This window comes from Octopus sinensis, unplaced genomic scaffold (genome assembly GCF_006345805.1).
Source record: "Octopus sinensis unplaced genomic scaffold, ASM634580v1 Contig11546, whole genome shotgun sequence".
NCBI lineage: Eukaryota > Metazoa > Mollusca > Cephalopoda > Octopoda > Octopodidae > Octopus > Octopus sinensis.
Genome location: NW_021832382.1, coordinates 231,587 through 294,666, shown reverse-complemented (window position 1 = coordinate 294,666; position 63,080 = coordinate 231,587). Strand labels below are relative to the sequence as shown.

General features: G+C 38.1%; 5 protein-coding genes and 3 pseudogenes across 5 annotated transcripts; 5 read left to right on the top strand and 3 right to left on the bottom strand.

Annotated features, from left to right (window-relative positions):
• The first annotated feature begins 1,232 nt into the window (after window positions 1–1,232).
• LOC115229007 lies at window positions 1,233–1,378 on the top strand (annotated as a pseudogene).
• A 7,339-nt stretch (window positions 1,379–8,717) lies between these two features.
• Window positions 8,718–9,221, top strand: LOC115229005 (alpha-soluble NSF attachment protein-like). The gene has a single exon (XM_029799435.1). The coding sequence runs from the start codon at window positions 8,718–8,720 to the stop codon at window positions 9,219–9,221; it is 504 nt and encodes a 167-aa protein (XP_029655295.1).
• Window positions 9,222–14,594: 5,373 nt separating this feature from the next.
• LOC115229004 (E3 ubiquitin-protein ligase RNF113A-like) lies at window positions 14,595–17,243 on the top strand. The gene is made up of 3 exons (XM_029799434.1): window positions 14,595–14,780; window positions 15,019–15,263; window positions 17,216–17,243. The coding sequence occupies exons 1-3, from the start codon at window positions 14,595–14,597 to the stop codon at window positions 17,241–17,243; spliced, it is 459 nt and encodes a 152-aa protein (XP_029655294.1).
• A 929-nt stretch (window positions 17,244–18,172) lies between these two features.
• LOC115228981 (tetraspanin-17-like) lies at window positions 18,173–19,049 on the bottom strand. The gene is made up of 4 exons (XM_036499071.1): window positions 18,789–19,049; window positions 18,566–18,757; window positions 18,383–18,535; window positions 18,173–18,352 (listed from the first exon to the last, which is right to left on the bottom strand). The coding sequence occupies exons 1-4, from the start codon at window positions 18,834–18,836 to the stop codon at window positions 18,212–18,214; spliced, it is 534 nt and encodes a 177-aa protein (XP_036354964.1). The 5' UTR covers window positions 18,837–19,049; the 3' UTR covers window positions 18,173–18,211.
• A 5,722-nt stretch (window positions 19,050–24,771) lies between these two features.
• Window positions 24,772–26,853, top strand: LOC115229003 (annotated as a pseudogene).
• A 1,395-nt stretch (window positions 26,854–28,248) lies between these two features.
• LOC115229002 (helicase POLQ-like) lies at window positions 28,249–29,502 on the bottom strand. Its single transcript, XM_029799433.1, is given in 3 exon segments — window positions 28,249–28,798; window positions 28,846–29,117; window positions 29,119–29,502. Coding segments are annotated over 3 exon segments (1,206 nt in total).
• A 3,871-nt stretch (window positions 29,503–33,373) lies between these two features.
• On the bottom strand, window positions 33,374–33,952 carry LOC115229001 (annotated as a pseudogene).
• A 26,302-nt stretch (window positions 33,953–60,254) lies between these two features.
• Window positions 60,255–60,838, top strand: LOC115229000 (eukaryotic initiation factor 4A-like). Its single transcript, XM_029799431.2, has 2 exons — window positions 60,255–60,274; window positions 60,331–60,838. Exons 1-2 carry the CDS (start codon window positions 60,266–60,268, stop codon window positions 60,724–60,726), a joined length of 405 nt encoding a protein of 134 aa, XP_029655291.2. The 5' UTR covers window positions 60,255–60,265; the 3' UTR covers window positions 60,727–60,838.
• Window positions 60,839–63,080: the final 2,242 nt, after the last annotated feature.

The following is a 63,080-nucleotide window of genomic DNA, read 5'->3' as shown; positions in this document are numbered from 1 at the left end:
TGAAACACAATTTTTGTTTATTGAAAAGTAAAATCGTGATTTTCCCAACTGTGGAAAGACCTCAGTCATTAAAATTTTATGTATTCTGGAGTCGATACAATTATCTAAGCGGTATCGAGTCCTGAAGAGGGAGCCTACCCAATTCCTGTTTGGGAGGGGAAGTATGAGGACTTTTCAAGCTTCGAAGGAGAGCTGGAAACATTCAAGTTATAAGGCTTCCAAAGAACTCAACTGCTCATCTTTAACCAATGGATGCAGGAATAATAAAAAATCTAAAGCATCATTACAGAAAAAATGTTAGTGGTTGATTATATGAACTCGCTTAATCAATCATTAGATTTTTTTGTTAATCTTAGACACGCTATGTTGTTACTTCACGAAGCTTGGGCAAGTGTGAAACAAGAAACTATTAGTAATTGTTTCAAAAAAGTTGGAATTATTCAAGGTATTGATGAGTCTTATGCTGAAGAAGAGTTGTCCCCATATCCAATTATTGAGGCACACAGTAATCAGCTAGACCAAATTATGATTGAAGAAGATATGCTTCAAATACAAAAAGTCATTGATGACGATGAAATCATTGCACTGTTTCAAGAAGAATATACTGTTGAAGATATCATGCTTAATGCAGAAGATGGCCAAATCGATGAGAGCTACGATATTAGCCCAATCACTTTATTTGATGGAATTTAAATTGTCATAAATTAAGTTCTTGTTCGAATTGCTTTTCTCAAAATATAACAAACAATACTGTAAAAAATTCGAAACACATTTCGAATGATTTACAAAAATTAATTATAAAAACTATACAAATAACTTTATTCAATTTTTTCAATAAATAATTGTGTTTATAAACCATCCATATGACAAATAAAAATCTTTATAAGAACTGACTTACCTAAAAGCACGTTGATACGGAGGTTATTAAAAAATTAATAAATAATGGTTAACTAATGTAAATGTCATAACTAATGTAAATGTCATAAACACAGTCATAAATACAGTCGAATGGAGAATATAAACATTTAAGCGATCAAGGATTAAACAAGTAGTGTTTAAAAATCACCTTTTTATAAATTTAATAAATTTGTAATTACTTAATTTGTCATTTATTTTAAAACTCAATAAAAAATTGGATAATCTATTTAAATGTATATACCTCAAAGCTAATTAAAAATCCATACATTTTAATAATTTAGTTGTATCTATTTCCTAATGTGTGCATATGCTAAGTACTTACCTGGTCGTGCATGTTTGTTATCAATTAGGCAAATGTGCCATTCGCTGGCCATCCATTGCACTTTGGGTCGCCTTCGAGTGTGGTCGGTTCCATACGGGCTGTCCTACGGCGTATTTTTTTCGTGTACTTTGGTACATTTTTATTTTGTAAATTTGAAAATATTCTTAAATGTCTCCAATCAACACCGTGTCTGGTCGCGCCCCCCGTCACAGTGAACTCAACTCGATCATACAGAGAGCCCTCGCTTCAGCTGGCATTCCGTCAATCCTTGAACCTGTTGGACTGGATAGAGGGGATGGCAAACGCCCTGACGGCATGTCCACCTTCCCATACGAGCAGGGGAAATCCCTTATTTGGGATTAAAAATTTCACGGTTCATCCATGTCTTATTGGAATGGGTGTAGGTAACATATTTTCCAATGTTGAAATTTTTAAAACATCTTGGACTTTTAAATCTTCCTATCATTACAGGCCTTCTTTTATCGGAACCAGAACAATTTGCGCATAATAGTAAAGAAAATCGATCCTTCAATAACTCTATTCCAGGCCTTGATTTAGTGCACACATGTTTAGAAGAAATCGCCTTGTAAAAAACACCACTTTCATCTGAATTATAGACATTGTCCAATCCATATTGTTCAGTTTTTAAACTGATTGTTTCATTAAAATCAGCAATAGATTTTTCATCATGATTTACTGACCCAGTGTCTCCATGAAATTTTCTGACTTGATACCATTTCGTAATTTAAACTTTACTCCAATTGCCGTGGAGTCCTCCGGGATTTTCGGCCCCAAGACACTCCGCTTCCTTCGCTCGCTCGGTCGACGGATTTCAAAGACTAGCCACGATCCAAGAAAGTATTCTTGGCTCCTGGAACGTCTGTCGATTGCAGTGATCCGAGGGAACGGCTTCGCCATTCGCAAAGCTGGCCGGGTGTCTCGTGAGGCCAGTAATTAGCTTAGCTATCTTTTCACCTCCTTATTGTTTTATTTAAAAAAAATAATAAAAAATGCAAGAGTTAATGAATATCTGGCGCCGAGTCAGTTCGGATTCAGAGCGGAAAGATTCACCGCGGGCATTGTCTGGAGTCACAGATGGCGATGCCCTATCCAACAGAAATTCAAAAGAGCCACGACCATCTTCGGAATCGACATGTCGAAAGCTTTTGACTGTCTCCGTTGTGATTTACTCATCTGCATCCTACAAAGTTTCCTGGCTGAGAACAAAGTCAGAATGATACGGGTACTGCTTGCTAGGACAGAATTGTCAGTTCTTGTTAAATCGTCTCACTCAGGCCGTTCGAAACAAATATGGGCAGATTCTCTCTCCTACTGTTTGTCATCTACCTGGAAGCCGCCCTGAGAGATCTAAGAGCTTTCTACGACGACTTTATCACCGAAATTGTCTATGCTGACGATGTTAACTTCGTTTTAGACAACAAAGACGCTCTAATCGATCTTCTAAACCAGGGTTTCCCAAAGTGGGAGATACAAAATTTAAAGGGGGCGTTTATGACTAAATCGTTTACTGGGGGCGATATAAATTTAAAGGGAGCGATGAAAAACAACACGTACCAACTGTACTGACTATTCATTGTGTGATTCATCGCCAGCATTTAGTTGCTAAAAACACAACTGCTCGATTATATTCTTCTCCTAATACAGTTATTTCTTCTATTAACAAAATTAAATCAAACTCGCTAAATTCACGTCTTTTTACCAGCCTTGTGTCGATAATGATAAAGATTTTGTACGACTTTTAATGCATACAGAAGTAAGGTGGCTATCAAAGAGTGACTGTTTGGGATGTATATTTTTTCTCTTCGACACTGTGGTTGAATTCCTAAAATCTTTGAACTCTCACCTTGGTCCAGAACTAGAATCTATTATACATGATGTTGCTTATTTAGCAGACATTTTTGCCAAGTTCAATGTACTTAACGTACAACTACAATTCGTCGATATTAACTTAATAAAGGTATTCGTTAATTTTTCTCATATTATTTTAATTTAGGCAAAGTCACTCATTACTGCTTTTATTTTAATGCTATCCTTGTTTTGTAGAAATATTGGTAGAAAGGAGTTAAGCCAATTTCCACGTCTCGACAATCTTAAAAACCTATTTTCTGAAGACGATCTCGAAAATTATGTTGAACATTTAATCACTTTTGAAAATGATATGAAGCACCGCTTCAAAGATTTGTGCGAACTAGAAGTTCCGGGATGGATCATATATCCTTTTCAAGATATTGACTACGTCGAATCTTGTCAACTGGAATTAATTGTATTGAAAAATGATTGAGAATTGAAACCAACATTCAAACGAAAGTCCTATCAAGATTTTTGGCTACAGGCGGATATTCCTGAAAGATATCCTGTGTTATGGGAGAAGGCTAAATTATTTTTTATCGTTTTTCCTACTTCTTACTTCGTTGAGAGAAGCTTTAGCGTTGTATCTCAACTCGTTGCTAAAAGTCGAAACGCTTAGACGTTGCTGAGAGAGGAGATCTACGGCTTCGTCTTACGAACATAAAGCCAAATGTAGAAGAACTTGTTTCTAAATTCATACAACGTCATTGTTCTCATTGATTGTTGTTATAAATAAATTAATTTTTTTCTTTTTGTTTCCATGTACATTTTCATGGTAGGCGATATTGCTAAAAAGTTTGTTAAAGGGGGCGACAACAAGAAAAAGTTTGGGAATCACTGTTCTAAACAATGACACTCATCAAGTGGTACCTCATAATCAACACTTCTAAAACCGAATTCACAGAGATCAAACGCATGGACACCAAAGTTGGTGAAAACCGGAGGAATGTGAAGAAACTCGGCTCGTAGAAAGTTGCTGGCTACCTTGACACTGAGCAGAATACGCGAAACATGGCTCCAAACCCGGCTTGTCAATCGGCAACTCAGGCCAAAGATTTGAAACACGTCTCCACAGTTGATACCTTGGGAATCACAAACACACAATCTTGAAATGTTGGGGTGTCGAATATAAGCCTATAACTTGCGCTCTATGCCGAAAAACGCAATTAACTTGCTAAATAAAGAATACATAAGCAGAGACTTTACTGTTGCACTTTTGTCCCTGGTTTATTTTTCTCTGATTCATGCTTTTAGTACACACATAAAATATTTATTCAGAACAGTGGTCAGAATATAGGAATAAAATGGCCCAGTCACGATTCACAGTGTGTTCTACAGCGCATTGTCTAAGAGGTCGGGGGTCCCAAACATGGACTTTTTTTCTGAAGTCTCCGCCGTTTTCTTTCACGATTTCTTCTAGTTCCTTTGGTTGAATTTTGTTTTTCGTGACATTCGCTAGGAGGTTTAAAATCTCCATTTGAATATTGTTGATTTTTTTGACATTTGTATATGCTAGATTGCTTCCCCATACTGTATATTCGTAACCAATTGTCGGTTTAATTCATTGGGTGTATAGAGACTCTAATCCGTTAGTTCCTTGCGCGTCTTCAAGTTTCCAAGAAATGCTCTAAGAAACACGTTTTCCGTATCAAAAGTAAAGGTTAGAAATGTGTCAAAGGTGATCCCTAGTATCTTTAAAGTTTTATTTTGGGGAATTGATTTCCCTTCCATGGTCACATTTATCGACAAATTCCCCAGTCTTTTGTTAGTTGTGAAAAAGGTTAGCTCAGACTTTTCCGGGCTTGCTTTACAGGATTGGCATATACACAAGTTATTTATATTTTTCTGTAATCTTCTTGTAGCTTCTCTGACTATATCCCTCGATGCAACGATTATATCATCCGCATATGATAGTAAAATATCATTCTTGTTTTCAGGAAGAGGCATATCGTTCAACATTAGGTTGAATAATACGGGGGATAGGGAGAACCTTGTGGCACTCCATTCGGTAGTAGCCTCGATGCAAATCTTCGATTGCCCTTGTAGACTCTACCCCGACGTCCATTCAAAAAATTGGCGAGCCATAGTTTTAAATTTGGTTCCATATTCAACTAGTAAATTTTCTGCGTAATAATTTTTCGGGAGACCGTGTCAAAAGCCTTGTGAATATCAATTGGGCATACAATCGTTTTTTCCTGTTTAGGTCTCCTTTCCAACCCTTTTGTAATAAACTGTTTCAGGAACAGTAAATGAAATGTAGTTGACAGTCCTTTCTCGAAGCCATGTTGAAAGGCTGCTTCCGGGATAAAATTTCAAATACGGTCAAGAATCCAACTTTTAGCTATCGCTGATCTTTCTATTTTTAATTGAAGAACCGAGTTTTATAAAATTAAAATGAGGCAAATAAGACCAAATATAATAAAAGCAACAATTAAATCTGTAAATGATAGATATTAGTAGTAATTTGAATATACTCAATTAACGTTTATATCTCCAGACGTCTCCCTCACCCAACTCAAAGTACTACCACCTCAACAAAGCATGCCACCTTGGGGACATGAGTGATATTGTTCTCCTGTCGATGTCTGCTCTCCATTCGCTGCTTCTCCTCCAACTCACGCTTATGGACAGTAGCCTTCACCACGTCATTCCGAAACAGGTTTCGAGTCACTTCCAACCAGAGACTACGTCAAGTCAGTCCAACAAACTCCACCGCCGGGACTCATTGGGTTCCTGATTTTTGACCGGCTTGACGACTTTGCTAATAACCATGGACTTGTCTGCATCGAAGAAAAGGTAGGGCTCCTACGAATTAAATTGAGTCAAAACAGGGTTGGTCGAATCAGTGGCCATCATCAGTCCATTCCAACATCCCTTGACTGTGCAGAACGGAGACTTGTCTCCTGGGGAATATATTTCTGCAGTGATCTCATTTCTCGTATTTTTGTACATTGGCTTGGACATTGAGGAGTGAAGACAACCTTTGTGTGGAACTGGACAGTGGCCGAATATCCTGAGGAGGACGACAGGACAACCTTCCCACCCATTTCGAACCAGGGAACTGTGAGGATAGATCGGGCATATCCGGACGGGAATGTGAGGGAGTACGACTCGTCGTGTTCGCCCAGACGTATCTTGGTACTCCCACCATGTCCACTCCCACGGAAAACCCGAGGAAGCGAGACTTGGTCCAAATTTGTCCCTCAAAGGAAAACTTGCGCCTCCTGTTTTCGGCATAGAAGGCACTGACTAAGAAATCAAGTACTGACAGCACTGGGAGGGTGGTGAGACACTTGCTCGGCCAGAAAGGTCAAGTCGCCCTGATTGGCCCACGGGACAGCCCCCTCCCCCAAACATTTCGTCTCCTCTCCCAAACGCCAAAAGCAGCGGAAAGTCTCCCCCAAAATCGGTTGTACGGTTTTTTGGCAACGTCAGGATTCCTTCCCGCGTGGAGACAACTGAGGTATGCCCGGACGACCTGGACCATCCGTTCTCTCGGAGTTTGAAGGTGGTGATACTGCCATCGACCCGCACACCAAACTTGGAAAAGATGTCTCCATGTGACAAAAAGTCAGCCAGCATCTCCAGAAAAGAGCGGCGTTCGAGGATGAAGGTCGGGAGAGTTATTTTGGTGAGGTCCATTCCAATCCTCACTTGTTTCAGAAGATGTTTGATCACACTCTGATTCCCGGAGAGGTTGAGACTCTCCTCTTCCTCCACACAGTACAGTTCGTCGTCCTCCATTCCGTCATCCTGCAAACTGAGGGCCACACAACACCGATTGGGCACAGTCGTAGAATTCCGCGCTGAAGGAATCCCCGGGTTCCTCGTCCAAGGATTTCTGGACTGAGGGAAAGGGGGTACCACGGTCTTCTCAATGTCGTCGAAGGCCCCGGAGAGTAGTTTCAGGTTGTCGTCGAGTCCGCAGAGGATTTGCTGACAGTCCTCCACGTTGGTGATCGAGTCGCGGAGTTTCTAGGCCATGATGAGGAAACACACGGTTGTCTGGTCATGGAGTAGTCCAACGAAGGACTTTGCTGTCCTCACTACTGAGAGGAGGTGGTCGGGTGGCCCTGGGGAGGACGTGGTCTGCACAAGTCAGGGAATGTCACGAACTGGATATCCAGCAGAAATTACATTCTCCAGTTCGGTGACCCAATTCATTCGTTCGGACGAGTCCTTGGCTGTCGATGAGTGAGGAGGACATGCCTTGGAAGTAAAAGACCTTATTATCCCCACATGTCAGTGTGAATGTGCAGTCATCGGCATCGTCGATTCCCACCACGGCGTCGTCCAGGTTGAATCGTCCTCGGGGTAGTTTTTTATTCATTTTGTCTTTTGACTGTTTCGTATGACTTTGGGGTACTAACTGTGTAGTAGACAAGTTCTGTCTTGTTTCTGTCCAGAACAAACCACCAGTATTGCCATCCGTGCACGACATTCGTCCATTTGCTCAGAACCCCGTCCATTTCTCCTAGTGCCACATTGCTCGATATTTATTAATTATATTTATTATATATTCAAAATAGTTTTGATCACAATTTTTTATACGGTTATTATTTTATATTATCGAGTCATTTTCATCCTAAAAATTTATTTTCTAAATATAGAAAAAAAATCGGGTGGACTTCCAATCTATTTTTGTCAAATATTGCGATTCAATTTGACGGAATCTGACTTAATGTTTTTCGCAAAATCAATTTAAATCTTCTTACCGCAAACAAACAGCCATTCAATACAAATTCTTTGTCCATAAATGTTTGTGCAATACTTCAAACACGTCTGCTTTATTAGTGAGAGAAATTGGTTTAATTACTGACGAACTAATTGTCAAGTGTCATTATTGATCCACAACTGAAATTAGAATCGTATAATCATTAAAGCAGGAATTAGTTTGTAGAAATTTTCTGCAAAAAATGTCGTGAATTCCTGACCTCTCAGGAATTGTATCGATGACTTATTTCCTAAATAGGAAATTATTGAGAAAATTATGCTTATAACGGAAAACGTCGACAAAAAGTGTTTTGAATAAAATTATTATATTGTTCGATTAAATTTTGTTAAGTATAGATAACTGATTTTATAATTCTTGTAAGTGCAAATGTCGAAAGGTGAAAAATGTCAGCAGAAGCAGAGGAGAACTGAATAAACGAGATGGCATACTTTCCACTCTGTTTGGGTATGACAGTCCTCGTCCAATTCATAGGACGTCTAATAAGTCCCAGCGCATGGAGGAGGCGGCCGAGCTGTATTCAGCCGCAGGGAATGCATTCCGTCTGGAGAATAACGCAGAAGCATCAGGAAAGGCATACACTCAAGCGGGTGTCCTCTTTGAAAAGTTGAATCGAGACTTTGATGCTGCCGATCGTTACGTAACGGCCAGTTCTTCTCTAAGAAAATTACCATGTCAAATCAATGGTGAGAAAAGTGCAATAATTGTTAGAATCCATTCGACTCCTTCAGTTGGCAGTTGATCTATTAAAGGACATGGGCAAGCTGTCCATAGCCGCTCGCCATTTGGAGACCATAGCGGAGATCTACGAGAAAACAGTGTCTGACCCTAACAAGGTGCTCACTATTTGTTTAGTATGACAGGCCTCCCAATTCTATGAGCTGTCGGCTGAGCTATTCCTCCACGAGAACCAAAAAGCGTAAATTACTATTTATTAAGCATTTAGCACTGCCAAGAGATGCCTACTCAACGTGGCCACCATCTCCGCCAATTCTGAGGACTATCCCAAAGCCATCGAAATCTACGAAAAGGTCAGTCACCTATTTCGACTCGCAGTATGCCCGAGAAACGGCGAATGATGCCCTACTGAAATACGGTGCCCCGGAATACGCATTCAAAGCATGTTTGTGCCACCTGTGTTTTGGGGATATCACCAACGCCCGCATTGCCTGCGACCGACTGGCCCTCGATGTGCCTGCCTTCTGTGATACGCGGGATTATACTCTCCTCTGTGCTCTTATGGAGGCCGTGGATCAGGAGGACGAAGAGGGGTTCGCGGATGCCATCGCAGAATACGACAAAATCAAAAGAGTTGATCCCTGGACTACTCGACTTATTTCCAAATTCAAGTCCTCTGCCTTCCAAGTCGACTTGAGATAATTGACTAACATAATTTATTCATTATTTGACATAAATCAGGCAAGGGCAGAGTAGCCCGAGTGGATGAACTGTCCACATCGAATAAAGCACTGCAAAGTCGGGACTCATACAACTCCTCCAAGTTACGACAAATGAAAAAAGTATCCACATACTTCGAGGGTTCCGACAACACGGTCGGCCCAAGCGCACAGCAATAGCCCACTACTCTATTTGCTTTCAAATGCTTTAGAGAGACACACCCAATGATTGACAACACCTGCAGATGGCAGAATAGGCCTACCTGTACAAGATCGACAACATCTCCCATGCTTAGGACGGGTCGAACATCTTCACCAACGTGGTCAATGACACCATTCCCAAACGAGAGAAATTGTTGAGAGACCTACTACCAACCTACTATAACATCGATGACTGTTAAAATCCATTTGTAATTATTATTTACGACTGAAAACTTTTTTAGATCTACAAGATCTAGCTGAAATGTTTGGTTAAAGCGCTCAATTGCACCCTAATTTATTTCAAATTTATAAACTTGTGACTGGGGATTGTTTGGTCTTCCATAAATATGTTTGATTTTATTTTCTTGCATAGTTGATCCATCAGTTGATTTTTGAATTCCAATCCGTTGTCCGTTTGTAAAATTTAACAATATCCTATTTGACAAAAAATTTTTCAAATTTATTTCCAACTTCTAGAAGTAAATGTTAAGTTTTCCGAAAGGCAGATTTATTTTTATGAATTTGCAGACCATGAATTTGCTGTAGATGTCAATAATTGTTAATATCCAATTATTATTATAGCACTTTCACGAAAGCCATAATGTTTATAGGCCCGCATGTGCAACACTCAATGTAACGATATTTAGGTTAGTTTTTTCCATTTTCCTCTGTCGTATGCGAGTGATCTCAATTCGTCCAGGTCGTCCCCCGTCTTTAGGTTTTTCCTAAAGACGTTAAAATCTTCGTATCTTCGAACATCAATAAGATCCGCTTTGAATCTTTCATTTAGACTTTTGCCGTTACATGGTAACTAGAATCGGATACCTAAGTATATTTAATCAAAAATACTTTTAACAGCCCAGCAAATTTACAAATTTCGAAGTTTTTTATAATTTGTTCGATAATAGGGCGTTTCACAGTAAAATAAAATTCACAGCACTTCGTATGAACTTTAGTATTCCCCAGTGGCATTCTTGGTGAATAGCAAATGCCAGTGTCTTCATCTCCATTTTCTAAATTCAATTTCAAACCTAGTTTTTGTGGTTTTAATGACTTCTGGAAAACTAAGATACACACCTAACATCATTATGTTCTTGCCATCGGACGTCTGCCTCTTCGATGCGGTTGTCCATCCTGCTCTAGAAATAATATTGTTATTTTGTTTTGGTCCAGATGGAGCACACATCGACATATTAGCACGTTGCATTTTGTTGTTTATATTTTGTGACATGGGCGGCTGGATACGCATGGGCAACCGGTTACATTTTACCTTGAACAAATCATACTATTTTAATCATTGAATGAGTTGAAAGAATAATGCATTTTAACAAAAAATATTAAAATTAATCATTTTTTAGTCTTGCCATTGGTACCGTCCATATCTCTCCTTTAGCATATTTTATCTATTAATAAAAATGATTGATTTACCTCAATTTTTTAATGATGATTGATTATTAAAAAATTAATGATAAAAAGTGTTAATAAATATTTAATAGCAGCAGAGGATAAGATGGAATGGCAATTCCACGCAAGATGGCTATTGATATGCGTTGGAAAAGCCATGATCGTTCCCGATGATCATTTCTCCTTCTGCTTGCCAGGTCCCCCAGTTTAATAAGGAATTTTTAGTTCTGGGACCGAGGACTCCCGACGTCTCCACTGCGATCGGGGCAAAGATATGGCGGTGAGATAATGCACTGTATTTCTTGATTTTTATCATTTCTGCCTGGTTAGCTGCGGAGCCTGGCATTGCGCCTGATGTAAAGATGTTTCCGGCGGAGAAGGTGTCCGTGCAAGTTGCGTCCCAGATGAGCGACTTGCCATTTTCGAAGGGGAAAGTCGTTAGGTCGTCAGGACGATTACCATCCTCCCGAATCAGGCCGACCGGTTCCAACTGTGATGGGAATCAGGCAGTTTCAAGAGTCCTCAAAGGGGTTTGCCTCAATTATTTGATAAAATGTTAATTATTTCAGCGGCCGGATAGAATGAGATCAACTGGAAAGCCACCGGGTCTCACGTGTGTAGTGGTTTTTAATGTGGCTAAGCGTCCAAGTTTCTTTAGGAAGTGAAGCGATTTCCTGCTTATTCCTCCAGTTGTCTCGACCACAATCTGCTTAATTTACTGAATTCACTTAATTTATTGTTAGTCCCACTTAGTTTTCTGCTAGACCCACTTAGTTTGATTGATTCCACTTGATTTTCTATTGATTCCAATTAGTTTGATGTTAACCCTATTTAGTATGGGGTTAAACTTATTTTGTTAAGTCAGTGGCTGCGGATAACTATATGGAGATTCGTATTTTTACGACAATGAATACAAATAAGAAGTTGAGAATAACAAGCCGGACACGAAATGAGATAAATCGTTTTAAAGAAAATTGAGGTAGAAAAGCGCCATACGTACGACATGCTTGCTAGTGAACTGAGAATAATCCACAATGCAAAGGTAATTACAGTATCATGGTATGAATATGAAACGGTTTTGTGAGAAAATTCTATAAACTGCGATCTAGGGCTCGCTTGACAATTTTGTTGATCGCCTTGTATCTTGGGAATCGTCCTGCATTTCTAAAAGAGAGGGCATAGCAATCGACGGTGGCGCCACACCGGCATTTGTGAGTCCGGCAAATCTCCAGTCCAAGTCTGGTACTGATGCCGATGCAGACAGTATCGTCATCAAAATGGGTTCCGACACTACCAACGGGAATGCGTTGATCCAAACTCCATTCGATTCGCATCTTTCAGTCATTAGACAGGCACGTCTGTGTTGGTTTGATTGGTTCAGAAGCCTCCGATATTTATCCACGCAGATGGTCCTGTAACAATCTTTCTGTTCAGGCATCATCCCTCGCGAATGCTCCATGTCTGTGATTTCAGATGATTCTGCTTGAAGTTGAAAAATCATACTGATCAGCAGTCGACTGGAATCAAAAGAGAATAGATATGCGGGGCAAGCTAGATCTTTCGGTGAAGGGATTCCCAGTCCGCCCAGATTAACGGGTAAGGTCGCTTGGTCCCACCCTTGGACGTCAAATTTCACATTAGTGATACGTTCAATGGTGGTCCGGAAAGACTGTTCCATTTTCAGGTAGGAGGGTGCACCCCGAAGAACGTAATTCAGTTTCTGTGCTGACAAGGCGTTTCTTAGCAGGAATAGAGAGGTATGTGCGTTCAGCATCTTCAGACGTCTGAATGTGGTTTTTAGTTGATGTTCTATTGTTATTAGAGTGTTACTGATTTCAGCATCAGTGTTACTGATTTCGGCTTTAGGAATGATCTCCCTGAATGTATCAAGAATCAGGTCCCATTCAGGCTACGAAAATCCAAAATTGATAACTTCACACTTATTAGTTTTAGGGTTAGGCATAGGGATTTCATTTGGGCTATCAGACTTTTTAGGCAGTCTAGTACATCCTTCGGATGGCCGCCCATTGTGCAATCATCGAAATACCATACCCTCAGGGAAGTGGAGCAATTCCCAGGCTGAACAAGGCAGGCCCAAGTGGGTCTCTTTGTTGGACTCCAAAAGACGATGGGATGTGATATTGGCCGTGTATCAGACTGGACAATCACAAGGGGGCGGATTCACTAAAATATCAGGTCGAATGGTAGCATACACGTTGAGAACTCGAATATTGATCTTAAAAGTAGGTTAAAATCTAGTGACTAGGATTATGAATACTCAATTAGAGATGGTAGGCAGGCTTCTAGGAGTTTATGCAAATTGATGTAGTCGACGAAAACAGAAGACGGATTCCATGAAAAAAATCAGATTGATTGGTTGTACATACGTCGAGAAATCGAAAATTGAACTTAAAAGTAGGTTAAAATCTTGTGACTAAGATTATGAATACTCAATTAGAGATGGTAGGCATGCTTCTAGGAGTTTAAGCATATTGATGTAGTTGAAAAAAACAAAAGACGGATTCCTTGTAAAAAATCAGATTGATTGGATGCACACACGTCGTGAACTCGAATATCGATCTTCGCATTAGGTCTCAAATCTTGACGAAGATTATGAATACTCAGAAAGGGATATTTGGCAGATTCTCGGAGGGTTCGAACAAGTTAATGTACTCAAAAATCACAAGGGGATGATTTTCTTAAAAAATGAGGTCGATTGGTAGCACACACATTGAGAACTCAAAAATTGATCTTAACAGTAGGTTTCAAATTTTGTGACTAAGATTATGTATACTTAGTTAGAGATTGTAGGGGGTCGTTTAGGATTTTAAACAAATTGATGTAGGCAACAATAACGAAAGACAGATTCCTTAAAAAAATCAGATTGATTGGTTGCACATACGTCGAGAACTCGAATATTGATCTTCGCTGTAAGTCTCAAGTCTTGACGAAGATTATGAATACTCAGAAAGAGATATTAGGCAGATTATCGAAGGGTCGAACAAGTTAATGTACTAGAAAAACACAAGGGGGCGGATTCCCTAAAATATCAGGTCGAATGGTTGCACACACGTTGAGAAATCGAAAATTGATCTTAAAAGTAGGTTAAAATCTTGTGACTAAGATTACGAATACTCAATTAGAGATGGTATGCAGGCTTCTAGGAGTTTATGCAAATTGATGTAGTCGACAAAAACGAAAGACGTATTCTCTGTAATAAATCAGGTCGATTGGTTGTGCATACGTCGAGAACTCGAATATCGATTTTCGCAGTAGGTCTCAAATCTTGACGAAGATTATGAATACTCAAAAAGAGATATTGTGCAAATTATCGAAGGGTTCGAACAAGTTAATGTACTCGAAAATCAGAAGGGTCTGATTTCCTAATAAAATTGGGTTGATTGGTAACACAGACATTGAGAACTCGACTATTGATATTAACAGTAGGATTCAAACCTGGGAAGTGATTCCCACTTCGATGAGAATAATTTCATTCTTAATTTTGTCGTATACATATATGTCAGGCTTGTTGCACTGAATATTCGTGTCTGTAATTATTTTACAATCGACTTGTATTTCGACACTTTGTGTGGATATGATTGATTGGATAGAATAACACTTCAATTTTGTGACTTTACTTCTTACTATTAAAACAATGTTTCTATTTTTATCATATAAAAATTATATATTTAGTTTTCGACTAAAATACTATTAATTTATATTAAATTTAAATATTTTTGTGGTGCATATAATGAGTGAAAAAGATGTTTGCAATTTTGCTGCAAGAAAGTTCAATCGGAAGAATAATCGAAGAGTCTCTACTAAATCAAGTTCTAGTGGTAAGATTATTTTTTGTAACGAGAAAGATGGAGATTCAACTGCAACTTCTTGTAAAACCAAAAAAATTCGGCTTGTAGAGAACGATCTCATCCAAAGTGTAAAGAAGTTGTAAATAATTATTAGAGCAATCACAAAACAGTAATAAGTACACACGACTATGACCGATCAAAGGAAGGAAAATTATTTTCATATAAAGCAAAGGACGAACTAGTAAACAAGGGTGATGACGGAATACGGGAATTTTCCCAGGATACTCAATTTGACAGAGATGCTATGGCAATCTACCAAAGGTCTATGCTTATAAACGACGTATGACTCTTATCGATACTTCCTAGAACACAGAGAATATGAATGACGGTGTGTACCGTGGATTGAACAATTATCAACACTTTTATAAGAAAACTAACGAACTTTCAGGAAATGCTGCCAGCAATCATGTCCGTAAAGGACCAATGAGGGCCCCTACAAACATTCGTTCTATAGTTCGATGGGACTATCATCCTGATTTGTGTAAAGATTATAAAGAAACTGGATTTTGTGGATTTGGAGGTTCAGAAACTATTTTAAATGCCAGACAGCTGTAAGTTTCTCCATGATCGTACTGACTATAAGGCTGGATGGATGATAGATAAAGAATTGGAAGAAGGAAAATTTGGTGAAACTGACCCTTCAGTCTATGAGATCGAGAGTGAAGAAGATTTGGGAGATATTTGTAGTATTTGTCAGAGAGAATTTATCCAGCCAGTATTGACTAAGCAAGTTTTCGGAGTTATTTTGTAGATGTGGACACTATTTTTGTCAAGAGTGTGTTCTTAAGAGGGCAAAAAAAACTCGCAGGTGTTTTGTGTGTAACAAAGATACAGAAGGCATATTTAATTCTGCTAGGGGTTGGTTAGCCTTACTTATTATTAGAACTTATTAAACGAATGCAGCAGAAGAAAATTAATGATAATAGTACCGAGTCGGATATTCAGCCCGAATGACTTTTAATTTTTCTACATTTATTCAGTTTTGAATTGAATTGTTTGTATTGTTCAAGAAAAATCCAAAGAACAAGGAAAAATCATGAGCGGGAGATAAAAAAGGCAGCGAAATGTCTCTTTCCATGCTAACCCCAATAATAATTACTCAACACAATCAACACCATACGGATGATGGGCACATAGGATTCTTGCAAGTCTTCTATCGTCAAATTGTAAGTCAGTTTCAATGCGACACATCTTTTTCAACTGTTCGATAAAGCGAAACAGTCCTCGTAGCCATATGTGAGGACTAGTTGTACACACGTTCTGTCCACGTAGATGTACGTTTCCAGATCAAGATTGAACATACTTAAGGTTTTAAAAATCTTCACACTCCTCTTCCCCTGATTTGCTACGTGGTCGGCCTTCGACCCACGACAGTTGACAATTACTCCAAGGTACTGTAAATTCAAGCTCTTGACAATTACTCCATTGCGCACGACATCGCACAACGATTCCCACTTGGTATTTATGAAGTGGTGCTCTTCTCAGGTGTTAGGGTCAAGCCCTTTTTTACTGTCTATTTTTTTAGCATGGCAATGATGACTTAGGTCGTCTCCAATACTGGGAAATCCTTTTTGAGGTGTCCTTGACCAAGATGTCATTAGCATATATGATAAGTTTGCCTGTACGTAAGGGCGACAGGGAAATGTCTGTCAGAACGAGTTTGAAAAGAAGTGGGTTCAAGACCAATCGCTGCGGGACTCCCCTTCTACGTTCTACACACCCTGATAGGCATTCCCACAACGAACGAAAGATTTCCTTCCAGACAAATAGTTCTCAAGCCATTGATAGATCTTCATGCAGACTCCGGTTTCATGAACTCTCGCAAATAACCAAGGTGCGGTGCGTTATCGAAAGATTTTACGAGGTCCAGACACACCACAGTTTCCCAGGCATTGTTTCTGTAAGAACGGGATAGTTGGTGCTCTAACTTCTTGAAATAGTCCCCTATGCATCTCCTTTTACGAAATTACTATTGTACAAGTGAGAGCAAATTTTCGAATTCCACATAACAAGAAAGTTTGATTGTTTTAGAGAAAGCATAGCTGAGGCTAATTGCCGATAGTTCGCTGCTAGCAGTGTTAATTTATCCAGTTTTTGTATTATTCGAACGATCCTATGTCTCCACGCTACTGGAAACGTGTCCAAGCGTCCAGCTAACGTCAAAAGTCACAGTTAGTGCTCGTGTCAGAAGTTCTGAGGTCTTCTTTAACAATATCTGAGGCATTTAGTCAAAGCCACGTGCCTTGTTCTTCAATCCAGCAATTGCCTTTTTGACCTCCTCCTGTGTTATTGTCCCCACATAATGGTCACTTTTACCTCAATCTTGGCCATTTTTGCAATAATAGATTTGATCTTGTTAATCTCGACTTTCGGGCGGCATTTAATTGACTCAACCCGACACCTTCTGCGATTCTCCAGAGTACTTTTCGTTCTGATCATGTAACAGGTTTCTGATTCATTTGATGCTTATGACTTTTTTTTAATTTTTATACATTTTTCTCAGCTTAGGTATCCAGGAATTTTATGATTGACGATCTAAGGTGATCGTTGATATTTCAATATCATCTCTGCACCTCAGGGACTAAAGCACGACAGTTTGAAAAGACTCCCGTATATATAATTCGAATAAACTCCAATTCATATTTACGAGGTAGTAACAATGAACAAGTTTTCCTTAACACTTATAGTTATGCGAAGTCTTCTTCTAATTCCTAAATACCTACGTGTGTAAACTCTTTTTCCGCCAAGAGCATGAAACTGTCTATCTTGGAGCCCCATCGGAACGGACGATCATGACAGGGTGTTTGTCGCCTTGGCAGCTAAATATTCGGTGTTTAACTTACCGTAATTTTAATTATTTTATCATGTTTTCAGTATCCATCATTTTTCAGAGTAATTCTGCAATAAAATTGAAGCAATCACATCAAGACCTCTAACCCTGGAATATCGTCGTCTCAGTCCGATCATTGTTGGCATGCTCGAACTTTTTAGAAAGATCTACTTCGCTTGCATGAATTTTTTGATCTGTTAATATGAATTTTTGTATAATTTTGACTGTTAAAACTGTACTTTTATTTGCCTGTATAGCATTTCTTTCCAGTTGAATGGAAATGACAATCATATTTATTATTTTTACTAATCATTAAACAATTTATTTGTTGTTTAATCAACCAATTAATCATTTTTGTCTAAAATATGGTGTTGAATAAAATTTACAATATATTTTTTTCGACGAATTGAATTCCATTCACTTAAAAAACAAAGAGATAGAAGAAAAGCGTTAAGTCCCAGCGGCAAAGACGCAGTGTGCGTTGCCGCGAACAATGGCCAGACCGATGCGCTGGCGGAACCAGAGGCCCTCTCTCGGGTCCAACTTGAATAGAAAAATAAAATAATTTTGAAAATTATTTTTTAATAATTTTAAAAGATTAGTAACATTAACATATTAGTAAAGGTGAAAATTTCCAAATGCATTTCTTACAATAAATAAAAAACAGAACTATAATATTTTTAAATATACAACCAGAATTGCAATATATGCTCCAAGAAAACCTAAAATATAGCTTTTATATTTGATCGTTAGTTTTTTAAAAGTAGTTAGACATCCTTGATGATAATAATTTGTTATCTGAGCATGAATCTAGTAAATTAAATTTAATGTCTTGCATACCCGAACTCCATTTCCGCAATTAAGATTTGACTTATTGTTAGTGCAGCAAGAAAAAGGAACTCCACCGCGCTCTTTAGCTAAATTATTAGATGACTGATTAAAATAGATGTTTTGATCCCAATCTTCGGGACTGTCAAATCCACAGCATTTAAACTAAATCAATTTGAATTGCATTTTACGAACCTCTTGTTGGATCGAATCAATAATATTCTTTAAATTTTCATCATTTTGGTATTTTTTAATCAAAAATGACATTTTTTCTCCTATATGTTGATTATTAACGGCATTTCTAATTTGGGGAATAGAAACGTACAAACAGATGTAAACTGTTAGCAATGCTAATACTGATAATAAAAATATTAACCACTTGTAAAACTAAATTAATTAAATTTTATAGTTATGCTACCATTTTAAAGCATGATCTATGTTCTCTAAGTATTCCGAAGCATCCCATCCCATTAAAAAAAAGAGTTACGAATAGAATAATTATAAATATTCCACCGGGATATATAAAGAAGGAAAAAATTCTTGAAGTTGTTTCCACCGTTAAATTTTTGGCTGTGAGTAAGAAAGAATATATTGCAATTGACAGTAAACTACCCACAAAAATCTTTATAGGAAAATTGTATTTATACCTGAAAGATAAAAATTGTTGTTACTATAAATGTTTTTTTAATATTCCAAATGGTGATTAAGTTCATAATTAATTTAATTTGTTATTTCTGTATTTAATTGTAATGCTAATTAGCCATGAAATGGCTACGCTACTATGGCTTTTTAAAAAGAATTTTAATTTAATCGTTTTACCATATAAAAACTCGAGCATTTAAAACAAAGATTATTAAAAAATAGCTGTAATCGATTAAAAAAATTAATTATTTACTTGAAAGAATCTGCTAACTTTTTCTATCTGCAATTTAAACTTATAATAACTATTCTACTTAGCAATTACATTTATTTTTTCTATATTATAAAAAAAAATTGTGCTTTTGCAGTATGCATTGTTTTTTCTTTCGAAATAAAGTTATTTTTGTATTAGCCACCTTGCACAAACAACAAGAAAACTAACTTTGTGTGAAAAGAGTTTAACATTGGTCTAGACTTTTTGTACTGCAAAACGATCCTTTGGGTTCATTATTTTTTGCTTTTTCAGTAGATTTTGTTGCCCGCAAAAATAAATTTCTTCTTAATCTCCGGTATTTGGATGATTGTATTATATCGGTGGTCCGCCTAATATTTCGTTAAATGACTTGGAGTCTCTAATCTCAGCTTTGTCATTTATTGGTCTTTAAATTAATTCTCTCGAATCTGAAAGTGTAAATTTTAACATCGATCGTGTCAGCTTTGAAAAAAATTTTTGTTCGGTGTCGGGGCCTGCTGTCCGATTTGAGGCATACTTCTATTGTTGATCTCCAAATCTTGGGTGCTCTGATCCATGACCAATTCTCATATCTGTATTTTTAATTCCAAGAGGAATATTCTTTCTTCTCTTTGTAATAAACTTGTAGATATTGATCATAACTCTGCTTATTTCATTTTCAAAAATTATCTTTTGATCCCGAGAATCAATTATGTACTAATGAGTTTTCGCTGCTATTCTATTCCTATTGATTTGGATTCATTCGATGCTCCGGTACGTCCTTCCGCTGAGAAGATTTTTAATATCAAGTTTGATGACGTTGGTTGGTGTCAGTCAAAACTTCTTGTTTCTTTTGGCGGTCTGGGATTTTTCTCCGCGATAGACCTTTCTCTTTCTCCTTTTCTTTCATCTTCAGGATTGTATTTTTTTCCATAAAATTCTTGAAAAATCACATGAATCAAATTGAATTAGTTAGCCTCAACTTGGTAATGAACGGTTTGGCGTCGTCCCTTCGCACTGTTCTTGGTCAAGTACACATGACTGATGTCAATGATCTCCTGATTTTCGGATTCGCCATTCTACCGACCGCTATTAAGACTAGTTTTCTTATTAAACATTCCACGCTCATTTGTCTGTTGGATCGCCTTACAACTTTAGAAAGCCACGTCGGCTTGTTTCCCCCGAAAAACATTTTCCTTGTCCAAATTACTCTACTCCTTCAGAAGTGCACCATGTTATCTGCATGAAGACATTCTTACGGATCTTGGAAACTACCTCCGTTCGAAGATTGAATTTATATGCAATGTCGAATTTGATTTTTTGGGATGGTGCCAGCATTACTCCCTATACGCATCATTCCCTAGCTTCCTTCACATGTCGATATTTATTCTCCAGACCCCTGTTGATCTGGCCATTCTCTCGGCCGAGCTACTTCAGATCTTCTCGACATAAAGAAAAAAATATACCTAACTCAAGCGCCAGAATCGGAATGATTTAATCAATGATTATTGATTTTGAAACTTTAATGAGTTGATGCGTGTCCGAGCAAAAAAGGGAGAGCTGATTCTTGTTAGTCAGAAGCTCTCACCTCACGAATTTCGGCGTCAACGTTGGCAAGAAAACAACTTGTTTGAGTTTAATTGCAAATTTTTCTATCTGCAGATGCACGGGAAGAGAACGAGAGTATCCAGTATAAGGAAAAATGCTTGACACATGTGGGATTACTTTGAAAGGGCGTATGTCGTTTGCGCTATGTGGATCCGATGGACTTATGCTGACAGAGTCTTAGATCGTTGCTAACTCCAACCTCTCTGACTGAAAGACAATTAGGGACGATAAAGTGTATAACTTCTTAATACAAAATTGCAAACCACTCCACGATTGCATGTATTAACAACTGTACAGTTTACACTTAATCCTGTCTCGATTTCAGAATTTTTATGCACTAAGGTCATTTTCATGATTGCTAAAGCAGATAACCCGTCTTCTTTGAAACATTTTTGTCAGATAATAAGTATGTTCAACCTATATAAGTTGATGACTAAGCCAGTGGTTACTGAAGTCCGATATTTTGTAGAGGTGAAGGGGATTCTCTCCATAAACTAGTTAAATACTCAGAGAAATTGCCAGGGAACAGGCATCGGTCAACAAATGCCCCACAAAAGGCCTTGTGAACTCATTAATGTCGATGTGGGTGGATTTTTTCAGTACCTTCGGAGTCTCAAATTGCCTTTTTAGTTTATCAAATTTGTTACAACATTGATGGACAATGGAATATTCATCTATACTACAACAAATGCGATATAGGCTTGGTTAAACTAGAGAATGCTATATCACAAGGCTGCACTACGTCTCCATTGTTTTTCGTCCTTTACTTAGAACCTCTAAGTAGAGTCATCTTTGCCCAATTTAAACAAATGTAGATCAAAAATGATAAAAGGTGTTTTAGCACTAACCATCTCATGTTCATAAGTAACATTAAACTTTTCCTTCGGTCTCCAGAAATCCTCTATTAGATAAAGCTTGTACTCAACTGGTCACAAATAATAATTCAAGATTTTAAATATTCAAGAATACGTTTTTAAACTTATTTTGTGGGCAATATGAGATCGTAAGACTACCTCCAAAACCCATTGTTACAAGAATGGGAAGCTGGACTGATGAAAATATGCGATTTGCTCAAAGGCGAATCGAAGAGCAAAGGAATTAATAAAAATCAAATACTTATTAATAATTTAAAGGAAATATGGGATCAATATTTGTTATTTTTAGATTTTTTTGGTGATTTTTTGTGAAAATAAAAATTAGGCTAATCATACGAAGATCAAAAACAAAATTAGATGCTAGCTAAGAAAATAGTCGGTTAATTAACCAAATCCCACAAAGAATTTGGGTGTATACATAATGCGGTTTTGTTTTTTATAAATAGCATTTTTAATATTAAACAAAAATGGAACAACCAGAGCTACAGAAATGCACAAAAATTTCGATGCGAGGTCGACTAATAATCGGAATACACACTTTCTGGGGTCTGGCTGTCACGTACAGTCAACGGCAAACGGTTAATGTCATCATTGCACAAATTGTTTCTATTAGTGGGGACCCTAATGTACTTTCCAAAATAAATTTTAGAAAATCCAATGGACAAAACTAGAAAAATCTGTCGTCCTAATGTCATTTTATGCAGGATATTTGTTTACACAAGTATTGTCCGGAATTGCTGCCGAAAAATATGGTCCAAAGAAAACTTTCCTCGTCTCAATCCTCTTTTCCAGTCTTTCATGCTTCATAACTCCTTTATCACTTGAAAAATCACCTTATTCTCTCGTAGTCCTGAGGATAATAATGGGCTTAGCACAGGTTTTTCAAGAATTTAAAGTCTCAGGCAGCCTTTCTTCCTTGTCTGCTTGTAATTATTGCAAACTGGTATCCTCCAAAAATACGGGCGACAACAATCGGATTATTATTTCCCGGTTTATTTTACATTCTGAATACAAAATAGGAACGTTTTTTGGGACAATTTTGTCATTGTTGGTTACATCTGGACTGGCACATAATCCTGAACTGTGGAGAGTTTCGTTTTATATTTTTGGTCATTTTTTAATCAAAATTATTTTTAGGTGGTTTTGGTCTTCTTTGGGCCATTTCATGGCTTATCTTTACAACCGACGACCCAAAAGACAACAGGTGGATTACTCAACAAGAAAAAGACTATGTAAAGCAAAATGCTGAGCGAGAACAAGTCTCCGATTACAAGGTATGAACATAAATTAAACCAAGAACTTTCCGTATAAAAAAATGCTTTTGTCAATGCCAGTCTGGGCGGTAGTAATGTGTCACTTTTCTGCTTGTTGGAGCTTGTTTTATATTGTAACTCTGGTCCCTTCAATGATGCTTGATCTCTACAAAATTGAAGTCAAAGATGTATTTTTTAATATTTATTTTTAGCAAACTTTTATGACTTTTTTAACCCCTGTTTTTACATGGCTGGGAGGAGTCAGTTTCTGTACTATGGCAGATATGATTCAAAAAAGAAATTTAATTTCAAAAATTAAAATGCGAAAAATTTTTAACATTTTTTGTATCTTTTTTAATTTATGTGTAGCTCTTTTGCCAGTGGGAATTTTCCTCATGCTATCCACTCTTTTTCCGGCTGAAAAATATGGAGTCGGAATATTTTTGATTTTGGTTGCCTGCTACTTTTCGGGAGTTCATATTTCAATCACTTTGGCTAACATTGGGGATATTGCCCCTCAATATTACGGAATTGTGGTCGGGATTGCTAATACGTTGGGATCATTGGCTGGTGTATTGTCAATTCAATCTGCTTATCTTATTATAACCGATACGGTGGGGTTTTTGATTATCAGTTTATAGCATAAAAAGTCCGAATGGCAGTACACTTACGTCATTATGCTTGTTGTTGAGCTTATTGGATTTTTATTATTTAATATTTTCGCTAAAGGAGACATTCAGAGTTGGGCCATTCAAAAAAAAGTTTCGAACACATCAACTGATCTATAATTTTAATTAATTATTTTACTAACATGATGATTTTATTATAATAACAATGAATTTAAGCCGAGGTTGAAACCATAAAGGTTCTCATCAATGTCAATGATTGTTAAATTAACGACTATTTATTAGAAAATACTGATTAATTAATCATTTGTAACTACTTTTTAAAGTCTTTTGGAGTGAATTTTGGTCAGATTACTCACTCACTTTAATGTTGAAAATATCGTTGGACAATTTTGAGATAATAGTAACATTTTCCGTTATAAACTTTTGTAGATGAAGAGAAGAATTCGTCTGTAATCTTTCAGAATATGGACATTCTAGCTAATTATAAAATATAGTATCTCCAATGTTTATTTAATATTTTGATCTCTACATTCTCATTTTGCTGTTCATTCTTCTTTATTACAAGGAATCTAAATTAACTTTTGGGAAATTAAATTGAAATTTATCTTGATTCGAACTAAAATCACTGCATTTTTCGGGATTGTAAACAGTTCACCGACGGATGGATAAAGAATTTGATTGTAGGCTTGAAGGCACCACCACTCGACAACCTTTGTTCTTTTTGAAAGAGCAAAGAAGTGTTTCTAAAAGATTAGTCTTCGTGACTTAACAAGAATTAGAAAAGAATCAGCTTATTTCATCCAAATTAAGTTCAAGTCGTCGGACATTTTGATAGCTCTTGTAAACCGTATCGCAAACTTCAGATTCTTGTGTCGAAAAAAGGTCTCAGGATGTCCCGAATCAGATGGCCTACTCTTTCTCAGTCTTTCAATCTTCGCTTAACGCAAATCTGCGTTTGAAAGAAGTCAAGAATTGAGTAGATATCTTCTCCTGGCCTGGGGGGAAATAGCGTCACGATCACGCTGTCTGAATGTCCCGACACAAAACTAGACGATAAGTGATGAAGACATTAATAAGAAAAATATTTAATTGGAATATTAAAATTAGGTCATTAAATGCACGTATGTTTGAATTTATTTAAATTATGATTGTCAGTCGTTCGAAAATGAAGTTCAGAAAGCACCTGGATGCTCACATTACTCCAGAATGGCGAATTCAATACATTGAGTACAGAGTATATCATTTTTGGTAGCTAAGGTTATTAGCGTCTTAAAGATGTCATCTATGCTGAAAAAGCTCGAAGTATTGTTAAATTCAGGAAATTTTTAGTTTCCAAAAATAAAGGAGGCGAGTCTGAATTCCAAACTATTTTCTTTGATATGCTGAATAAGCAACTGGTAAAAATTAACAACTTCTATAGCGGTATACTCTCGTTTTTATTTCATAGAAAAAAAAGCAGTCACGGAAAGAAAATTTTACGAGCTAAAATGCTCACTTGAGACAATGAACGAAATTGCTTCGGTCAAAAATTGTAGAAAGTTTAGAAAAACTTACAAAAACCTTAAATTCGCGTTCCAAGAACTCTATTTGTCTGCAGTACTCTTGCAAAACTACCAGGCATTAAATTCGACGGGATTTCGGAAAATTCTCAAGAAATACGACAAGGCACAATGTCTTGTACATACTCATAGATTATGGTCTCCTGCCTGGGCATGAACTACAAGATAAAATTTGTTGATTTAGCTTATTTCACAACTGATGACAGAATTGACAGCATTATCGATGAAACAGAAGTACTCTTTTCATTCACATGTCAGAAAATATACATCAATATCCTTGAGGAGGGAAATCGAACAAAGGGCATGTCTAAACTACGAGTCCCGCCTTTTCAGGATGTTTGATTCACATGATTAACTGCAGAAATATTTCCCTGGCACTACATTTATGGCTGGCTGTTTTTTTTCGGCGAATATTGTGCTCTTGGTAGTGAACGCTATTATTGGTGAGTGACATTTTTAATACATAGCGAATCATTCAACACAGAGCTATGACTGGGATAGATTCAACATTTTATTCAGAGGAAAAATTATCCTTGCGTTGTTTGTTTTATTTCTTGGTTTTAACGTGTATGGCTGGGAACGTTCAGGAGTGAACCACGTGCTTATTTTTGAGCTTAATCCCCGAGATCATCTTTCATACATGCATTACTTCATGGTTTAAGACAATTTTGTATTCTCAGATTTCTGGATTTGTAGGGTTATTTGTTAACTTGAGCGCCACTCTTTGGCTGATGCACCGATTTTTAGAAATCAGCGAGTTCTTGCCTTCAATCATATTTTGGGTCGTTTTATTTGCTCTCCTAATCAATCCAATGAATATACTTTTCTATTCCAGTAGGTTTTGGACTATTCGTCATTTTGTTGGGTTTTAAATAATATTTCTTAGGGACGCTTACTTTCGGCTGGGTTCCTTCCAGTTACCTTTGCAGATTTTTGGTTAGGTGATCAGCTCACAAGCATGGTATATGTTCTAGCACAAATTGAATTGTTTGTTTTGTTCTCGAAGGCCATCAGCGACAATTCTTCAGGTTCTTGACGTTCTCTTTTAATTTCAGATTTTCGAATGAATCACAATGTGTATGGGTTTTATATTTTGGCAGTGATTCCTGTTTATATTCGCATTTCCCAGTGTCTGAGACGCTACTTTGATTCAAGAAACAGTTTCCCACATTTGGTCAACGCTGGAAAGTATTTTAGTTCAATTGTCGAAATTGTTGCATTCTTGCTACTTCGTTTACAGAAGACAGGCATCATATTTGATTTGTCGTTAATAACTGTCTTTGCTGTCGTATCGACTCTAATAAGGACGGTCTACAGTCTCATATGGGATTACTGGATGGACTGGAGTCTTCTTTGTTTCAGAAATAAAAATATATTTCTTCGTGAAAATTTAATTTATAATACTACAGTATGACGAATGTGTCATAATTATAGGTGGTATATTATTTTGCGATTGTTGAAAACCTACTGGCAAGATTCTCGTGGGTCATAATTTGGATTACTCCACTCAATGAATCGATAAAAACTATTCTTGCACTTATTGAAATCTTCCGGTTTAATTTTTATATAATTTAAGACGTTTCATTTGGAATTATTTCCGTCTCGAAAATGAGCATCTCAACAACTGTGGAGAATTTCGTGCAGTACGCGACATTTTTATCAAAAAACTTGAAAGAACCGATAATTAAGAAATTTTGTTATAATATATAATTCCTATGCTACAAACGTTATAAAACGAGTAACTATAGAAAAAAGTACTCGTCAAACCTGAATTCGGAAATAGTTATTTAAAAAAGATAAATATATATTCAACAATGTCATTTGTCTGGTCGGGAAATGACTCTCTCGGCCTCTTGCATGAGTAGTTCCGCTTCATCGCTAATTGATTGCTTAGATATTAAATACTAGGCGAACCAAAGCTGACTTGACAATCTTCCAAGCCACTCCATCGGATACATTCGGAACACGATTGACAAGTTCTCGTGGTGGAGAGTACGCAATTATTTGTAAACTCTTGAATCCAGCTTGAAACATTTGCTTAGCCCGAATCTCTGATGAGTTAGGACAGTCCTACCTGATTGACATATGGGAGAGTTAGCAGAGGGGTCAATTCTGTGCGCATTGAAGAGTTCAGACGAGCTACGAATGGAGGAAAAATCATTTTATATGCCCAGAACTCTTCCAACTCCTAACCATAACCAAATAACACCCAGCCTCTACAAAATGAATTAAATTGGAAGCGAATGATCCAGCAGAGTTGACTAGATTTTGTACAAATCCCCGATTGACCTAGAAATGGGTATCCACACCAACTTGATAAATATCAGCCACTTGTGGAATAGTCTTGTGATTACAAAGTGCATTCAGCATGAGGGCCAAGTAGAATCTACTAAGGGAGACGTCACTCACAATCTCCAATTCACTCGATACAATCAAACCTCTTTCACCTTCTTATTGCCAGCACGCATGGTGATGTATTCCTCGGATATACCCATTCCGTTCATAACCAACAACTCCCCTCCTCCTAAAGACTCCACCTGACAAATGACTATGACCAGGTTACTTGTCTTAACAATATTCTAAAATCTGGTTTCACTGGAATATCATAAGGAGTGACCAGAGTTATTAAATGGAAATAACTGTGCAAAACTAGTCCTCTCGCCAGTCCAAACTGCAGATTGGAATATAATTCCTTGCAGATATTAATGTCCACAGCTCCTGGTAGTGGAAAGTAAAGCACATACCCTTGCAAACTGCTTTTCCCAATGGAGTTACTCTCAAACAACAGTCCTTCCCAGTCATGACCAGAATGTTAGAAATAAGCCAATCTAGACAAATTCGGAATAATTCGTCAGTCTCATTCATAAATTGTTGATATGCCAATGTTCGCCGTCCAAATACAATAATTTGCTCAATGGAAGTCACTAACTATTCCAGTGATTAAATCTGAGAACCTACCCCAATTGCAACAGCCGATAGAACTAGATTGAGAACAAATCGACCATTCTCCTCCAACAGACAACTGCGACAACACATCGGATCATCAGAACACGATCCACCCATCAAAGCTATCGCCTGTAATATTATAACAAGGATTCCACCACATTCTGACGACTATCTTCAAGAATAAGATAACTTTCGCCCACCTCGTCCAACCCTGCCCTCCCTGCACGGCCACTCATTTGTCTATATTGAGAAGGGGACATCGCCTCAACCCCCACAAAAGGAGACCGAATGATCACTCTCTGTGCAGGCAAATTGACTCCTGCAGCCAAAGTAGATGTGCAGCACAACACAACGACAATCTTTGCTGCGAAAGCATCTTCCAACAACTTTCTCTCCTCATTGGTAAGTCCTCCGTGGTGGTAGGCCACTCCATATAACAATGTCTGACTCAACACACTGCATAGACACCCGTTAGACTCATTTTCCAAATCGTGGAGAAGTGTCTTCTTCCCGTTCACTTTGAGACGACGAAAGTTCTTGGGCATTAGTGTGGCCAACATTAAGGCTATGCTCTCACAGTTCTTTCGGGTGGGACAGAATATTAAGCACGACTTGTTGGGCACTACTTCTGACACAAGTCCAGCCAAATGATCACAGTCAACCTCTTTCATTTCTTTACTGTACTGTCTATAGCGGACAACATAAGTACAGGAAAGTGGACTGTACGACATAACTCGAACGTGCTTCTGTCGTCAGGGCACAAACGATAAATGCTAGTCCCCACTTTTAGATATTGATTCAACTCCACTGGTCGAAAATGACTTGTAAAATACTCCGCGGACATGAAACATTTCAAATCATCAATTCGAGCCAATGTCGAACTCATTCCGATCATTTGCAGGTTTGGCGAGGAAAACATTGCCTTAGTCATAAATCCCTCCAACAAAGCACCCCGCGAACCTCCTCCACCCAACATATGCAACTTTCAATCCTCAAAATAACCGAACCTCGTCAACAATAATCAATCCCACTTCCCCATTGCGTTCATTGCAAACAAGACTGTCAAACAAAGAGTTGGCTTTCTCAATAGTGCAAATGTAAACAGAACGACGGCTACGTTTGACTGGTGGCAACATTCCTCGTCCTCCTGCGTATTCCTCTACCCGAAAGTCCAACTCGACCGAAAACTCAGTAAACGAGTCGACCTTCTCCTTTACAATAGCCACAAATGGAAGGACGATAATCACATTTTTACTGTGGCACAATATTGTTCGGAGAGTGAGCAGCTCTGCCATCAAAGTCTTGCCTCCGCTAGTGGGAAGAGATATTATCAGGTTCCCTCCCGAACGAATTGTGGGCATTGACAGGGCCTCCACCTGCCAGTCTTGCATTGATAATTAAAGCCGAATACCATACAGCTTTTCGATGCCACGACGATAACGCAATATTTCTTCCACTTTTGAAGGAAGGCCATAAAAACTTCCCACTGCGGACTGAGATGTCGAGTCGTCTATTTTGGCTGTCACTTCCAGTCGTTCTTGTGTGTTTTGATAGTTTTCGTTGAGCAAGTCTGTCTGAGGACGGAAATCTGCTATCGAATTTTTATTTTCTGTGAGTCTCCGTCTTAGGTCACTGTGAAGTGAAGGCTTTTCTTGCTTGAGGTTGTTTTTAATTATGTTTTTGTTTATTGGAAAGCTGATTTGCTGTGGACATTACTTTAAATTTCGATTTGCACGTTGACCTTTCAATTTTTTTTACTTACCTTCGGAAAATTCTAAATTTTTTGCCTTCAAATTTATGCCTAAAAATAAGCCTGACTTTGTACTTGGTCATAAGAGGGCTAGTTAGTTTCCGTCAGTACAGAACACAAATGGTTTTAAATCCTAACAATTGATAAAACTGTGTGAGTTCATGCGCAGTTTGTGAGTCAATGTTTAACGTGATTAACTTAAAAACTTTTTATTTAAATTTCCTTTTTGTCCGATACAATTAAACCGAAAATTATTTTCAATTATTTTTTGTGAACTAACTTGGTACCTCACATTGTACATAAACTACTCATTAGAACAAGCAACCGAATGCTGACTTTTTTGGGTTTGATTCCCAAAGGCTGCCTGTGCCGGAAACTCGGGTTCGACGAGTGATGCGGTCATAGAAATTTCATCGCACGTGGATTCCAAATATAAGTTGGACTCAGGATAGAATGTCACGGGATTTCTATTCTTATTCAGCCGCACGCCAATGAAAAGAGAAAACTCACTTATTTTTAATTAATTTGAATAAATAGTTACTTGTTCTCTTGTTCCTGAAAAATAATCGGTACTTGTAAATTTCATGCTGCACGAAATAAGGCTTTAACTTAATCTTATTTCGTGCAGCATGAAATTTACAAGTACCAAATAATCTTGTGACTGGCACACACACTAGGTGCAAAAAAAAACCGTTTTTCCGAAATATCAAAAATTTACTATGCAACTATATTGTTTTTATTAAAGAATTGAATAATTTATCATTTTTTAACACTAGTTTTATTTTTATATTTGAACTTGTAATCATTTTTACTTAACAAATTATAACTAACAAAAAATCAAACGCAATAAAAAACCGTTTTATTTTTGATTATTTAAAGTTAGTATTCAATATGGTCCCCTTTTGGCTTAAAAAGCTTTTGTGCTCTATTCGGCATGCTTTCGATTAATTTTTTTTATAAAACTAATCGGTATTTCGTTCCAAATATTTTCGATTTTTTCTTTCAATTCCGAAACATTCTTTGGATGAAAGGTGTTTAATTCCCTCTTCATATGAGCCCATATATGTTCGATCGGATTTAAATCCGGTGATTGAGGTGCCCATGGTAAAAGGTTTACTTTCTTTTTTGAAAAAATCGCATAGTCATCTTGAAAGTATGACATGGTGCCATGTCATGTTGGAAAATAAAGTCACTAAGCTCCATTTTTTTTGCAGATTTTCATAAATGGTTACATAGTGTGTTGATATAAAGTGCGGAATTCATATTCCCGTGTATAAAAGCAAGCGAGCCCATTCCGTAATAGGAAAAACAGCCCCAGACCATAACTTTCCCCCCACCAATTTTTACAGTAGGCGAAAGGTTGCTTTGTTAAAGGCCTGTATTGTTTTTCCGATAACAATATTGCCGTTCTTTATTACTAAAAACTTCGAAACTGCATTCGTCGTCCTTATTAAGAATTTTTGGTCTCCCCGAACCTTTCATTTTTTCAGTCGTACCATATTTAATGCATTTTCGGATGAAGTCAGCGATAGTTGATCGCGGGATATTAAGCTCGTCAGATATTTTTTTAGTGGTCCAATTTAACGCATTCAAGCTTAGAATCTTTCCTTTTGTTATTACATCAAGCATTCGTAATTTTATCGAGGGTTAAAATACTAAAAAAGTAAAAAATGTCACACTCACCAGAATAAACGGTTTTTTATTGCGCTCGTGTAATTAAAATTTTTAATTTAGACATATAACACAATACAAAAAAAATATAACAAATTTGATTTAGGGTTAATTTAATGATCCCTTTCGATATCGACAAAGAAAAATCACGGTTATCTTTGCAAAATATGCCGTATTTAAAAAAACGGTTTTTTTTTGCACCTAGTGTACAGTTCCTTAGTCAACATAACGTTTTTTTATTATGTGAAAGTGCTACTCATTTTTTCAGGGGACGGAAGTCTCAAACATGTCAAGGCCAAGAAAAAATAAAATTTCTATAAAAGTAAGGAGAGGACCGTTGACCATTTAGTCACAAAGTGAAGGAATATGCTTTATTATGATTGTAAATGGGGGCATAACGAGGTGGCGAGATCCCTCTATTTTCTGTTCTGCAATAAGTATGATTTGAGGCAACGCAGAAAGTTGCGAACACGCGCAATTTACTTTGTGTGTAAAAACTCATAACTGTGGATTAAGGTGGATATCCCATTACGTACCTCTATTGTTGTCCAGCACAACAAATTCGACATTGTGGTCCACGATTATGTCATCAGAGAGGTTGATCATTTCTAGATTTTTGCAAATAGTGGAAATATAAAAGAAGAATTCCTTGCAAACGAACTATTACCTGTCCAAGAACCATTGAATTTATTTTTTATATTTTTTTGATTTCCGCAGCTAACCTGGCAGGAACGCTAAAAGTCAAGAAATACAGTGCATTATCGCACCGTTATATCTTTGCGCCGATCGCAGTGGAAACGTCGGGAGTCCTCAGTCTCAGAACTAAAAAATTCATTATTAAATTGGGGGACCTGGCAAGCAGAAAGAGAAACGATCATCAAGAACATACTCAGCAATTAGACAACAAGTAATAAAATGACGTTGATTGTGTGGAAACGATAGGATTTTCTAGAGTTTAAGTTGACTTAAAAGAATTCCATAAAAGATTAATAAGGGTTAATTCATGTTAATTTTATTATCAATTAAATATTGAGTCGAACACGTCATTCACTAAGCCTTCCCTAATTATAGTAATTGGTTTAAGCTTATCAGATATTCCGTGGATAAATTTCTACAAAATTGAAGTTTATTACGAACCTGAGCATATGAAATCCCATTTCTTTTTTCAGTTTGGTTCGCATTTTTCCCAATCCACACATAAACCCCACTGCTGTGGTTAACTATGAAAACATCCTAGGAATGAGCAAAAATGAATAACATTTGTATCCAAATAACGTAGAGAAAGTGAATCCACTTTTAAATCTGTATATTTAATTTCTCCAGATTCATTGCTGACTCTGACAATATTAAAATATAGTTTACTTGACAATCTGATCTTCGGTGTGTTGGTAAATTTGATCAGACACAGCATCCTCGTTGGACAGTTTACAAATCAAGTCACTCTTTAAACGGTTAAATTTAAATAAAACATCATCCCCGCTTTCATAAACGACGACTTTAGAGTTTCCCCTCTCTTTTGATAATTCGTTTGCAAATGTCATAGCCTAGAATGAATATATAGATTTACTTTGACGCGTTCTCCAGTGTTACACGTTGTTCCATACCAAATGTTGATTTGTTTTCCTTCGTCGTAAATAAAGGCATCAGAATCGTCAAGACTTTTCTTACTGGAAATCACCTGAATTCGAAATTAAACTTGGTCGGAAACCTCAACAACTTTAATGTTTTTCTTTAGTCCGTGAAAATGTAATAAACGAGGAACATATTCTTCTGGCTTTACATGAGTGAAACCTGATTCAGCTCCTCCCGACATAATGCTTATATAAAACATATAAGACATACACAATCTCTTTAAAATAGCTAAGAAACAGATCCGATTCGTAACCCTGTACTTGTCGGTATTGAATCGCTCTATCATCCAAATAAGTGTCCAATTCCACAGTTTTGTAGGCAGCAGTTCCGTACTCATCCTATTGTTCAAATGCTAATTCAAGCACTCACTTGAGTACTGTAGGAACCAATCCAAAAGTGCAGATCATATGACAATTCTCTGCTGTTTTTAGTTTTTTTTATAGGCCTAGGAAGTTAAGGTGATAAAAATACATTTAGAATTATGTAGGAGTCACCATTATAAAATTTTCCGTACAATTCAACATTCCAAGGCGTAACTTTGAAATTCTCGATACATTTAAATTGAATCTTACCACAATTCTCCAAATTTTCAAACCTTCTTGGTCACTGTTTTCCCAGGCAGGTTCGAGTTTTGAAGCAGATTCTACGGGTTTGAAGACACGGCTACTTTTAACACTCCTTTCAGTGTCACTTCCAAACAAGGCTAAATTAGTTTGCTGTATGTCGTAAATTTTGACTTTTTTCATTTGATACGGAATAAATTAATCTGTTTTAAATAAGCGAATCGGATTTCCGGCTGCGTATTATTTCATTGAATTAGAATCTAATTCGAATCTAATTAAATTAAAGAAATAAAATTAGAATCTAATTAAATTAAAGAAATAAAAAAAGTAATTTGTTCAATTTTAAAAACCGCATTAATCTGATTAATTTTAGTGATAGCTTGCTTCGCTCACCGCGACCTAGCTCCTGTGGAGAAGTTTAAGTAGATATATAAAACAACCTGGTTTGATGTAGCTCTATTCTCACGCCTCGTGATAAACGATGTTTATCGTCTGTCCTTCCTTGTCATATATGAATAAATTTTCTCTTCTGTCTACCCTTGACAGCTCTCCATGTGAAAAGATGTAAAAAGCACTCGCTCTCTAAAAATAAGCCAACTACCTTTAATAGCTGTCCCTGGGCCTGTTAATATTCTCGCTGTCGTTTTTATGAATATGTTAAAAATAATTTTTTGTTTTTTTTGCCTGTAAGGTTTTAAAGACCTCATTATGTGAGTCGAGGATATATTTGTTGTTCATTTTAACCAAAATGCAAAAAATGATTTTTGGAGGAAAGGTTTTAGGTACCTCATCATCGATGACATTCTTGATATGTTAGATTTTGAGTGGAAGGTTCTTGGAAGACTTTTATTAGCTAATTATAAGGGGAACAAATTTTCACAATTTACTTGTATTTTCCTAATTTGAAGTTGGTGTCCACAGACAGACTGACACACACCATATTATTTAGATGAAAAAGATACGGTTAGGTTAGCTACATGCCACTTTTTAGCGTTTAATTTTTTATTATTCAACCAATACCACCGTTCCAGCTTCTCTAAGAGGGTCCTCATTTTTTCCCTTGCGTTCTTCCCTTTTTTCCATACATTTTTGTGGAGGCGCGGCGGGTGTGTCATCGGGTACGTCGTCCCCACGTTTCTTCACCAGGTCTCCTCAAAAGTGGCAGCATTTAGTTGTTCGTTTGGTTCTTCTAGAGTTTTGCACATTCTTGATTGAATTTTCGAAATTTTTCCCCGAATAGTGTAGCTGATCGTATTTCCCCACGCTGCGCAGGCGCAACTAACTGTGGGTTCAATTTACTGTTTATAGACGGTTTGGGAGTGGCGAGGTTCGTCCACTAAACTCTAAGTATGCTGAGTTTCTCACTTCGACAGGAAGCAATCCTTCTCTTGATGCCATCGATGAAGACCATGGTAGGATTTTCTGAGATGCCAGAGGAAGGGGGGAAAAATGATATCCCAGGAAATTTTATATTTGTTCATTTTCGCACGTTCCGCCTTGTTCGCCTTATGGCCAGAGGATAGACCGACAAGATAATATGCGACGCTGGGAACGTGCCCGTACAAGTAGATTACCCACGAGTAACCTGCATTCTCGGAATAAAAAATTCTCGTCTACTGTCGTCATGCAGCGGCATTTGTGTGTTAGGCACTGGTTCAATCAGATTCGAAGATTCTGGGGAAGACGTCTCCGATTAAGGTCCCAGTGGATGTAATAAGAAATAGTTGAGAGTGTGTAAATTATACAAGATAAGGGCAACGGCTCCTGGAAATTAAGGAAAAGCGGGTTTGAGGACTAAGGTTCAATAGGTCCAACTCATTGTCTTCAGACAATTTCAGTGAGCCTCGCAATAAACTCGGATGATCAAATACATGTCTTTTGAAAGATACTCAAGCGACTGAAACCACTACGCCCTGAAACTATACCATTTCCTATACTAAATGGGATTAACGTCAAACAAAGTGGGATTAACGTCAAACAAAGTGGGATTAAGGTCAAACTATGTGGGATTAAGGTCAAACAAAGTGGGATTAACGTCAACACAAAGTGGGATTAAGGTCAAACAAAGTGGATTATTAACGTCAAACAAAGTGGGATTAAGGTCAAACTATGTGGATTAACGTCAAACAAAGTGGGATAAGGTCAAACTATGGGGATAAACGTCAAACTAAGTGGATTACGTTTATTATAAATATTATATTTCGACGCAGCAAATAAAAATGCCACGTAAATCATGGAAGAGAAAAATCAAATGCATAGAAATAAAATACATTTAATTTCAGCTCAGAATCAGGTGGAGATTGGAAAAAAACAGCACTTGAACTCAATATCTCGAGAACAACAGCATAGGGAACAAGATGCACTACTCTAGCGGCTGCATCAAAAGGGTCGAATATACATATAATTGGATGCATCTCAAATCTAGGACTCATTTACTATGAAATCCGAAGGGGAGCTTTTAAAAAAGAGCAGGCTTGTAATTGGATGAAAATTTGTTTGAGGCAAGCACGGATTAAACATGGTGGTCCAGTTATTATGGTGTTGGACAATGCACCAGCTCACAGTGGTATCGAAGAAGTTCTTCGATTGGAAGAATTTAATGATTTTCATATTCTTCGTCTCGGTCCGTACAGCCCAATGCTTAACCCCATCGAAAACGTATGGTCCAAAGTAAAAGCTCACGTAAAAAGAGACATCACTTCGAAAAAAAACCAAATTTTATTCCAACAGGGAGAAGGCTTATCAATTAAAGAGTATCGAACACGGATACTTGAACAAATAATTGTGGATAGCATGAAAACCATTACGTCTAAAGATTGTGTAGGCTTTATTTCTGGAATACAGGGAAATATTGCCGACACACTAAATATGGTTAACATAAAATTTTAAAAAAAGAATTTTTTGGTGTTAATCCCACTTTGTTTGACCTTAATCCCACTTTGTTTGACGTTAATCCCACATAGTTTGACCTTAATCCCACTTTGTTTGACGTTAATCCCACATAGTTTGACCTTAATCCCACTTTGTTTGACGTTAATCCCATTTAGTATAGGAAATGGTATAGTTCGTGTATTTTCGATTTATACTATACAAAGATCAAATTGTAAATGACTAATTTTACATATTATGTGTTTTGTAAATAATCTTCATTAGTTTTCTTTTAGAAATACTTTCTTGGAAAGCTAAAATATGAAAAATACTTTTTTCTAAAAACTCATAAATTTTCGGATTTGAGACAAGTAACCGACATATAGACCGATTCTCGCCACAAAGGGAATATCCATCAGCAAAATCAATGAAAATTCTCAAATATCCGTCAGTGCCAATATAGAGTAAAGTGGGATTTATATCATGCCCACAAAGTCTATAACGTCCTTTGAAAAAATAATAACCAAAAAGGCAACCAACAAGAAACGATAAAACTTGCTGATTAAATTTTGAGCAGCATTGAGATCCATCTGCACAAATAACACTAAGGTTGCCATCTCGAGTACAAATATAAACATCATCAGCTTCTTTAGGAATATTATCGATGATTGACTGTATTTAAATGACTACTCTCGCACCATATTAGTCATTTTCTGCAAATCTAAGGTGATTGGAGACAAAATTGAGGAAGAAATGACCAAATTGTTTTCGATTAAGTAAAACTTGCCTTCAAATATCAAAGAGGGAAACTACCATCAGGGGTGACACAAGCCAATCTTTTTCGGTCTTCATCATAGCAAATATCGCCCAAGATTCTGGTATCGCTTGGGAGGTATGACAACTCGGGGTCACCGTCATTAAGCTCTGGTCTGAATATATCAAACGAAAGAAACAATCGGAATATTTTTATCTCTCTGGATGGCTGGGAGTCCTTTTTTGGAGAAAAAATCTGCGCATTCAACTCGAGGATTTGAGGCGAGATGCTACAACCGAGGACAAGTCCATTTTTATCGTGAAGAGTAAATGAAGAGATCTTGCAGTAAATAAGTTCCCATACCTCCATTGGAATAGGAATTGATCTTATTTTTGTAAAATGGTAATTATCAATGTTATATATCAACATTTTATGGTTTTTGTGCTGCAGTATTAACTTGAGCTTTTTCTCGGCCTCTGAAACATGACAAAAAATTTCCACCAATGTATCGAAGGACGGCGGACTTTGGAGCAGAGTTAAGTCGTTGTGCCGCGACTCGGTTGTAGTAAGATAGATTGGCCGAGGACGGACTCTAAAATGTTGGCTGACGCCTAAGTACTGTCTTTCGTTGTGTATGACTGATTATTTGAGCGATTATTTGGCTGACGCCTGTGGTGTCGTTGTTGTTGTGGTTATGAATACCTCATTATCTATTCTTGTACGCTCGACCAACACCACAATTGATCCAATCCAAGCCGCAAATGTAATTTGCGAATCTCCAACCGCCTTGAGGGCCCGCATTTCGCGGCGCCATAATGGTTCTTACGAACTTCTTTTTAAGAATGCTGAGGACCGTAACGACTTCATCCTGGATTGGGAGCGGAATCTCCCTTTTGGTCCTAATGGCCACTCTATTGAATACTTGACACCTCGGAACTCAGAACTAATTATACGAAACCTGCCTTATTGGGTAACAGACAATGCCTTGGTCAACATGCTATCCCGTTCAATCTCTCCGGGCTTCAAGGTGGAGAGATTCGTCCGTAAAGGGGTGCCACTCCCGGTGGCAAAACTCACGATGCAAAACAAGATCGAAGCCCAATCTCTGGTCAGACTGGGAATGAAGATCGGGTTCAAGGAGATTTCATTCGGATGGTTTAAAAAACCAGAAGCCCAATGCTTCAGATGCCAGAAATTTGGGCATATTTCGCGATTCTGCAGGGAGCTGGAGCGCTGTCTACGGTGTGGGGGCCCGCACAGACGGGACCAATGCAACTCTGCGCCTGAGTGCCACAGAACGTGTGTCAACTGCGGCTCTTCTGATCACTGGGCGAACTACGGTGGTTGCCCTATTGCAAAAGCCTCCCAAAGAAATAAGTTCTCGAAAGTCAGTGGGGGGAGAGAAACCCAAGCCGAAGCAGGATGGAACACCGTCCGGAAGGGACGAGTCGTCGTCCAGGAAAAAATTGACTCTCCGATCAGACAGGCTTGTGGACCTATTGCCAATCCTAAAAATCCGGGGGAACGTTGGTCTACCAGGAAAAGCTGGGCTACGGAGAAGGGAGTCCAGACCTGCTCTGAGATCTCTGGAAAACAAACTATGGACGTGGGTGTGCAGACGGATATGGGAAACTTAATCCCCGAAGTCACAGCGTCCACCAGAGGAATCCAGACGGAGCCGACCCCGAGTGAGTCCCAGGCACCGAAAGCGAAGAACCTGAGGAAGAAGGCAATGCCGACACTTTCATCTCCACTTGATGCGTCGGATATCTTGCCAACTCCAGCCGAGCCAAAACAGAAAAAGCCCCCTTTACGAAAACGAGCGGCGCTCAGGCACGAGGGCAGCCGCGTTCCAAATCAAGTGTGAGCGTGATAACGCTTATCAATGCCCGGTCTCTCACGAGACGGGCAACGGAGCTGAGGTCCCTTCTGACCTTGGCAAAGACAGATGTCCTAATTGTGAACGAAACCAAAATGAAGGGGCCTCGGCAGATCAAATTCGAAGGCTATAGATCCCTCCACATTCCATGGAGGTCGGGTGCGATTGCGGGAACGGGATCCTCGCTTTACTACAAAGCCGACATTGTTGTAAAGAACTTGAGGATCCTTGAAGAGAACCGATGCGAACTGATCACACTAGAACTCCTAACTTCCATTGGTTGGATAACAATCGGTGGAATGTACTCGAAGGACCTCAGAAACTACCCTGAAGTGATCAGGAAGTTCTTTGAAGATAATGAGATGGCCATTCTTGCGGGAGATCTCAACGCCAAAAATACCGCTTATGGATGCGAGACCTCTAACCAAGATGGTCGGGCTTTACTGAAGATCGCGAGAAAATATGACCTTAATGTCTGGACTTCTGAGGAACTTAATCATTTCTGCTTCAGTGGAGGTGATCGCCTCGGACTATTTCTTTCTTCCGCGTCTGTGAGCCCTTTTTGCGACAGGCCCCGGATAGAACTGCAGATTGGGAGTGACCATCTGCCCCAATCAATGTTGTTGCGGACATCTACGGCGTTGGTATCAGATCTCTTCACGGGATACGACTTGTCCCCTGTGCAATAGCCCATGTTCGCCATATTCATGGGTGCAGCTTTGGAACCTCTCTCCCACATGCATCTGTCCACGAGTGAAAGTATTGATCATCTCGATATGGCCATACGAAAGAATGTGGTGGCCTTTCTGGACAGATTCGCTTCTAAAAAACATATGAAATCCCAGGGATCTTGCGCGAAGAGGACCGAAACTAGACTATCTGAGCTAGTCAGAGACAAGGCGCGACTGGAAAGCAAAAGAAGGAGGTGTTTCGAATCTGAGGACTCTGGAAGTCTAAAGGCCCGAATCAACACCCTGAAGAGTCGGATCGACGAGCTGACTAAAGCTAACACAGATGAGGCATGGAAGAGAGAATGCTTAAAACTCAACAAGAAAAATCCCAAATTCTGGAAACTATACAAAATAATGAACGGGACGGAGGCGAAAGGTGAAGAAATCATTCTTAAATGCTGGGCGAAAAACTGTCAGATGGCTAAAGGACTTCTTATGCGAGAGAAAATCGTTCATTCGTTGTGGAAATTTGTTATCGAAGGCCGTGAATCTGAGGAGAGGTGTTCCTCAGGGATCGGTTCTCAGCCCCTTGCTCTTCAATATATTTCTGGCCGACGTCCCGAAACCACATTTTCCTACGAGCAGACTAATTATCTACGCGGACGATATCTTGGTTACGGATGTCTCGATGTGGGGACCCCGACACAGAAGAAGGTTGTCCTGGAGCAGACTAGAATCGTACTTGGACGAACTTGAAATCTGGTGCAATGGTAAAGGCTTGAATCTCGCTCGGGACAAAAGTACCATTTGTTGGATTTCAATGGGTCGTGACAAAAAACCGACTTTCGTGGACTATGGGAAACTGATTATATCGAAGAACCTACGTTACCTGGGAGTAACTATAGACCCCACCGGGTCATACAAACCCCATGTGCATGCAAAGCGGAAACAAGGAGCGAAAATCCTAAAAGGGCTGAGGCGTTTTTGTCTAAGCGCAGAAACGTTTCTACACATCTACCAGACTTGTGTTCAGCCACTAATAATCTATGGTTCGGAGGGCTGGTACCAAACTGATGAAAGGGACCTTCTAATCGCCAAACTCGAAAAAACCAGACGATTTGCCATCAAGCTGGCATTCGGCCTGGAGCTCAGCAGTCCCCTGGAGGACCTGCATGAGCGGAGTGTTGACACGATAGACGCGATCCTGGCAAAAACTCGAATTCGCTGAGGGAGATAAGACTGTCTCCTGGGGCAAAACCGAAGTTGAGACCTTCGTGGCTCTCGTTATCAAGCCCCCTAAGCTCTAATTCCTCGGCCACTTTTCTTTTGGAACCATTGTATTAAATAAACCATATTCTTCTATTCTATTTGAGCGAGTCCGTCAGTTGTCAGTATAACAATTATAGACTTTCCGGGGGCTGCTTTTCCAATAAGAATTATATAAATCTATAAATTATATTAATTTATAACACAGCCCAAGTCTGAGAGTTTGTAATTTGGAAACGTTTCAGTGCCTTTAAAGATCGTTAATGTTCCTTGTAAACTGCCGACGACAATCTCGTCTCTCTAATTATAGATTGATCTGCAAATACCGAGTCGTTGTCAATGTCTCCAACTGCCAGAGATTTTCTAGAGAAGTTGCCAACGATATTGATTAGTCTCTGATTGCGCAAGGTAAAATACTTCATCAAGTAAATTTATATAATATTTTTAAATTATTATGATAATTTTTAATAGTATTTAAATACAATATAAATCCCAAGTTGTTCATTTATTGCCTACCTCTGACCTCTAAAATCACTACCCGTAGGATCTTAATCTGAAAATACTCCAATGCAATGCCCCACAGTACACATTTTGGTTTCTTGTGGTGTTTTCAATTTCTTTCATTGTATCTGTTTATCTCTCTCTTATCCTTCCATCTCTCTTATCCTTCTTCTCCATCCCTCTCTTTCCCTTTTCTTTTTCTTTTTTTCCTTTTTCTTTTTTCCTTTTGTCCTTTCATTCTTGTCTATCCCATTTCCCCATTTTTATTCTCTTTTCCTCTATTCTATTGGACTCTTCTGTAGCTATCCCCATGTCATTTTGTTTATCTTGTAAATCTGTTAATTCTCGCAAACCGGGTCGCTCCTGCGCCTCTTGCAGTCAGTTTTTCCACCTCTCGTGTGTTAAACTCACTAAACGTGATTCGGCGTCAATCCTTTCTTGGAAGTGCCCCTCATGCCTCCCACACACATGGATCCCTAAGCCTTCTCCCCACCCGGCGCCCATCCCGCCCGACAAGTTCTTGTCGCTTCTTTCCGAATCCCGAAGCCTCCGCGTAATCCCCGCAAGAATTCCCAAATCTGCGCGAATCTGCGTTGCTGATACGCTATCCGACATAATCGATCAGTCCCTTAAAAGCAATCTTCCAGAAACTTGGTGCAAACTATTTTCGTTTTCTTCTGTTTGTCTGGGCGCTGCCCATCATAAAACGGAGTCAGTAAATAGGACATCGGCCGCTCAGCAGATTAAAGACCGCTGCAGTTCGTTCATAAAGGCACCCTTCGACTTATCACGTGTCACGCCAGATCGCCCCTCGACCGCGAAATCTCGCGGGCCTCTTAAACAAGACGAAGGGGTACGCTTAGCCCGGTCAGTTAACAGCAAACTAATGCAGGGAGATGTCTCAGCTGCTCTTCGCCTGATTTCATCCACGGCATCCATTGCCCCGCATACTGATTCCGTTCTGAATTCACTCCAGTTGAAACATGCTCCCGCTCCACCTGATATTCGTGAACCCCCTCACATAGCCAAATCCGAACGAATTGTTTCCTCCAGTGACGTGTTAGCCTGCCTTGGATCATTTCCGCCGAGCAGTAGCGGGGGAGTAGATGGCCTAAAGCCGATACACCTAAAGGATCTTGTCGCGCCCATGACAGGGGAATCTGTCTGGTGCACGCCTCCTGTCCTCGATTGCATCCTTGTACAGCAGAATTGTCTCTGGAAATATCCCATCTTTTGCACGCGATTTACTGTTCTCGGCCAACCTGACGGCACTTAATAAAAGTGATGGGGGCATCAGACCCATCGCTGTGGGAAACACATTCAGGAGGCTCTCTGCAAAATTATTTCCTCAGTGTTGTCCTCCCTGATTTGAGCTCTCAGCTGCTGCCACATCAGTTCGGTGTCGGTGTTCGCGGTGCTTGTGAGGCTTCTGCCCATGGGGTGAGGGAGTTGGTCATCAATGGCAATCCAAAAATTCCATATCTTGTTAAGCTGGACGTGCGCAACGCTTTTAACAGTGTTCGCAGAGACCACATCCTGGAAGTTGTGCACACCCGCTGCCCGGCACTCTACCCAATTGTCCATCTATCTTATGCGCGTTCCTCGAATCTCCTTTTTGGGAAAAATCTGTTGTCCTCAGCGTCTGGGGTTCAGCAAGGGGACCCACTGGGACCTCTCCTATTTGCCCTCGCAGTGGACCATATTGCTCAAAGGCTTTTATGCCCGCTAAATTTCTGGTATCTCGACGATGTCACCTTAGGTGGCTCGCTTGAAAATATTCATAACGACGTTGCTTGATATTATTTCGGGTTTTAGCCAATTTGGCTTATCCCTTAATGGCTCCAAGTCGGAATTTACCCTGCTCTCCCTCGATCATTCTTTATTTCATCCTGCCTTCACGTCCCTGTCCGAGAAAGTTGTCGGTCTCTCTGCGACAGACCCGGATGATCTGGTCATCCTTGGTTCACCAATCTCTGGTCGAGGTATTTCCGCTGCTATTGAGTGTAAAAAACGCCAGCTGGCTAAAACACTGGAGCTTATCTCCCAACTGGGCGCACATGTCGGGCTATTCCTTATAAAGAATTACCTATTCATCCCCCGCCTAACCTACTTATTCCGCTCGTCTCCATGCTTTCGGGAGCCAGACCTCTTGTCCGACCTGGACTCCGTAATCTGGAAGTCAGTTGGGAAGCTTCTTAATGTTGATTTTGGCGGGGACCAACTTACCCGCGCAATGTTACCCCTCCGTTTCGGAGGCATCGGTATCCGCTCGTGCAAAGACATTTCTATCCCATGCTACCTATCTTCGCTCTCGGCATCAAGAAATTTTGTCAGTTCTGTTCTTTTTCGCTCCCCTGAACGTTTTGAACTGGCTGAATTTTCTTCTGCCCTTGCTGCCTGGACTGCCTCAGGTCTTGCCTTCCCTGTGGAGGATCACTTGCAGAGGAGTTGGGACTCCATCCGCTGCAAAGAAGTGGTAAAGTCCCTTAAAGGAAGCGCCGATCAAGTTAAACTCGCCTCGTTGAATGCAGCCTGTCACCCGCATTCTGGAGACTGGTTGAAAGCCATCCCTCTGTCTACCGCTGGCCTCCTCTTGGATGATGAATCGACTCGAATCGAGACCTGTCTTTGTCTGGGAATTCCCCTTTGCCACCCTCACCGGTACAAGTGCGGCCACATGATTGACCCCGATGGTCTCCACCCCCTTTCGTGCCGCTTAAGCACCGGGCGTATCCCGAGACACGCTGGCTTGAACCACGTCGTTAAACAGGCCCTCAATGCCGCAGGCTTCCCTTCTGTTCTGGAGCCTGCCGGCCTCGACCGTGGCGACGGCAAGCGTCCAGACAGAATGACGGTCTTTCCATTCTCGGAGGGAAAATGTCTCGTTTGGGATGTTACCTGCGCGGACACCTTTGCCCCCGGGACCGTTGCTCAGTCTGCGTCCTCCCCCGGCTTCGCTTCCCGTCGGGCTGAGGAGACGAAGCGGAAGAAATACGCCTCTCTCCCACCAAATTACCACTTTGTCCCGATTGCTGTGGAGACAAGTGGAGTGATAGGGACGGCCGGAGTGTCGCTTCTGACCGAAATTGGGAAGTGCATCCACAAGTGCACGAAGGACCACCGCCAAATCGGCTGGCTGTACCAGAGGATATCGATCGAAATCTTGCGAGGTAACTCGCTTGCAATCCGAGGTGCAGCCACTGCTGACACTTAATTAGCTATTTTGAAGAACTCTTTTTCTGGTTAAAAAAATGCCCCCATGTGAAGTTTAACATGGTGTATACATCCTGTCGTAAAAACTCATGTTTATTTGGATTAACGCATTCACAAAGGAGAAAAAGAAATCAGATAATCTACCATTTTCTGGTAGACCAAGGCTTGTGCTATGACTAGGGCAACCAAAAGTCATATAATGCTTATCACAAAATAAGGTCATTTTGTATTTGTTTATATTAATTAAATATTTTAATTATATTTTTTAACTATTTAAACACTTATTAATAGGTCATATAAGTCATATTCAATAATAAAGTCATATTATAAAAATAAAGTCATATTCAAATAAATGAATTAGATCAATATTTATTCTTTTAAATATAAATATTTGAAGAATAATATTTGAATTATTTTTTTATAACGTAAGATGTAATCGGTTTTTTGTTGAGTGGGATAAAGGTTTTTATATAAAAAAAAGGTATATTAATAGATGCCTAAATCAAAAAAATCTAATGAATTCAAACTCTCTAAAACAGGGGTGCGCAAGTGCGGCCGTGAGTCGATGAATGTGCGGCCGTGGGCACAATTAGGTCATCGAGCAACTAATCTTAAATATAATGCTCATAGTGTTAATTAATCAAGAAAAACCCTAAATAATAATTAAAAATATTCATATTATATAGAATTCTATTTTTATATAATGGTTAACCTTTATTAAAAGTAATTATCATAAACGGCTTAATTTATTTTCATTATGTAGCGCTGTTGTCTTTATTTGGTTTACCTTTATTTATATTTTTAATTGGATTCAAAGGAATATTTTGGGATGTAGTTTCTTTTAATGGTTAAATTATTTGAAATTTCATCATTTTTGTGATATTTTCCGATTTTATTTCTTTAATCGTTTTTTTACTTATTTTGAATTTTTTAAAACACAATTTTTTTCTTTTTCATTTCACCAACAAGCACTTTATTCACAAATGAAAAAATTTGAAGATACACTTAATGAAGTAAAACAAATTATTATATATCCGAAACAATGCATTGAGACATAGACAGTTTCGTACAATTCTTTCCGGTAGTGAAATATCTGCTGAAGACATTTTATACCATGCACAAGTTCGATGGCTATCACAAGGTGAAACAGCATGTCGTGTGCTTGATTTACGAAAAGAAATATCAAACTTTTACTCATTACACCAAATACATTTAATACTATATTCGATTATATTTCGAAACAATTTGAAGAGCGATTTAACGAATTTAAAAAAATTGAACTCAAACTTCAATTAACTGCAGCACCACATACTGTTTCGATCGAGAATGCGCCATTGGAATTTAAAATTATATTACATTGGAATTTCAAATTGAATGCGCCATTCGGAAGCACATATTTATGTGAGTCTACATTTTCCAAAATGAAATATTTAAAAAGTCAATATACAGTATGGTCCAAAAATAGTACACCCCTTGTTTTTTTGTCGAAAAAGTCTTATATCTGCTAAAATAATACATTTATTTAATTATTTTTTTGTGAATTATATCTGTTTTAGAGTTTAATGAATTTTTCACTTTATAGAAAATCGAAATGAATTTAATTATACATATATTTTAAAAAATTAATGAATTTTTAATGGTCCATAAATAGTACACCTTAACAAATTCAACATCTGTTGTGCTTTAAAATTACCTAATAAAGTTTTATTTAATATACAAAAATATTTTTATTTTTAGTTTATGTTTTTTTATTTTTTTAAAGTAATTATTTAACTAAATAATTATCTTATTGTCAAAATAATTAACATGAACTTTCGTAATGTTGATCTCTCTTCAGATATTAAAAATCGTATTATTTCCATACACGAGGACAACTATGGATACAAAAAAATTGCCAAAAAACTTGAGATTAGCAAGAACACCGTTGCTAAGATTGTACAAAAATACCGAAAAACGGAATAAACGGCATTTTAAATCGAGAAAGAGGGAGACCGAAGAAGTTATCTATCAGATCTATCCGTCTAATCAGACGTTCTGCTGAAAAAAATCCAAGAATCTCTTCATCTGCAATTGCAAAACAATTGGAATCTTATTCTGTTATTAAAAATAAAAAATCTACAATAAAAAGGAGACTACATGAATGCAATTTATATGGCTGATACTTCGAAGGAAACCGTTATTGTCAAAAAGGTACAAAAGAAACCGTTTAATTTGCAAAAAAATATGTAGGCAAAAATATGGATTTTTGGAATAGAATTCTGTGGTCAAATGAGACCAAAATCAATTTGTTCAGATCAAATTGAATTAAGCATATGTGGCGCAAAAATGGCGGTGCACTAAATCCAAAATGCATAGTATCTACAATGAAACATGGCGGCGGAAATATAAAGATATGTGGATTTATGAGCTTCCAAGGACCTGGTGAACTTTATACCATAAATGGAATCATGAATGCAGACATGTACATTAATATACTTGAGGAAAAAATGATGCCCTTTATCAACGATCATTCAGAAAATCCGAATTTCCAACAAGATAACGATCCGAAGCATACTGCAAAGAAGACTAAAAGTTTTTTGACAGAAAAAAAAAATTTGCCAGATTTAAATCCAATTGAAGACATGTGGTGCTATTTAAAAAGAAAAATCGAAACATTTGACGTCATAAATAAAAAAAATCTGATAATAAGATAATTATTTAATTAAATAATTACTTTAAAAAAATAAAAGAACATAAACTAAAATAAAAAATTTTTGTATATTAAATAAAACTTTATTAGGTAATTTTAAAGCACAACAGATGTTGAATTTGTTAAGGGTGTACTATTATGGACCATTAAAAATTCATTAATTTTTAAAATATATGTATAATTAAATTCATTTCGATTTTCTATAAAGTGAAAAATTCATTAAACTCTAAAACAGATATAATTCACAAAAAAATAATTAAATAAATGTATTATTTTAGCAGATATAAGACTTTTTCGACAAAAAAACAAGGGGTGTACTATTTTTGGACCATACTGTAGATCTCGGATAACGGATGCAAACTTAGAGTCATGTTTGCGCAGAATGATATCTACCCTACCAGTGGATTTCAATAAGCTCGCAAAAAATACCAAAGATCCTGGCCGTCATTAGAATAACTTGTATAATACATTTCTTTTAATTAACTTTCCTTCTTTCTTATTTTTTGTCCATGAAATAATTATTTATTTTAATAATATGATGTCCCTGATGAACGAGAGCATTTCCTGTCCAAGAACTCATTCGGTCTCGATGGCAATGGGCAACTTATGCGGTCACTTTTAATAATTAAAAAATTACTATATTAATATCGAAAAAATAATGCAGAAAATGTGCGGCCGTGGAAGAGAAGGAAAAATAAATGCTATGCGGCCGCAAACCCAAAAAGCTTGCGCACCCCTGCTCTAAAATATTAAATAAATATCCGTACGAATTTACGAGAAGTACTAATGGGGGACTTAATTGCAAGTTCTGTTGTGTTCCGCAAATTGGTGTATGATAAATATCTTCTAAATTTTGAACGAATAAAAAATCTTATTTTAAATTTGAAAATATTTTTGATTGTTGATGAAACCCAAATTTCAAATAATAAATTGTGAATGTTTTGGGGAGACTATTTGTAATCCATCGAAAATTTATCTATTAAAATGCATTTCTGTTGAAATATGTAATGCTTCAGTTATTTTCCAGATAATCGATGAAACTTTAAAGGATTTTAACGTCAAACGATTTAATTTTGTTTATGGTTATCGACGCTGCATCATACATGATATTTGCTCCAGAAACATTGTCAATTATGTATAACAATGTTATACACATCACTTGTTTTGCTCATCTTTTACATAATTGTGCCTTAAAAATTAGTACACACTATGGGGATATTAATAATCTGATTGCCACGATGAAAACTGCATTGCTCAAAAAAAATCTCGAAGAGATCCTTTTGACAATATAAAATTACCACCTGAAGTAATAATTACAAGATGGGGAACCTGGCTTAGTGCTGCCTTTTACTAAAAAAATGCATACAGTTCGCACTATAGTTTCTGGTACTGAATTTAACAAAAAAGGGAAAATCTTAGATAAAGTAAAAACTGCTTTAAATTCAATTAATTTGGAAAGAAACCTTGCATTGATAAAATCACGTTATAGTGACATATTAGATGGATTACATCAATGCCAAGAAACTTTTTTTACCATTGAGGATGCCGTTAAATTTATTAATGTGATAAATTTTGGGGATGATCTATGGGGAATATCTAAATATTTCCATAAAAGAATAGATAAAAATCGATTAAAAGAAATTTATACTGCTAAGATTGATAATTGTTCACCAGAAATTTGTTCGATATTATGGAAATGTCCAGCAACAACTATTTCCATTGAAAGAAGTTTTTCTATACTTCAAAAGATGTTGGAGAAGGATAGAAACTTTAAAAATGATAACATTAAATATTACTTTTCGTTATATTGCAATAAATTTGAGTGATTAGTTCGAAATATAAGTCTTATTAAAACTTTATTAATACATAAAATAAAAATTTATTAGGTCATATTAAGGGCATATATTTTTTCTTTTAAGGTCATATAAGTCATATTTTATCGGTCATATTTGAAATTTTTTAGGTCATATTTGCGGTTGCCCTAGCTATGACCAATAGTCGATGTTTCAGCCTGTGTTAAATGCGCAAAAGACTTTCTGGACTTTTATAGTTCTCGTTTTTATACAGAACTCTAATTTTTTTCAACTAGATATACTTCAGGGGAAGTTTGTGTAAAAATGTTTTTGAACTGAATAAAATTCCACTATCACGTTTTAAACAGCATTTCCTAAACTACTTCAAAAATATTTAAGATGTACAAGCTTACAAATAGGCAGGAGTTTGTCAAAATTAAAAAGGCAGAAATTATGATACTGAAAAGGTATAATTATATATGAAGTAGTACGCATTGTGATCCTACTACAGTGCAACCCCTTATTGGGGCGACCCCGGACGTGGGGCACCCTCGGGTTTTGGGGCAATTTGAATTTCTATTAGAAGTTTTTCTGTTTATTCTTTATAAGATAAACCCCGTTATGGGGCATTTATAGATTAAGAAATGATAATTTAGTAGTTTCCGGACCATTATTACAATCTACTGCCAAGAAAGCAGCTCAAATTTTAAATTTACCAGAATTTAAAGCTTCCAATGGATGGCTTGTTCGTTTTAAGAAACGGCATCAACTTTTTTTAAAAACAATTTCTGGTGAAAAAAAGTCATGCGACACATCCATGCTGAAAAGCTTCTTTAAAACTTATGATAATCACATGGAAGCATATTCCAGCAAGGATATCTTCAACTGCGATGAGACTGGATTATTTGTCAAAAAATCCGACTGTAGATCCTTCGTAGAGTTAACGGACACTTGTAGTGGTGTCAAAAAAAATAAAGAAAGAGTTACCGTTCTTTTATGTACAAATTCAATTGGTGAGAAAATGAAACCTTTGGTAATCGGAAAATACAAGTCTCCTCGTTGTTTGAAAAATTTTAATATTGAACAGCATAATGTATTAAATGTCTTCAAAAAATGCTTGGATGACAAGTTATATTTTTAATCCATGGTTATATGTGATAAATGAACGAATGAAAGAGAATAACAGACATATTTTATTAATTTTGGATAATGCAGGATGCCATAAAGCAGATGATTATTACAATATAATTTTTTTATATTTGCCTAAAAATACTACTCCGCTGCTTCAACCGCTTGACATGGGAATAATTCGCTCATTCAAAACATGTTACTCACATGAACTGGTTAAATTCATATGTTTTTTTGAATGCAAAGAATTAATATTAAATGGTATTCACTGTATATAAATAAATCTTTTAGGCCTATCAAATATAAATATGAGAAATGTTTTGCTAGCAATTGAAGATGCTTGGATGAATGTTACTAAAGAAACGAATACAAATTGTTGGAATAAAATTAATGAGCAACGTACACATGATGTGAAAAAATCTGATCAAATAAATGGAGAAAAATCGAAGAAACTGTCAAGGAAGTTATATCAGTAGAAATCTCTGGTATAGAAAATGACAATGCATTATATGACGGAGTTATAAAATGTCAATCTATCAAGGAACTAATTTTTTCAATTAATGCAATGGAAGATGGCATTTTCCATATTAAATGAATTTTATAATTTTAAGAAGTTGACAATGGATCGATTAATTCAAAAGTACAAATTCGGAGCGAAAATAACGGATCATTTGACGACAAGTAAAGACTAAAATTGTTTATTAAGAAAGAAACTAATTAACTAAGTAATTTTACTAACTAAGTCCAGAGCCTTCGAAGTGAGCAGAAGGCGGCACTCCACGCACCTCCTCCCCTTCTTCCTCCTCTTCTCTGGCACTGTAGACCTTCGAGAAGGTGCAGTCCAGCGCCTCTTGCTGACTAAACGTCAGGAAAGGGCTGGATCGGCGAGCATCAAACGAGACACTCTCCAGAGTCCTCTTAAGAACAGTTGACTGTATATAAGCCTGTAGAGACTTATCTACATCCAACTGTCTTAAGTACCGCTTGTGGTATTTGGTGACCAGTCCATCCCATGTCATCACACACGGGATGACATGGACTTTGCACTGGTGCATCAGTCCTAGCTCGTTTGCAAGGAGGTCATACTTCCTTTTTTTCTCCACTTCCACTATCTGCAAACGGTCTAGGCACGTGATGCCCACCTCCACGATAACAATCTCCCCGGTGACCTTATCGTGGACCACAATGTCGGGTCTGTTGTGCTGGACAACAATCGAAGTGCGTATGGGGGTATCCACCTTAATGCACACCCGCGAGTTCTCACACACCGATTGAACTCGATATGTTCGCAACTTTCTGGACCGCCTCAAGCCATACTTATTGCAGAGCAAAAGATGGAGGGACCTCACCACCTCGTTATGCCTCCACGTGTAATCATGGTAAAGCATACTCCCGCACTTCGTGGCTAAATGGTCAACGGTCATTGCCTTACTCTTACAGTGGTTACACTGTTTCCGTTGACCATTAAAAAAGTTTCTATCCTGCAAATATGAGAACAACCCTTCTGATCGGGGAGAGTTATTCAGACTAAAATTGTTAAATGAAATTAAAAATAAACATCTTTTGGTTTTAAATTAACAAAACGTTGGTTTTTTTCGTTAATATCAGAAAACCCCTCTATCTGGGGAAACCCCTGTTTTTGGGGCACTAGGTGCCCCAAAAAGAGGTTAGACTGTACCAACAAAGAAAAACTGATTGAATGCGAGTAAATACAAAGATCCACCAATCGTGAATAATGTTTAACTCAGTTAATAATTCATAGATATGTATGCTGGGCTTTCTTTAGCATTTTTTAAACGATTTATCTGTATCACTGGGTGTTTCCCATTAACAGATACATCCATTTTAAATTGATTGTTCTTCTTCCCTTTTTCCCTACTTACTTTTTCTACCTGACTGACTCTCTCCGTCGGTCTTTTTCCTTAGATGGACCTATTCTCCTCCAGGCCAATATTTTGGCATAAAAATCTATTGTTGTTCTCAATTTGTATGGCCTCAAGTGGATTCTTTATAGCTATAGTCTCTATATTGATTTTTATTACAACTGAGGGTATTTTGATGTTGTTTTTAAACCTTGCTGACAATACAGTTTCAAGGTGACATCAAAGCCATTATTTCATTCATCTCGAGGAGGAGTCACGATAGTCGTGAAACGAGCTGGCTTTTTCAGCGGATATCGTTCGCGATATTACGTGGAAATTGTTTGTCCATCTGCTCGGCGACTTATCTAATTTAGTTAACTTCTCTATTTTACTTGTTATTGGATTTTGATATTTTTATGTTAATCTTGACTTTTGCCGATTTTTCATTTATTTTGTATTTTCTGATTTGCCGTTCTTGTACGAATTTATGTCAAGAAAAAATTCAAGAGTGTCAGAAGCTACAAGAAGAGCACTTATAAATAAGAATGAAAAGGATGGCGATTATATACAGCTTGCTCGCGATCTTGGTGTCAAGAGGACAACAGCTATAACCATTGTAAAAAGTGGAAATCCGTATTTTTGTAAACGTGGAGGTAGAAGGGATGCAACGATTAAACTTACGGATGATATGAATTTGATAATTGAAAAAATTGAGAATAATCCATCGATGACATTGAAGGAATTACGAAAATTGGTAATTAATAAAGTTTGTATTGTAACAATATATAACCGACTTGATTACCTACAAAATGCTGCGAGAAGTCAGGTTCCTAACATCCATTTTCAACTATTCAATCAACAACAACGTGATTCCGGCAATATGGAAACAGGCCTTAATAAGGCCGATACTGAAGCCTGGAAGACCATGAGGGGACGCGGCATCTTTCAGGCCGATTTCCCTGTTATATTCGATGTCAAAAATCCTGGAAAGACTGGTTCTTGGCAGAATAGAAGATTTCTTACCCGAAAGACATTTTCAACATCTTTACCGGTTTTGCCAGCAAACCGAGGCACCAAAAGACCGTGCTCTGCTTTGTCGACATCCATAAAGACTTCGATTCCGTCTCGAGAAAGCTCCTCTCAAGGAAGATATTCCAATCCGATTTTCCTCTGAAGCTAAAAATATGGATTACCAACTTCCTAAGTGGACGAAGGGGAAGGGTGTGCCTCGGTGGTCTGAAGTCCAAATCTCGTTTTCTACCCAACGGAGTACCTCAGGGATCCCCCTTATCCCCGGCCCTCTTCAACCTATTTTTGGAAGACCTCCCTTACTCCCTCGACAACAAAGACATTGTTCTCTCATACGCGGACGACATCGTACTAGCCTCACGGGACCGGGACATCCAGAAGGCCTCTGAAAGGTTCCAAGCTAACTTGGATCGGCTGAACCTATGGCTGACGGACAACCGGCTCGTGGTAAAAGCGGCGAAGTCCGCCACGTCCCTCTTCACCTCAGACAAAAGATTGGGAAGGACGTCAGTCGACTTAATGCTGAATAATATATCCGTACCCTTCTACAGGAGTCAGACGGTCCTAGGGGTAACCCTCGACATGCACCTCTGTTTCTCCCCACATGCGGACAACCTCCTTCGCAGATGCGAACAAAAATTGAACATACTACGAACTCTATCCGGAATATGGAAAAACGGGTCGCACCCGGTACTGGCAAATATCTACCGCCAGTACTTCGAACCATGTATTGCCTACGCCTGCGGATCATGGGGTCCGCGGCTATCGTAGTCCAACAGGAGGCGAATCGAGGAGGCTCAACAAAGGGCCCTCAGATTAACCGATCGTTCGTCACATGATAGCCAACGCCCCGGTCCAGCTTCTCTGGAAGACCTCATCAAGCTGAACCTGGGCCCGTCAGCGAATGCTCCGCCAAAAACGGCCTGCCGCCCAGTGCGATCTTGTGTGGGCTCGTGGAAAGATCACCGAGCGAGGATAAGGTCACTGGATTGGATTATCAACGTAATACAAATGGAAAAATACATCTGGACGAAACAAATTTCAATCTCTTTACATTAAAAAAAATTCTGCAGATCCTATATAGGATCACGTGCGATAGTTCCAGTAAGGGCAAGCACAGGAGTGAATCTTAACGTCATTTTGAAAATTGATGACAATGGAACAATGTGAGATTTGAATCACACATTGAATCTTTAAAATCAAAATTTAGCAATTTTGTGACGGCATTATCTGACAGTTTAGCTGGAGAGGAAATTATTGATTTTTATGGAAATTTTGAAGGCGTGCGAGTAAAATATCTAATTCGAAGATTTTATGCACCATATTATATCTGCAGCTTAATTTATGCGAAGGCTGTTTTTCGATTCTCAAGGCTGAGATAAAGACATTTATCAAATCAAACAATCCTCATAACGATGTTCATGCAGCAGGAAATGGAACCCTGACGGAATTTTGAGCACTATTACTACAAAATGAGTTAGAATATTCTATGATAAATCTAACTCGGGAGTAATCGAACATCAGACAAAACTGGCTCGCGGGATCAAGAGACAACAAAGTGTGCAAAAACGGCTAATTTTGTCAACATTGATGTCAGAATTCAAGATTGCTTGTCCATTGTCAAAATTGAGCTAAAAATGTCAAAATCGATATAATAATTGTCAAACTTTTCATTAATAAAAGACAGTTAGAAAAGGAGAAAATTTGTTTAAGACTACGCAATTTAGGACGCCCTCTCAGCCTCACGGATTGCGAAACAGTTCCTGCAGATTACGGCAATGGAGAGACGTTGAAGAAGCCAAAAGGACTCTCTCGGTTCGTCCTTTTTTTTGGCGATTCTTCTCCCCAAATCACGTATGAAACAAAGCGACTTGGGGCCAAAAACCCCAGAGATCTCAAAAGTGATGGGCGTGAAAACAAAACTAGAGAGGTGACCGTACTTCTGGATCGTACCGTATTGTCAAACTTGAACTGAAAATGGAATTGATCGTCAACAGCCTTTTTGTGGAGTCGTATGGTTGCTCTTTTTTCATCGATTTCAGAAAGATTTTTGATCTTCTACAAAACATTCATTCATTCTCAGGTCAGCTGTTTCATTACTGTCGCCCAGACCGTTAAAAAATGTTGTGTGTAACGAATTTGTTTTAATCTTTTCAATTGTAGATTTTTTCTGTAATTCGTTCGGTAAATTCACAGAGAAATTGTCAGGACATCGAGTATTATTTTCTGATGAATGTCACTATTGTGAGCATATAAGTTTGCTTTGTTCTTTATTGTTTCAAATGTCGGAAATAAGTAGTAGTTCTTGCTTGTCCAGAGGTGTTCAGATCGCCACCAAGAATTTGGAGCAAAATACTTTATAAAGCAAGTAGAATCTTTTAAACCAGAACGCAGCTACTGAATAGTGAGAATTTTGTTGCAGGGGGATGGCACTGGTGTCTCTAGGACGTTAAGATTTCAAATTTAATGATGTTCACCTAAAGTCACGGCTTGTTCAGGGAGAGGATCATTACTGAAATGTTCTTAAATAAGTCATCGACTGTGGCATCGTCTAGATACCATTAGATAAATAGCGATCCCACCGAGCAGACGACATCGTCGATTGCCAGCGCGAAAAGCAGAGGACCAAAAGAATCATCTTGCTGAACACTCGTTTATGATCGAACAACTCGGTCTCCGGAATAGAAAAGTCTACAAAGCCGTATGCATGGTTTACTAGAAAGACAATCTCTTATGTTTTCATCATGTTGTCTCCCCTGACGCTGTTAAAACGTTTTTCTTATCAAATTTGGCGCCCTTTCAAAAGGAATCGGAATTTCCGGACAGCCTGCACTGCAACTTCAAAGTCGCAAGCGACACCCACGCCGAGCTGGCCCAGGAGAGTTCGCTGCTCAAGTCACTACACACAATTTTTGCAGCAGCCTTAGATGCCAGCCGACGGAAGTGGTTTCTGACTGCATTTACACGGATTCCATCGTCTTTCTTTTTGAATGCTAGTGGATGAACTGAGAAGAAAAGATCCCACACGAAGGTCGGAATGTTCCCGGCCAATATCCGACTGTCCAGCTCGGCAAACGGAATGGACTGGAAAATATTGAAGACCTAGACGGCCTCCAAAAAACCCAATCTTAAAAGGAGCGTGGAAGTTTTCAACGGAAAAAATCATCCAAGATCTGACACAAGCGACGACAATTTTTTGTTATTTGTTTAAAATAAAGGAGTTCTTCATAAAAATATTTTTATTATTTGTACTTCGAAGTGATGCATGTACAAAGTTCGATAAAAGAAAACAACCAGCGTCTAAATACAGTAAAAACTATAATATTAATATGTTAAAAGGACAAACTGGCCGATCTCCCAAGAGAAAAGCTTTTATCAATGTAATTCTCTTTCACTTCCATTCCTTAGGTGCTACAACTATGTAAGAAAGACAACACAAGCCAGAAAAAACGAGACATACAAAATCTGTTCTAAAATCAACGAAATAACCCAAACAATTGCAGAAATCGAAAAATCTGAACAAAATGCAATCGTTTTTATTCAAAATTATTAAAAAAGAACTTTTTGACTGAAAAAATCGGTCAAAGCAAGGCCAAACTCGACCGGGAGGAGGGACTCAAAGTCGATTTGGCGGTTTTGATGCAAATTCGCAAACTTTTTAACGAATCGGAAAATTTCTCTCGGCAATATGTGTATTTGAATTCGCGGGCAGTGCAAATGGGAGGATGTGGAGGGGAAAATTGTCGGGAAACGTCGGCAGGGCCTCGGTTGTTGGCTCGATGTCGCAAGTTGGTGAAGGAAAATGAGGAGCTGCGGAAAATGGCCACATCGGTTGTGGAGGCGGATGACGTCGGAAGTGGGAAGAGTGAAATTGAGTTGGCATTAGCACGCAAAATCAGTTCTATTGGACGGGAAATTGTCGGCGGTTTTTCCCTATATTGATTGGTTTAGAATGGGAAGTGTGGCTCAGGGAAGAAGACGAAGAAAATTTGTTACTTTAATAAAATTTTTTATGTGGCCTAAGAAGTCACGTTTTCATGATCAAGAATCAGTTTCTAAGCCATTGTCGCATTTGTGGCATCAAAACCACTCGATATTATTTTGACTTAACTAAATAGAGACCATCCTTATTTAAAGACGATTAAAGTATTAATTAGCGGATGTGAGTATCTGCAGTGCCTGAACACCAACCTAGTCCACCAAACAAATCCAACCTGTATTATCTGAAGAGGATCTGCGACTCGGATATGACCTGCAATGTTGATTTCTCCACCCCCCACACCCAAAGTCGTCATTAATAATAGTAAAGTGATGTCTCGTTTGTGTCGGAATGTAGCGATGGCGATATGTCGGATGTTCGTGGAATTCATCATACCCAGGAGGCTCTTTATGTGTCAGCCAGGCCAACTAACCTTCAAAGGGAGCCGACGGCGTGTAGTCCGCCACGCGAGAAGATCTTCGATAATACCGTTTGAATATAAAAAATAAAATGCCACCAAAAATGATAAGTAAAGGTATATTTTCAATCAGATTGAAATGGCTATTAAACTTTGTTGTATATTCAATCTAATATAACACAATATATATACAGCACATGATCCAACAAGGACATATCCAGGCCGAGAAGAGCCCTCGCAGTTTACACTCAGTTCATCAAAAGAGCATCCCTTAGGAAGGCTGGCTTTACATTTCCACTAATTATTGACAATCAATATTTTTACTTTGATTGTGCCGTGTTTGTATCCTTTATTGTAGCACGTTATCAAAGAGGGCTCGTCACTGCACTCTGGAGGGCCTGATATGAGGTTGATCTGATTTATGGGGTATAGATTGTGACTTGAGGCATTGGAGCAGTTCTTCTACCGGTGGTCACACGATTCCAGAAGAATTGTAACTTATCGACATCAATTAACCGAACGTCAAAGGAAAGGGCTAATCTTAAAAATGATGTCATACTTTTGAGAGTGAACAAAATTAAAGAAAAAACAAAAATAATGACCATAACAAAAAGGAGAAAATCAGAACGTATACATTCCATTGTTATTAGAATTAGTTTAAGCAAACTTACTTTATTAAATAAATATAAAGGAAAAATGATACATTCCGTAGGGACATAAAGTTTTAATTCCAAACGTGTGACAAGCGAGACAATCTTCTGAACCATCCTAGTCCAGCCCCCTCTGTTATTGGCGAGAGCCCGTAGAGAATCTGGGGCATCACTTTTTTGTTAGTTCTTGTCAAATAAGTTGGGACCCTTCCTCAAAACTCCCGGAAGGTAAATATCGATCGTCCCCGATATTTACAAAGTATCCGTCCATTGCAAGATTAGCGGGAATGACTAGGCTTTTTCAAGATGTGCCCGAACAGTTCCCAGCAGCCTGCCACAATTTCTGCAATCAGTGGTGCAGCGTTATAGTGTTTGTAGTGATTGATTATTGATTTTATATACCCAGTCAAGTCAATGTAGAAGGCGCACTTCTTTGCGGTGAAAGGAATCTATGGTCTTCAGTTTAGTATCCGAACTCCCACATGTTGAGGAATTATAAAGTAGACAGGTTTCACAAAGGCGTCGTGGAGCCTTGATCTGAGTTGGCAATTTACAGGCCGGGCTTGGAGCCAAGCTTTGCATATTCTGCTATCTTCGAGTAGAGCCCCAAGTTTCTTGACATTCCTCAAAGTTTCAACAACTCATGTTTGTTGGTTTTATCTCAGTGAATTAAATTTTAGAAGTGTTGATTATGCGGAACCATTTATTAAGTGTCCTCTGAGAATTCTTTAGAAGATTGATTAGAGCATCTTTGTTATCTGAAGCCAAGTCAATATCGTCAAAATAGACAATTTCGGTGATGGAGCTATCGTAAAAGTTTTGAGATCTCTTAAAGGCGGCTTTCAGGTAGATGTCGACATTTGTTTCAAACCGCTTTGAAAAAGACGATTTAGCATGAACAGATAATTCTGTCTTTCCAAGCAGTAATCTTATAATGCTCACTTTGTTCTCATCCAGGAATCTTTTTAGGATAACAATAAGTAGGTCTCTATAAGTAAATCACGGCGGATACAATCCAGGTTTCCGATATGTTTGTCAGCAGCTGTATGGATGCTTATGGCCAAAGATTCCACTGCCTCTTGAATGTAGATACTATGGCCACAGATTCATGACACACAAGTATCTCTCTTTTTGTATTTACCGTTTCTGGAAATTCACCGACCGAATATCGGTACTACAAATAGATACCAGGTTCGGAAGGCTTTCCATTATTAATGTCTATGCCCCTCACAGTGGCAAGATTGCCAAAAACGTCGACAAACTTGATTCATTCTAAGAGGAGCTAGCCAAGAAACTCAATAGTCTAGACGACTCGTCCACAATAATTATTAAGGACAAACAGTTTATATTTCTGTGAGACATTCTCTTTATTCCTCTGTATTACGGCCTTCTATCACGCTGTACGACACCAAACCACATGATTGGAGAGGAAACGCAGCATGATTTGTGAAACTACACCTATCTACATCCAAATCAATTATATTCACTGTTGTCAAGCCGATAAGACTGCTTTATCTGACTTTCGATCATACAGGGGGGTGTCTGGCTGAGATTGATTATACATAGTTGTATAACCACCTCAAAAAAGCCATATGTTTCCCCAAAAGCGAAGACTCCCAACCGTTACCTTACGGAAAAACTGCTGCACTGGCCCACCAATACTCTATATATAGCTACTTTTCTCCATGGCAGCTGGTCTCTCCTCAAAAAATATATTAGAAGGATTTTTAAAATTATTAGGATTTACTTATATATAAACTTAAATGATTATATATATTTAATTAATATAATTTAAGCAATAAAATACTTCACGTTTTTATTACATTAGTTGTTTTGTTATGTCTCAGGTTGTTACATAATAAAAATTTTAAAAAATCAATATTTAATAATAATTAATATTCAGACCAATGAATTTGAAAATGCAGAAACCGAACTTATCTTTACAACCAGTAAAGACATCACAATATACGAGAATTTCCAAGACATGGGTCTCAAGATGGAAATTCTTCGAGGAATATTTTCATCAGGATTTGAGCGCCCCTCCCAAATTCAGCAACGTGCAATAGTCCCATGCTATAACGGAAGAGACTGTGTGATCCAAGCACAGTCGGGAACAGGAAAAACTGCTACTTTTTCAATTGCTGCAGTACAGCGAGTGTTTTGTGCGTATCAAGAGAACCCTGTTCACAAATGTCGAGCAATTGTCTTGTCTCCAACCAGAGAGTTGGCCACCCAGTCCTACAACGTTCTCGTAGACTTGTCAAAACACTGCCAGGTCCATCAACTTACACATTTTTAGTTATCCGTCAGAGCTCTGGTGGGAGGTCGGAATGTGAGGGACAACGTGACCGATGTCCGTGATGGAGTGGACATTGTGGTGGGGACTCCTGGGAGGGTTCTCCATTTGATTATTGAACATGTCCTTCGCTTGGATCATCTGCTCATGATTGTCCTTGATGAGGCCGATGAGATGCTTTCGAAGGGGTTTCGGGAGACAATGTGTGCGCTGATCGACAATATGCCAAAAAGTGGTCAGCTTGTCCTTGTTTCTGCGACTTTGCCGAATGAGGTTTTGGAATTGTCGGACAAGTTTTTGATAAATCCTTTCCGTATTTTGGTGAGTCGGACAGAGTTGACTCTCTCGGGGATTACGCAATATTATGTCAATGTTGCTAATCAGGTGGTTTATGTGAGTTTGATGGTTAGGAGAGTAAGATTGATGTCCTTAAGATGATATACAACAACGTGTCTATATCCAAAGCTGTCATATTTTGTAATAGTATCAACACTGTCAAATGTTTGTCCGAGTTGATGAGATCTCAGAAATACCCGGTGGAGTCTATGGTGATGATTTGTGGTTATGCTAGCACGGGCAATTGGACCAGGCAGAGAGAGATCGTGTCATTGGGGAGTTCCGGTCTGAGAACTGTCGCATTCTAATTTCGAGTGATTTGTTGTCGCGTGGGTTAGATTTGCAGCACGTGAATTTGGTCATTAACTATGATGTCCCCAACGACAGACAATCATATTTACACAGGTAATGGATTGTGTGTATTTGTTAAGGATTGGGAGAAGTGGACGGTATGGGAGAAAGGGGACTGCTATTAATTTTGTGTGTGAGAGTGATAAAAGAATGTTGAGTGACATTCAGACTCACTATGGTATTTCTATTTCTGAATTGCCGAACAGCGTCGAACTGTAATTTATTTAGTTTAATTTTCTTTTCTTTTGTTCTAATTAAATATTATGGCTATATTTATTCTTCCTTCTCTCCACTCATTTGCCATTTGCTTTCATGATGCAGTCACTTGAGTCCAAAATTTATTTTTGATTGAGACAATAGTAATATCCAATAAGAAGGGTTAGTCTCGTGGTTTCTCTAATCTGACTTGGATTTTTTATTGATAAATAATTGCTTTTTTCTATAGAATGCAATTATTTGTCATTATGTATCAACCACGAAATAGAACTTGGGTATTTTGTCATAATATCCTTTTTCTATTTAAATTAAACTTCCTTGTCCATAGAAAAATGAACGGTATACCAGAGTCTTTATATTCAAAGAATAGACTTTTGTCAAACTCAACTTAGAATAAAGCAATCTCTTTTCAAGTCTGTTAAAAGATAAGTGCTGCTGTTTGTTTGCAGGTTGAAGATATATTTGACATACGATTTTTATGAATCAAATTCTCCAGTCCAACAGTATAAAAATAGATATCTTTCATATCGGTAGAAGAAATGATAATGTCGCGATCCGAGATTTAAACCGAGCCAGCAGTGACCCCATAAGTGTCATAAATTGTGCTCAACGTGATATGTAAATGATAATTCACGTTAAAAATTACGTTAAACTAATGATTTATACCAGGATGTTTGTCAGTATTTCTCAAAATTCTCAGTCCTAAATTTTAAATTGATCGATGATGCAATAAAACACTTCAACAATTGCATAATCTCTGCAGACCGAAAATACATTCCCAAAGGATTCATCCGCGGGACAAAACACTTTTCACAAAGAAGATCATTGACCTCATAAAAGAGAGACGTGCAATAAAGAGGAATGGCGTTCGGGACTCCAACTTATTAACGGGATAATCACTGACCACATCCTACAAGACAAAAGCCAGGTGGAAAGAGTTTGTATCTAGACTGGATCATCCTACCAAGCCAACTGAATTTTGGGACGCATTGAAATCTATTTCTTCCGGACAGACCTTACATACTTCCACTCACGAATCTGTGATAAATAAACGCCTCAGCTCGAAGTCATTTCGGGAACAAGCGGATGACATTATGTCCCATTACAGCTCTATCTGTCAGATCAACATGGACAGATCAAATTGTGTACGTATATTGAATCACCCTCCGTCACCAAACGTCTCTCCGATCAAGATAGACTGGTTGGACATACGTGCTCTAATCTTGAATCCTAAGAATTCGTCGGCGAAAGGCCCATACGGAATATGCATTCATCATCTAAAAAACCTTGGACCGAATTGACTTCGAGCCATCACGGACATCTTTCAAACTTTATTGAACGTTGGATATGTCCCCATGTTATGGAAACAATGAAGTATAATCCCAGCACTCAAGCTGAACGAGGATCCTCGGGACCCAGGTTCTTTCTTGCCTATCTCTCTGCTTTGTGTCGCT

Bases quoted from the DNA above. Each gene is read 5' to 3' on its own strand.
- LOC115229005 (XM_029799435.1), top strand. From the start codon at position 8,718: ATGAGCTGTCGGCTGAGCTATTCCTCCACGAGAACCAAAAAGCGTAAA.
- LOC115229004 (XM_029799434.1), top strand. From the start codon at position 14,595: ATGAGTGAAAAAGATGTTTGCAATTTTGCTGCAAGAAAGTTCAATCGG. The intron at 14,781-15,018 runs GTAAAGAAGTTG...GATACTTCCTAG, and splicing joins AGAACGATCTCATCCAAAGT to AACACAGAGAATATGAATGA. The intron at 15,264-17,215 runs GTAAGTTTCTCC...CATTTTTCTCAG, and splicing joins ATTTTAAATGCCAGACAGCT to CTTAGGTATCCAGGAATTTT.
- LOC115228981 (XM_036499071.1), bottom strand. From the start codon at position 18,836: ATGGGATGCTTCGGAATACTTAGAGAACATAGATCATGCTTTAAAATG. The intron at 18,536-18,565 runs GTTCGTAAAATG...AAATTGATTTAG, and splicing joins TTGATTCGATCCAACAAGAG to TTTAAATGCTGTGGATTTGA. The intron at 18,353-18,382 runs GTATGCAAGACA...TTAATTTACTAG, and splicing joins ATTGCGGAAATGGAGTTCGG to ATTCATGCTCAGATAACAAA.